Here is a 72,089-nt window from a genome sequence, read left to right on the forward strand (position 1 = left end):
AAGTTTACTCAAATTTCAAGTGTAGACACTTGTTAGATGTAGAATTAAATTTTGCATTCAAGGATTACCCACTCTACATACTTTTGAGCAGACCCGCATTGAATAAAAAAATTAAAAAGAAACATGTTTTTCATGTATTTTCATTTTTTTCTGGTGTGGGTCTACTCAAATGTATGCACAATGAGTACTCATTGGATATGGAATTTAACTCCACATACAATAGGTGCTTACGCTTAACATGAGTAAACCTATAAGAAGAAAAGCTGAAAATACAATAAAAAAATAGTTTTCTTTCTTTTCCTTTAAAAAATCATCTTTTATTCTATTATCTTAACTTGTAGGAGGTCCATTTTAAACCTCAAAATTCCCCTGATGGATAGATGGGTTGAAGTCATTCCTACTCATAATTTTTCTTTTCACATGTATAACGTTATATATTCCATATGAGGAATATATGTATATTGTCAATAATGTCAACATCCATCATGTCACTTGTGGGAATTAAACCTAGCAGGGGAGGATTCCATTCCTTCCTCCCAACCACCTAAGATAACCCTAATTGACAAAGACCCATTCCTACTCATAATATTGTAAAGGAAGAGATTATTAGGTTCATAGAAGAGATCATTACTTCTATGTTTTCTTTATGATAGTGACTGGAAGTTTTCCTTATGTGCTAATAGGATAACATGTAAGAGAGCAATTGGTAGGAGCTCGTTTCAATTGATTTATGGTATGGGTTTTCTCTTCCTATTAATCTTTATTTTCCAATGTGTAATTTGTTGCAAGAATGTACTATCAAATCAAAGGCTATGCATGGTCACATTAATCAATTAGTGGAATTGGATAAAAATCACATATTGACTTGTGGTAGTTTTGTTGAATATCAAGTGAGTATTAAAATATTTTTTGATGGATGGATCAAGCTGAGGTAGTGGTGGGTTTTTGACTTGGTTTGGAATGGAACTATAAGAATGAAAGTGCAAGAAAACAATGGAAGTTTCAAACATTATGGTTCAAGCCTTATGAAATTGATGAGGTAGATAGCAAGAATACCTTTCACTTCTTTGATTTGGAAAAGAGAGAGAGGACTTCCAATGAATGGAAAATTGCCTCAGTTTTATATTCCATGATGCACTCAACATGTACAAAAGAAAAGAAAGAAAGAAGGAAAAAGAGGAGAGAAGATAATTTAAGTTTTTGATAGATTAGTAAATTTAATTGTTTCCATTTTGAGCTATTAGGTAGGTTGAGTAATGTTTTTTGTTTTTCCTTTCCCTTAGGTCAAAGTTCGAATGGGCCCTATGAACTTTTAGGTTTATTCCCCAATGTTTGATTCAAATTATGTCAAGTTTATTTGGGAGGTGGTTCTAAGTTAATAGGGTTTTATTTCAAAATGGTTGTTTTCAAGTTATCAAGTCATGTTTTTCCTTTAACTTGAGTAAAAAATAAAGTTGTCATAAGAAATTACTAACTACGATTTGGATATGCATTCATGTAGTTATTTAGTGTTAGAATAGGTTGGTTGGGGATCCAAAAGTTTTATATTTGATCCCTATGTCTTCTCAATTCTATGTTAAATTCAAAGTCACAAGAGTCAAGTAAACTTTGAGAGTTAGTGCTTTGGAGTTCCATCGTATATTTGCATTATTGTTTTACATGTTTTGCTTCATGTGGGTTAGAAGGATTTTTCATCAATTTTCTCCTAGTTGGTCTTTCCCTATATTTTATGACATATTTTTGTCTAGGGTTGCTCTATATGTCGAGTACCTTGGTGACCACAAGCCTTGCAATCTAGCACGCATCTAGAAAATCCCTACTAAGTATTATTTAGGTGAATCCTTCCATTATTTGACTTCAAAGCACTCACTCACTTTGTTAATATTTTATTCACAACTTGGAGCCCATTAGCTCTAATTGGTGGGTTACCTCATGTCTAGCAATTATTTACATTAATGGTTTTTGTCTAGATGGTTTATCCCATTGTTGATGGAAAAATATTATCCCATAATGGAGATTCATACTAGTTGAGTCTTGCAAGTTACATGTTGTAGTTATATTGAGCATGTCTAGCTTCCATTTAACATATCTTTGAAGTTTGCATATGAGGGTCCTATTTCACAAGGATTTTTTATGGTCCTCTCTTATAGTTGAGTATTCATAGAGAGTTGTAAGATTATTAACATCCCATGGGAGAATTCTTCCCAAACTTGGCCCATGTGTTATCACCCAAATTGGATTTCTTCAAAGTCAAATCAAAATGTCTATCTCTCTTTGTTCATGGGTATATTTTGGGATGGATTCATTAGTTGGTTCATCAACATGAAATTGATGATTTGAGGAATAGCTCTCAAACTTGGTACATAGTGTATTGTTACTCTAGGATATATGGTTTGGTATTTTCTTGAAAATGTTATTCATATATCTACATTCATAAGTTACAACACATATTTGGGTGGATAGATGATTCAATGGTAGGTAGTGCCTCATAATTACAAGTTTTTTGTGGTATTCAGAGTAGGTATGTGAGGTCAAAGACCCCAAAGGATATTATTAGGTTGGTTTTGCATGCCTATTTTCTTTCAAATTTGATTATAGGTTTGAACACCATTTGAGGAGAAGTGTATGGAGCTCAAATTTCAAGAAAAACTAGAAAATCGGTATTTTTAGTATATATATTTATAGTTTTTTGTGAAAGTTGTCCAATGAACAAGATGATTACATATTTGAGGACTTAATTGGGGGATTTGCTTGTGGCTCAATTTTCATCATATTTCAAGGTGGTATTATTTTTAATGGGGTGACTAGACTTTTGGGATAACCAATGCGGCATACAACACCAGTATAATTCCAAGCATTCCAAGCACTTTCATATTTAAACCATTGATTGTGTTTCTGCATGGTATGTATTGGGCTTGTGGACCTACATGGAGATATTTTCTATTTTTAGATAATAATGAGCCTTAAGAGATTCTCATATGACCTCAAATCATGGGCCCTCCCAGATGAGTTCCTAGACCAATTCATGATACCTAATTTATCATTATACTAAGCCTAAAACTTTATTCACCCTCTTAGATAGTCACTTACTAATTTTGAGATACATATAATTAATAGGTAAAAGATAGCAAGGTTTAATCAATTGACTTATAAGGAATTACTTGCATGATCCCACAACGGTTATTTTTGTGTAATGAGAGTGTACCCTACTTTAGAGACTTTCTTACTAATTAAAAGTCTCTCTTTTCCTAAAATTAAACTAGTTGCCATCTTATTGTTGACTTTCAATTGTTCCTTATTTTAGGCTTGAAATTGGGAGTTTCCCTTGTTATACCCATGTGCCTTATCCTTGGAGTATATTTGTAGGCTTTAGAATGGTTGAAATTTGAGAGTTTCCCTTCATAGACCCATGCACCCTAACCTTGGAGTACATTTTTAGCATGGTGAAGTCTATCCTTGGAGGATTCAACATACAGATCCTATTTTGCACTTAGAGCTAATTTTTAGGGAATTGAATTTGTTATTCTTAATGGGAGAAGTATTCCCTAAAATGGGTAGGGATGGTGGTCATAAAAAAAGTGATTACTATCTTTGGAGGAAGTTGTCCTTTTGAAGGAGGTTATTCATGTAACTATTATTTTATCACAAGAGGAACACTATACTTGGAACATTCTATTCTTAATTTTCCTCTATTCTTATCTATTTTGTTATATTCATGTTTTTCTTTTTTCTAGATATTATACAAGTTGTGAGGGAGAAAGATCTAGTTTCTTGGTGAATGATGAAGTACTAGATCTTAATTGATTAGTGTCGTTGCACATTTCATTACTTATTATTTTCTTGAGAGAATGATTTGAGCACTAGCATATTGTACTATCACAGTTGGAGGTTTTTTTGTTGGATCATGAGTATACCTATCCCATTTAGTTGAGGATGATTGTACTTAAGTTCTGTATTCTTTGAACGTGTAAAGGGTTATGTTCTTTCTACAACCCTTAGCAATAAAGACAATCAAGTGATTCATTAGCAACCATGTCTTCCACCCTTCTTACTTCTTCCATTTATCCTTTTAAATTTATTAAATCATTAATTAACTATTAATTATTAGATTATTTATTTAAAAGATAACATATTATATCTCATCAAAATACATACACCTTTGTATTCTAAACATATTAATTAGACATTTAAGTTCGTTGTTTAACTAATCAGCTATTTTTTTTTCATAACTAAAAGAAGCTATCCTATCCTTTTCAATTTATGTAACACACAAAAAACCAAAAAAAAACATTTTTTTAAGTACAAAAACAACATTAAAAACGTATTTCCTATCTTAAAAATAAATCATATTAGTTTACTGTAATTGCCCTTTCACATTCAAGATTAGCCTATTAAAGTTTTGCACTACTTTCTACAACATTATATTAATACTTCAAGTCCAAACTAAAATTTTATTAATTGCATTAGTTTTAATGCATAATTATGTTGCTATGAATATAAAACTTTATCAATTTTTTTATTCATATTCTCTTAAGTGAGACAGTTTCAAGCTTTTTGTTATTTACATTGTTTTTATTCATATTCTTTTAAGTAAGACATTGTCAAGTTTTTTTTGTTATTGATACGGATTATGATTTTTTTAACAATATTGTTATAAATTTTGAATAATATTAGTTCATGAGACTTAAGGTAAATGATGACAGGGTGTTATGTTAAGGTATTATATGGTGAAATGGTTACTTTTTCGAAATTCTATGGGCAAAAATCCAACTATGCTAAGGCCTGGTGTGGTCCAAGCCGAGTGCAATCCCCGAGTAGTTTTGACAATTTAGATGCCTTGGGTCGCCACTACTTAAACCACAAATTAAGCCTACAAGTCATTTCAAGACTCACATTACCTAAAAAAAAATAAACCAAAACCAAATAAGTATCATTGTTTATTTTATTTTATTTTCTAATAATATTTATCCATTATTCGCTTAAAAATAATGCCATGTACTAACTCAAAAAGAAAAAAGAAAAAAAATAGTTTATTTTTTATAAGGAAATTTCTATCTGTGATGAGGATTGATTGAAAGGTGAACAATGTTACAATTTGTTATATGATACTGTGATAGAATTAGAATACCAAGTTTCATTCATGGAGCTTTTACAGTATAGAAAAAATATTTCTTGTTTTTAGCAACAATTGTTGTGGATGAAACTAATGTTTACTGGACTTTCAAAATATAGAAAAAAATCTCTTGTTTTTAGTAGCAATTGTTGTACTGTTTTTTATTGGGGCGGCAACCCCTTGTTTTTAAAGTAGATCATCATTATCGTGGATGTGGCAAGAGTGGCTATCCTCGAGATGTTGTAAAGGTATACAAACATATATATCTTCAAGTTGTTGTAAAGGTATACAAAACGTAATTTCCATACTATCTTGTTACTATGCACAACTACATATCTCATACATTTTTCTCAATCTAATGTCATTTTCATGTTGTTTTCCTACTATCCACAACTATGGTTGTCATACAATTCTTTCAATGGACATAAATCACCATGAAATTTAAATATATATCATGCATAAAAGCATCCCAATTATACATATCAATGACACTCCTAAAAAATGATGTGCAATCGGGTACAAGGTCGTCAAAGTTTTTTGAAATTCCTTCCACCACCCATATTTCGTATGTTCCATCTTCATCACCCTCCCTTTTTGCAAACCGGGGTAAGGGGCCTAGGACAAGTGTCACTCCGCCCAACTTGCCACTGAACTCTCCTACAAACTCTGTTGGCAGTGACCTGGATTTTCTGCTCAATAGAAAATCACTGGACTTGCGGACCCTTACCATCCACAAACCTGTTGGCTCTCCTACCCCCACAATCAGCGCTACTTCTGCCAATAACATCACTATCAGGCGAAAACAAAACCGCGGAAGTAGGCATTTCAGGGGATGACCTAGGCCTAACCCCCATACCTCCCCTATGGATATATTTTTGGTCGATGTGCCTATTGCTGACATCCCTCCCTCACAAGCCCTTAGAGCACGGTAGCTCGAGATGGCGTCCCCATGACGTTCATTCTATCCCTGAACATCCGGGGTTTGGGGGCTGCCCCGAAATATCAGGCCCTCAGGAGTCTATTTACCTCTCTACATCCTTTTATCATTTTACTACAAGAATCCATGCACTCAGTTCCACAGGTGATACAATATTTCAAAAAGATTCTCCCGGCATGGCATATATCTGTTACTAAAGCTGTGGGGCTCTCTGGTGGTTTAGTGGCGATCTAGGACCCTAATTGGGTCAGCTTCAAAGCTTATAGGTGTTTTGGGGCATTCTACTTAATGGACACATCTGCGGTATGGGAGGACACATACATGTCCTAAACACCTATGCTCCTTACAGGGACCGGGCCATCTTTTGGGACGGTCTCTTTTCCTCTAGAATTATGGAGTTGACCTCCCTTATCATTGTTGGTGACCTAAACTATACTATTGCCCTGGAAGAAGTTTGGGGAGAATCCAAAATACTTGACCCTCTGGTGGGGATGTTTCGTGATGCCCTCCTTACATACAACTTTGTTGACATTTGCCCAAAGGAAATGGCTCCTACTTGGGACAATGGGCGAGAAGGGGTGGCATATGTCACCAAAAGATTGGACCGTTTTATATTGCATGAACAGTTGATTGATCGACTCGAAGATGTGTAGACAAAGATTATCAGTAATTTCTTGTCCGACCATAATCACTCTAGATGGGAAAAAGTCAATGGTGCACCCAGGTATGCCTTTTAAATTCAATAGAACATGGATTGAAGACGAGGAGTTCAACACACTTGTGAGAGACTCTTGGAACAGCGGGGGGAATATTAGTTCCTCCCCCATGGAACATATTCTCGACAAACTGGAGACTCTCCGTGGGGTTGTGAAGATCTGGCAAAAAAAAAAACCAGTCTATGAAAAGGGAGATCATGGATATTCAAAGTGAATTGGACACCCTCCTCCCATTGATGGCCTCGAATAAACTTCCTGCAGCCACCCGATCACACATTCGGGAGCTTGAGGTAAAAAGGAACTGAATCTTAGAATTTGAAGAAGCAACTTGGCGACTGAAGAGTCGGGCTATCTGGATCAAGGAGGGGGACAGAAACAAAATTTTTCCATCGCTTTGCAAACCATCGGCGCAGTATAAACTCTATTGGGGGATAAATGATGTAGAGGGTTCCTATATCCAATCACAGGAGGATATCTCCAAAGCCGCTACCACACATTTCAAATTGGCTTATGAGCGCAATGAAAACATAGTTGTTGAAGATCTCATTTGGGGGATTGAGCACTACCCGACTATGTTTGACCAGGACTCAAATGACGCCTTGTACAACAACATCTCGGAGGAAGAACTACTCAGCGTCCTTAAATCTTTTAATGGCGACAAAAGCCCGGGACCAGATGGGTGGACTGTGGAGTTGTTCACGCACTTTTTTGATCTCTTCAAACATGAACTTATACAAATGGTAGAGGAGTCTAGACTCACTAGGAATGTACACCACCACATTAAGTCTACTTTTATTGCCCTCATTCCGAAGCGCAACCCTCCTATCTGCTTTGAGGACTACAGGCCTATTTCACTATGCAACCTTATCTACAAGATCATATCAAAAACCATTGTGAGCCGTCTGAAAAATAATCTTTCTTGCCATATATCCCCACAAAAACATGGTTTTCTACAAGGCCGACAAATCCATGATGTCGTTGCTAATGCACAAGAATGTATGCATTCAATCCATGCAAAGAATTTAAATGCTGCCATCCTACAAGTTGATCTGAAAAAAGAATTCGACAACCTGGATTGGGGCTACCTCAGGTTGGTCCTTTTCAAAATCGGCTTACAACAAAAATGTGTGGATTGGATTATGGCGTGTGTCATCAATGTGGATTATTTGTGATCATTAACGGATACCCTTCACAATTCTTCCGGGTTGGGTGAGGACTGAGACAGGGTTGCTCGCTGTCGTCATTGTTATTTATTCTTGCTATGGATGGCCTAAGCTTGCACATCTCTCATGCTGTGGAACGAGAACAATTTCAGGCGCTCAAGATAGGCTATAACATCAACATATCACATGGCTTCTTTGTCGATGATGTGCTCATTATGGGTATGTTACATCGTCTTTCTTGGTTATGCCTTTTTCACATATTCAAAAAATTTTCCAATGCTTCTGGTCTTTATATGAATGCACAAAAATCTATTTTATATCATGAAGACTGTGATTTGGATACCATTGTATACATAAAAAACCTATTTGGTATTGAAGCCAAGTTGATGGGTCTGGGTATGAAATATTTGGGATATCATATTAAACCATGTAATTATAGGAATGTCGATTGGCTCTAGCTAGTTGATAGATTTTTTAGGAAAATCTCTGGATGGGAATATAGGAATCTATCCCTGGGCAAGCGTGTTATCCTTTCCCAAGCTGTGTTAAACCAACTAGGGGTATACTGGGCCCATCTTTTCCACATTCCTTCTGCTATCATCCTCTCTCTCAATCAGGTTATGGCTAATTTTATCTGGGGGGGAAGTCATGTGCAAAAGAAATTTCACCTTACTAAAATATCTAAGATTACTCTGCCGAAGGTCATGGGGGGGTGGGGAATTCTAGATCTTCGTCGTTTTGGATAGGCATTACTTATCAAGTCTCTTTGGAGAGGTATCTTTGGTACTAGAACCTGGAGTCTGGTCATCAGACAAAAATACTTAAAGAATTATGATTTTATATACTGGTTCTGAAAAGGTTCCATTGGCGCCACAAAAGGATCTGCCATCTGGCTCAATTTCCAAAAGGTCACCAAGATCTTTCTACAACATCTGGTTTGGAATATTGGCTCGGGCCACAACATTCTCATTGGCTCTGATCGTGTCCTGGGTTATGGTGATGTTGGCAATATCCCGGAACAGCTTATAGATGCCCTTAATAGAAGAGGCATTTTCTTCTAGAGTCAAGCCATTTCTACTTGGAGGGGTCCTTATCCTATCTAGAAGTGCACTCAGGAACTGGTTTTATTTGGTCATTGGGACCTGGTATGGGAGCACATAATTGTTGGGATGAAACAACTGGGGATTTGCCGAGTTGGAAGACATGACAAGTTAATCTGGTCAAGGAAGATGAAGAAAGAAAACATTAGTGTGGCAAATATATACCTCTCTCTCTGTTCTGTGGATACAAATTTGACTGAGAAACACATTTTTTTTTTTTGGAAATCCAAAATCCCCATCAAAATTATACTCTTTACCTGGCTGGTTTTCCATAACAAAAATCTAACATGGGAAAATTTGCAAAAGAGGCAATGGCATGGACCTGGCATATGTCCTATTTGTAAAGAGGAATCTGAAAACAACAACCATATCTTTCTCACTTGTCCTCTCACTACTCAGGTCTGGAAAGGACTCTCTTCTCATTTTGGCTTTCCATATATCCAACATGTTTGCATTGAGGACTGTCTACAATGGTGGAGATCTCAAAAGGCTGACTGGAGGAACATCCCACCTATACTTTTTTGGGAAATTTGGAAGTGGAGAAACAACCACATCTTCCAGAATCGCACTGAGAATTTCTACAAGGTTATTGAAAATATTATCATCTGCTACACTCTATATTCCACAAATGACATTTGCTACAAGGCCCCTAGACACAAGAGGACTGAAGTTCAGTTGATATACCCTATGGGCTTTTTTGACGGTGCTGCAAAACAACACATATGTGGTTGTGGTTTTTGGCTTGCCATCTAGAAGGAACTGATTTTCAGAGCTTTCTGGCAAGGAGGTAGGGGCACTAACACTAAAGCTGAGGTAATGGCCTTATGGGGCCTTCTATGGTTCACAACTTTACTGGATATTCCTCTCATTCACATCCATGGAGATTCAAAAGTTATAATCGATCATATTATGGGATCAACAAAAATCACAAATACTTTAGTACTTGGATGGCTGACGAGGATAGAATTGTTATGGATGGAACTCAACAATTCCACTATCACATGTAGACAGGGAATAGAACATGGTTGCAGATGAATTATCGAAGAGGGGCTTAAGTGGCACCACTAGAAAAATGCACTTAACTATTTCCCTGGGCCAGCAGGACATTGATGTTGAGGACTTCCCCTAAGTTTCCACCACCCTCCTTTTATTTTTGTAAAAAAAATTGATACTGTGCTTGACTTTTAACTTTTTTATCTGCTTCATAACTTCTACTCACGAAGAAATGCTGCTTATTCGCACTGTACAGGGAGTTTTGATAGAGGGATTATGTTCTGAGGATATCTTTTGTTTTTGCTGTGATCATGCTTGTTTTCATCTGATTATGTATTTGGACTATGGAGTATATATTTTACTTTACATACCATTTTTCCATTGCTAATTCACGGGCATGTGATTGGCATTTCTGATGAAGCTCATATATTGTGAATTTTTGCAGGCATATGTTATCCTCAATATTTGATATTTAATATAAAATTATGTTTGTTTTCGTACTGAAGGAAAAAAAGTGGCATGTCTGATGGAGCTCATATAGTGTAAACTTTTGAAAGCATCTGTTATCCTCAATATCTCATATTTAATATAAAATTATGTTTTTTTCGTACTGAAGGAAAAAAAGTCGTCTTTTTTTTTAAATGTAACAACGTGTTCAGTTCGATTTGTTGCATGTACTTCGTAATCTATACCAAATACTGTATATCCGACCTTTGCAAACCTGACTGCTGTGTCTGTGAATAGATCCAATTGGGTTATTAGATTTCAAAATAGATGAATGAGAAAATTCATAAACTCTTTAACCAATTTTTTGTTCACATTTATTTATAGTCGATGGATGCAGGGTAACAGCAGATAGTCACGTTCCAAGTAGCTTTTATGGAATCGCCTGAAAAGTAGCTTTTATGGAAATGATGCACTCTGCACCATAGCCTGCCTGCAATAATGAGAAGAAAACAATTTTCATAGACCTGAGATTCCAGACATTGGTGTATTTATTTGATTGTAGATTTTGATTCTAAATATTTTAGAGATCTGCCATCAAGCTAGATCAAATACCTGATCTTTGTCCTGAAAATCAGTTTAGGAAATATTTTAAAATCATAAATATGAGAAGCCTAACCGACCAAAAAAAATTAGATTAACACTCTAAAAAATATCCAATAACTTGTATTTCCAAATTTAGAGCCAATTTTATAAACCATTGTTTTCCATAAAAAAAAACGACTTTTAAACTATAGACATTCTCCACATTTTTTTAAATGAGGGGATAAGACCATCTGAAGAAGCGTTATATAAACCCCGGAATTCAATATTTACAATATATATATTGACCGAAGATTATAATAACAGCAGTGGAACATGAAACGGTGGGTCGATCCCTGGTCTGGAGGCTATTAGCGCACCGTCCCAAAAACGCTGGATATCAATTTCTCCAGAATAGTTCACCAACCCAATTAAAATATACCGTCATAATCAAATTGGTTGGGACAGTGTTACTTTGGACAAATCAACCATATAATTTATAAATTTTAAAAATGCAAATAAAAAACAGAAAAGAAAACTTTGAATTTTTTGGACATAATGTACAACCAGTGGTAAAGAGTGAACGGTTCATAGAGGAACATGGAGACATAATGAAGTGGCGGAAAAAGGTATTCTCTGAGAGATCATTCCGGAGAAGCACAGGCCATGCTAGAACAAGAGAAGGAAGACTGAAATGGGATATGAAAATCACTATACCATGGAGAAAATTATTAATTATTAACAGAATGTATTTTTTTTAACGGTAGGGTGGTTCTGTAATGGGATATGAAAATCACTATACCATGAAAAAATTATTAATTATTAACAGAATGTATTATTTTTTAACGGTATAGTGGTTTTCATATCCTATTTTTCTTTTCCACTCTGACAAAACCTTAAACCTAACGACTAATCTAATTATGTAAATAGTAAGGGTTTTTTAATTTTCATATCCTATTTTTCTTTTCCACTCTGACAAAACCTTAAACCTAACGACTAATCTAATTAGGCCGATAGGCCTTCCTATGAAAGGGACTTTCGTCGTCCCTTTGTTTCTCAGAGTGACACCTGGTATCGGCCTAAAAACTCGTACTTTATTTATTAAAGGGTCTGAGTTGCAGGTTCTTTACGCTTGCGTGGTTTAATCTGCACGGTATGGACGTGACCGACATTGACACATTATCGGTTACTTACCATGCCGGTTTTCTGTGGGCGTGCAGTAAACGACGTTAGTACTAACGGAGACCACTTAACGCCGTTAGCACGAACTACTTTTACCGAAAAAGCGTCATGGAAATGTGAGTAAGTTGATTCGTTATGATTCAGATGCACGGGTAAGAATGTGGGCGTTTTTTCCGCTTCCATTCTTTTGATAAATACAAAAGGGTGAATAAAATAAATTTCTTAGTTATAAAATAGAGGTTTTATTTATTTATTTGACTGCCTTTTTGACCAAAAGTGTCCTATGTTAGTTGATTGGTTATGAACAAAATCATAAGCGTGTATGATGATTGTGTATAAACGTAAATAGTAAATAATTAAATTATGATAATGGAAAATTTGTAAATGGTTTTAGTGAGCGGTTTCCTTCCTCCCACACCTAACCTAAATACAAGAGACCTTCTCTTTTCCACCTTAACCCACTCAACTTTATTATCTCTTTTCCTTAATCAAGTTATGTTCCGCAGAGTTCTGAAAGCGAGCAGTGATACTCCTCGTGTATTCATGAATATTCATGAAGGCGAAAGGCGGTTCTGCCAGCTACTTAATTTTTAGTTGTAGTTTGAGAAATTCGTGACGTTTTCTTCGGAGGCTTAAGCATTCATAAGCTCCAGTAGTAATGGCGACATAACTGCTCTACTCTGGTACATAGGAAGAGTTCCTTTATACCTATACAACTTTGGCCTTCTAAATGTTGATTTTAACATGGAATCTGTAAGTGGTTTAGTTATATTGGAAACATCTGTGTCAAAACATTGCTAAACTTTTCTTTTTAAATGAGAAAATTGTGTTTCTGTTACTCTGGTAGTCTGGACATGTGTGCTGGGATGATAACGATAGCAGAAGTTACTGTGCCTGACCCTGCAGCTATCTAAGCGCCCAAATAGGAGAAGGGGTTTAAAAGCTTTTTGCAGTGCAGCTGAAATTCACTTACAAGCTGGACGTGTTCTTCAGATGGCCCTGCCACAATCGTCCAAGTATTCGAATGCTCGAGGAATGGTAAATGCAGAATGAAAATTAGCCTTTATTTTCAAATAAGAAAGGTGGGTCAGGTCCCTGGTTTAAGGGCTAAACTTTTCTTTTTAAATGATAAAATTGTGTTTCTGTTACTCTGGCAGTCTGGACATGTGTGCTGGGATGATGACGATAACAGAAGTTACTGTGCCTGACCCTGCAGCTATCTAATCGCCCAAATAGGAGAAGGGGTTTAAAAGCTTTTTGCAGTGCAGCTGAAATTCAGTTACACGCTGGACGGGTTCTTCAGATGGCCCTGCCACAATTGTCCAAGTATTCGAATTCTCGAGGAATGGTAAATGCAGAATGAAAATTAGCCTTTATTTTCAAATAAGAAAGGTGGGTCAGGTCCCTGGTTTAAGGGCTAAACTTTTTTTTTTAAATGAGAAAATTGTGTTTCTGTTACTCTGGCAGTCTGGACATGTGTGCTGGGATGATAACGATAGCAGAAGTTGTTGTGCCTGACCCTGCAGCTATCTAATCGCCCAAATAGGAGAAGAGGTTTAAAAGCTTTTTGCAGTGCAACTGAAATTCAGTTACAAGCTGGACGTGTTCTTCAGATGGCCCTACCACAATTGTCCAAGTATTCGAATGCTCCAGGAATGGTAAATGCAGAATGAAAATTAGCCTTTATTTTCAAATAAGAAAGGTGGGTCAGGTCCCTGGTTTAAGGGAAGTTCTTGAAGTCATTTGGTTGAAAAACAATGACATTTGACATTCCACAAATCAGAACCCAAACCCAAACAAGAATGAATAAATTAGTACAAACCCATCTAAACCTGGTTTTGATAGGCACCTAGGGGTTGTGAAGTAGCATATCCAGAGTTACAATTTTTGATGGGTTGCCAGTTGGATTTTAGAATCTTGAAGCCATGTCGTTTACTGCTCGCAACCACCATTTATTCGTGAGCACTGCATTACTTTTTTAAACCATTAGCACACAATATTAATGAAAGAAGTTACAGATATAAATTGGCGAGCATAATGTGTAGTCTATTTTTATTTTTAAAATTCGAGGTATGACACAATGCTCAAACTGTGGTGCATGTAGAACACCCCCTTCATCTTAGGTAAATTGACGATTGTCTCTTTATAAGATCTAGGAATGTTTGCTCACAGCCTGTTGACCTTCTGACGTTCAATAAAATGCTTTTTCATCTGACAGAGCTTAATGCAGGCTGCAGCTGTTAATTGTGCATGCAAATTTAACTTATATTAAGCTAACCTTATTCTTACCACAAACCAGCTTTGTATACCCATATTTAATAGGCAAAATTGGAGCAAAACAGGCTGGACTGTAAGTTGGAGGTTAAATTCAAGAGGAAATTACGTTTGCTGCAAGCACTTGGCTGTTCATCTTTTCAATACTCTGCTTTTGTTGCACTCCCTACGATGTAATGCATAAGTCACATCTTCCAAGGAACTCTGTTAGTCTCGTGGATCCAAAGGCCTAAGAAGCACCATAAAATTGGGTTTGATCCATGAACCCAATATGGCTGAAATGTACTCTTGGGTTCTATTTAATGTTTCCATGGTGCATGATGAAATATTCAAACTATAAATATCACGAGTCTCCAAGAACGGGATAATTTAACACAAAACTACGAGCATGACACAACATATGACTTTTTTCTTTCTTAATATATGTGATCCGTCTAACGTTTCGGATGGGAATTCCATCCAACATCAGGGAGCCTAGGCCAGCTATTTTTTTTTGTTCCTTCCAACTAGGCTGAGCCTAGGCCAGCGTCAACCACCCTGTCATATGGAACAAGGATCTGCCCACCTGCCAGAAGCTGTCACCGAGATTGTGCAATATTCAGTCAGACCCGGACACCACATGAGACAGTTTTTATCTCCACCACATGAGACAGTTTTTATCCCCACAGTTGGCTCACACCCTCAACCCCTCCCCATAAAATTTGAACTGGTGACAGACAAGACTAAACCCCACACAAATTAACTAATCTACACCTCATGAATACCCAATATATGACTTATCTAAAAAAATTTAACATCTGTTATCACATCATCAATAGTCCACTAATGGTGTTCAAAAGGACATACCAGTAACCATAAGGTTTTTTTGAGCCTTTTGTATCATCATTTATCCTTTGGAATAATCCAGATCTCCCCTTACCAATTCATCTTCTACAAAATACGATAATGAGAGTTTTGGGTTTCTTTTTAGAAATATAAAACTAGCCCATTCTGTAATACTAATTATAATATCAGTTAAACACAATTTTTTCTCTTTTCTAGATATCAACGACAATATTCACAAACCATTACATTCAGCGAAGCTTCTTCTTTAATATGGTAAGTGGAAGAGGTTAATTATAGAATGTTAACAGTATCCATCAACACTGCGTTTCATTTGGTTTTTCTGTTAGTTTCCAAGCATCTGTTAATGCTCCTTGTCAATATTCACAAACCATTACATTCAGCGAAGCTTCTTCTTTAATATGGTAAGTGGAAGAGGTTAATTATAGAATGTTAACAGTATCCATCAACACTGCGTTTCATTTGGTTTTTCTGTTAGTTTCCAAGCATCTGTTAATGCTCCTTGTCATCCGTTGCAGCTTGAGATCAATCTACTAACATAGAATTTTGATACCGCTTAGATTTAATATGACCAAGAAGTACTGAGAAATAATACAGCATAAAACTAGAGTGTATAGGGAATATGTTTCTGCTGCTGGTAGGAATGTATCCCGTATAAAATTGCTAGAATGAGCTCGTGTTATAAGTGTGCAGCAATGAACCCCAATGCTAATTGCCAAGTGCAACTTTTGATATAAGTGTGCAGCAATGAACCCAAGGCTAATTGCCAAGTGCAACTTTTGGGCTATGAAAATTCCTCCGAAGATAGAATTTTAATAACAGAAAAACAAGTTTGCAATAAGGTGGTAGGCAAACTGCGTAGGACTCTAGAAGCAGTTACACTAAAAATTAACTCACAGGTGTGTGTGTATTGCATAAAGCAAGGTAGACTGACAAGTGAACTATAATAGTATGAGACTGATAACCAGAGTCTGCTTGCCACCCTTTCCTCTCAGTCCAGATTACAGAACTCTGCATCAACGAAGGCTTGTTGCAGACAGAATGTATATAATTGGTAGAAGTGCCACCTCTGTAGCACGTTCGAATAGATTGACACTTTAGCTCTATTTGCTTTACAATCAAGTCCATAAATGTTAGGCCATTTCGTACTTCAATGACGGATCTGCAGATTAAATCGAATAGCTTAAATTTTAAGTCAATTTCAAAGAATTGCTAATCATTGCAAGAAAGAAAGTTTGCCCATTTTTAAGACTGCCACATATATTACATTAGAAATCAACAATCATGCACATCAAGATTCAAGATGGGGACAGGGCATGCACACTAAATCCTCCTTCGTACATAAGCAATGAAAGCTAGCATATCCACTCAAGATTGCCCTTTTTCTAACATCGTATCGAACTATTCCATAGAATAACCCCCCATTATTTTAGAGGTTTTCGAAGATGTAATTTGGCCTTCCAATTAGATTAGAGGATTTAAATACAAATTAAAATAGATAGAAGGAAAAGGCAAACTGCTTGGATTTTTTTGGCAGCTTTAATCAGAAAAGTCTCATAGAACAGTACTAAATTATATCACACAAAATTTCCATCACAATTAAATAAGTCCTACAGTAGGCCACAAAAACTGAGAATGTAATAGCAATCTTATATTTTGATGGAGCATCAAACGACAAGCCTAGCCTAGAAGTCGCAGGGAGTTTTTGAAGAGGAAAATATACTTTCCCTGCATTGGTTTACAATCAAGTTGAAATCAAGGAGGAAAAATTAGTAAGTTCGTGAATTTTTTAGGTAGCTTTAACCAGCCAAGTCTCATAGAAGAGTACTCAAGTATATCTCACACAAAATTTCCATCAGAATTATGTAGGTCCTACATTAGGTTAAAAGACGGGAAATGTAATAGCCTTAGAGGACAAGACTGGCCTAGTAGAATGGAGAGAATTCTACTTTCCATACATGATTTTACAATCAAGTTAAAATCAAGGGGATTGCACTACCATAGATCCATCTTAACCTTAGATCTTAACCTCTCAGCACTATTTTACATATAAAGTCAACCTTTTGTATGCCAGCTAGCCTTTCTTAGGTGTTACACACAAAAGTAATGAACATCTCCCCCAACCATGGTATAGAGCTTCTCGCTTGCCATAGTGTAAAAGATTTGGATCAACAACTTAAACAAAAAGAATAATGATCCTTCATGAGAATTGTGGAACAAGATCGAATGGATAATAGAGGGCTTGGGAAACCTTGAAGCAATATGCTTCAACCACAACAGAAGATCTGTCAATCAAGTAGTTAATTCGCTGGCAAACAAGGCAGTATCAACTACAAAAGGCAATCAAGTTTTTGAATATTGAGGCCATTATAAAAGATCATGGCCTATGATCTCAAATATTTGGAATAGGAATGGAGGTAGTGATCATTTTACGATAAATGAAGACTGGAGAACAATAGAGATTGCCCATTACGTACAACTCAAGTGGATCAATCTCGAAAGAATGATAAATCAGGGGCTGTGATGAAGGACATAACCCAGAAATAAGCTCAATGAATATACAGGCAGACCAAAGATAATCAACGTTCTATATTGCAAACACCTATCTGTGGATATTAGCCTTGTTGACCATTTTCAATAAGGGATCAGAGATCTGTCCCCAATTCTTTTGATACAAGACACTGGTTCAACAAATTCATGGATTTCTCGAAGAGGAGGTAGAACTTCTAATCCAAGCAGCTTTGCAGGTCAACGTGAAAGAATTTAAAATGCGACAGGTAAATTGAAACATAGATTTTATAACTTGGTGCAGAGGAACTTCAAGCAAGCCAGGTAAATTGAAACATAGATTTTATAACCTGGTGCATAGGAACTTCAAGCAAGCCAAGTAAATTGAAACATAGATTTTATAACCTGGATTAGATTCTAGTAAATAGTCTATCAAGCATAAGGCCTAAACTGGTTGAAATAGCTGATATTTGCGAATGGATTGAAAGGAACTCTTTACATAATGTGCTATGGGACTCCAACAACCTGAGGGAGAAAGCCATAAATCAAAGTCATCAGATGAAGCTCAGCCTCCACTGCAGTGATGACTGCAGTCACATCACTGTAAGACCCTACAGCCTGCAAGGTAGATTCTGGATCTAATAGTTTCTGTTTAATTTTGTATATTGTTATTAACTAAACTGTTATAATCCCAAAATTGACATAAAAGGATCAAACTTTTGGTAATAGATTCTTGGTCACTATTCAAGACCATAGAGAGATTTCTTAATTTGCAAACCAATGACTCTGTCTTTTTCAACATAGTGTTCTATTACTATCATATAATCTATCTCCTCCTCTAAGCCACCATGCAAGAAGAATGTTTTCACCAAAGGAACACAAGAATGTTTCACTAAGAAGCAGTGCTTCGATTTGGACCCCGGGGATATCTCTATACTCCTGCGCCTGATGTGCACAGGGTGTAGTATTTCACGGATACTGAGTTTTTCATCAGATGGGATGGGCATTGGGATATATTTCTGGACGAGGATTTTCCCACAGCAGCGTATCACATTAAGGCGAATGCAGAGGAATCCAAATAGGTGTTTTTGCGTGTGCGTACAAGGTCATATGCAGGTGCAAACAATAAGTTAATTTCGTGGTACTATGCTTTTTACAGTTTCTGTGGTTTATTGTCTAGGGATGGATTCTGTATGCTATTTCCTGAAATTATGTTCAGGGCTTTTATATATATAATAATTAAACTATGTATTCAAAATTTACTTAATACTCTTTGTGATGTAAATAAATTTCAATGAACATTAACTATTCTCATAATTTGCATGGATTCTTGCAACATATCATCGGCAGTTTATTTTTCCCTTCAATTTTGTGATTTGTTCCTTCTGGTCGAGGAAGGTTCCGTACCTTCACGTCTTACCTGAGCTCAAAAAGATAGAACAATATCAAAGGTCAATGAGCAAGTAATTCAAATGACAAGTATAAGAGCGATACAGTGCACTATTGCAAGTAAGATGGAATGTTCACAAATCAATGGGAGAGCCTAGACGCATTATAAGCAAGCCACTGTTGTCAACACTTTCATTCTCGTTGAGATATCTGGCATGGTTTCCTACTCGACCTCTGGGTATAGTCCTGCTTGACATATGTGCACAGATTTTACGTCACCTTATAATATTTAGTATTTTAAACCAAAATACAATTCTTTCAATTTAACATTTCTATCGGCCTTTCTTTGCACTTTTTAGGGCAATTGCTAGTTATGCAGATGACAAAACCTTAAACCTAACGACTAATCTAATTATGCAGATGGTAAGGGTTCTTATTCAATTAAAGGAAGATGTTTTTTTTTACTTAATTTCATCTAACATCACGTACTACATTGGAATTTCACACAACTACTGCCCAAACAAAATCTGGTCTCCAGGGATCAGATGCAATGGCACTCACACCATTTTTTTTCGTTGTTGTTCTTAATAATTGTATTTTTTAAGGTTCCATAGATCAATTGTCATTTGAATTTAACAAATTTGATTTTTAATTCAAACCAAAACATTGCCATGAAAATTTGAGAGCACTGAATAATTTCCTAGCAATTTTAACCATAAATATTTTCACTTTCAATCACAAACAAATTATTTTGATGCCCACAAATTATTTTGATGCCCTATTAGATGCCCATTTTAAATAATAGAGCACTTTAGAGATATATTAAATTAGCAAACTAAACACTTTCCATGATGACAATGAAAGTGTCACTAAATGTTGTCAAAGGGTGTAAGTAGAATTTTGGTTATTTAGGGTAGTTGAGATCTCTATCCTTAGTAATTATTGATCAGAAAATCTTAATTTGGCCTTTTGGCTAAACATCCATATGTAACACTTGTGTTTGCAATTATTTAGGGTAATTGCCAAAGAATGCAATGCATAGATAGCAAAGATCTCTATCCTTGGTAATTATTGACCAGAATATCCTAATTTGGTCTTTTGGTTAAACATCCATATGTATTTGCACAGGTAACACTTGAATGGTTGGAATTTATCCACACCCTATTTGAATATGCCCAACTTTGGGATTCAGAATTTCTTGCAATTGATGTAGCTCTCTTGGGTTTCATTCAAATCCATTTACATTATAGCACAGATCTCTATCCTTAGTAATTATTGATGAGAAGATCATAATTTGGTCTTTTGGTTAAACATCCATATGTATTAGCACGAGTAACACTTATGTTTGAAGTAAGTATTTGCCTAGGCGAATGGTTGGAATTTATCCACACCCTATTTGAATATGACCAACTTTGGGATTCAGAATTTCTTGCAATTGATGTAACTCTTGGGTTTCATTCAAATCCATTTACACTGTTTACATTTTTCCCCAGGATCATAGTGACTTCCATGGAACGATTTTGGATAGATTATAAGAAGATCGAGTTGAATCCAAAATATCCATCTTTTGAACTCAAAGATGTATACAATAAAATTAATGATTTTCATTTTCCAAAATATGAATTAATATATCTTGATTGATTAGCTTTTATAATGAAATTCAGAAAAATGTACAACAATCACTATATATATAGTAAATGATTGCAATTATCTATGTGGAAGAAAGGTATAAATGTAAAATCATATGATTGAAATCTTCATTTCCATATTGGGTGTAACTATCTCTTGATTGATTGGCATTTATAATGAAATTAAAAAAAAAAAAATACAACAATCACTATTTATAGTAAATGATTTTCACTTTCCAAAACATCAAACATCCCAAATTACTCTATAATAATGAATAGAATGTTTATGCAATAAATTTATAAAATTACGATTACAATTAATAGAAGATTACTCTATAATAATGAATAGAATATTTATGCAATAAATTAATAAAATTATGATTACAATTAATAGAATATTCTTGCAATAAATTTATATAATTATGATTATATTGTTCTAACCATTAAAATCCAAAACAATATTTTATGTACACCATAAAAGACCAACTTTAAATATTAAGAAACAATCTATGTTGGAATCTTATAGAATCTCTCAATTTGGCATATAAATTTATATAATTATGATTATATTGTTCTAACCATTAAAATCAAACAATATTTTATGTACACAATAAAAGACCAACTTTAAAGATTAAGAGACCGTCTATGTTGGAACCTTATAGAATCTCTCAATTTGGCAAAATGTAAGTGATTTCTCGTTATTTTCTAGCTTTGAATGGAATTTTGTTTACTAAGTTTTATCTTCAATGATTTTTTATATGCAACTATTCTTAATAAATAGAATATTTATGCAATAAATTTATAAAATTATGATAACAATTAATAGAATATTCTTGCAATAAATTTATTGATTGGCATTTATAATGAAATTCAGAAAATGTGCAACAATCACTATATATAATAAAATTAATGATTTTCATTTTCCAAAATATCAAACAATCTCATTTCCATCTTGGATGGAATTGTCTATGGAAGAAGGGTATAAATGTAAAATCATATGATTGGAATCATAATTTCCATATTGGGTGTATGATGAAATTCAGAAAAAAAAAATTACAACAATCACTATATATAGTAAATGATTTTCACTTTCCTTATGATTACAATTAATAAAATATTCTTGTAATAAATTTATAGAATTATAATTACAGTTATATGTTACCATTCCTCTCGAATTTATGTCTTACGACCTTTCGTTTGCAACATTTCTTGCAATTGCTAGATTAGTTTTTATTTGGTTTCTCCCTAGTTTGGGGTGAAATCTTGATTTGTGTTATTTAAACTAGTTTTTTCATTGTATATATGGATTCAGCACCCTAAAAACCTAGGGCACTTGCGTTGTGCAAGAGTTACCTATCAAACTTGTGATATCTCTAAAATCATGCCAAATTTTAGAGAAATTAAACTGAAAAAACCCACCGGAAAAGCCTCCAAAAAGTCGCACTAAAGACAACTAGTAGAAAAAGTGTTGTATTTGCAAAATACAGATTGAGACCAATATGTATATGGATTGGGGATTAGGAAAGTAACATTGTATTTACTGTGTGTTGGGGTTTTAGGGATTAGAAGTTCAAGATAAATTGTAATATTTATTATTATAAATTATTTTAATTTTAAATTTATGGTGTATTAAAAGGAAATTTTAATATTTTAATATTTTACTTAGTGGATATTTTAATAATTTATTTATGATGAAATTGAAATAATTTATTATTATTTTCACCTGTGGTTCATGGGCAGATCCACCTAAAGGATCTACCGCTTGGTTTATCTAGCTAGACCTAACCCCAAGGTGTCAAGCGAATTTGACCCGTGACCTTAACCCCAAGGTATTTAGAAAATTTGACCACGTGACCTCCCAAATTGGGTAGGGTACATCCCTGGCTAATAATTTATTATTATTATTATTTTAGATATCAATTTTTGGGATTCAACTGCCTTAACTAAGTCATTCATCTATGACCATTTCCATGAGAGGTAGTAGTAACTGACTAATTTCTCATAATTTTTGAATAGTCCACTAAGCACTCATTGCATTTTATATTCGGATATAGAAAGCACTTATTGATGGAACACTGAATTTCTACTTTCAATTTCTAATTTTGTCAATAAGTGATTTTTATATCCCAATATGAAGATGTGTAATTCTTCTAGCTTTAATGACAAATAATTTATTATTATTATTATTATTATTATTGTAAATTTTATTAGTAAATTCTATAAAAATATGTATTTATTTTATATTCGATGTAGAAAGCACTTATTGATGGAATACTGAATTTCTACATTCAATTTGTAATTTTGTCAATAAGTGATTTTTATATCCCAATATGAAGATGTGTAATTCCTCTAGCTTTAATGACAACTTGAGTGGGCATAATGGTAACAATCAAATAGTTGTGTCCAATTTGATAATTAACTTGGTTGTGACTCTAAAATTAAATAATTATACTTATTATTATAAATATAATGTTGATAAAAAATTATTTTACTCTAGATGCACATTAACATATTTTATTTATGGTAGACAATGAAATATACTTTTTATTATTGATATTTTTAAAAATATTATAGGATAAGAATAACACCTCTATCTCATATTTGTTATAAAAAATATCACTCATGGTAATGACACTACTATCCTCTCTCACATTTGTTATAAAAAATATCACTCATGGTAATGACACTACTATGTATAATGACTTATTTAATGAATAATTTTTTTGTGTACAAGGAAAAATTTAAGAATTGATAATAAAAAAATCAATATTAAGTTGTGTACAAGTTGGAGCCAGCAAACATGTCAAACATGTCAGATAGAAAAAAATCTACCCAATGATATCAATTTATTGATTACGAGCATAGATCTATCTTAAATACTTATCTAACATGAGCCGAGAGGTATCTAATTTCTCCAATTTCTTCACGTGCAATTTTTTTTATGAGCCGACATTATTTAAATGTTTTATATAATTATTTTATTTTTTTATTTTTTTATTTTTTTTTTAATTTTATGAGTACAATTTTAACTTTGAGACAGATGGACACAGTGTTACACATACATTATTCTCGGTTATAAAATGAGCCTACTGGGTTTGTAAAATGAGCCTGACAAACAGTGTTACACATCACATTGTGCTACACATCATGACAAACGAACAGAGTTACACATCATGACAAACTACAGTGTTACACATCATACTGTGCATATCTAGAATAAACCAACTTACTAAGTTATAAAATAAGAGCCTACAAACGAACAGTGTTACACATCATACTGTGCGTATATAGAATAAACCAACTTACTAAGTTATAAAATGAGGCTTTCAATTCAATAATAACAAACAATCTGTGTTACACATCATGTGTATATAAAATAAACCTCTCTACTCAATAACCCACTTAATCGATAGATTTTCAATTTCAAATTATGTTTTAAGAGGAAACTTTTAAAAATCCATACCGTTTCTATTTGAAAAAAACTCAACCAAGAGACTAACCATTCCAATAGCCTAAGTAATTAATGCCATACATTCATCCGTTGCTAAGAAGGATTTCCACAACAGAAAAAAATATATACAATGACCGCCATTTTCCGAACTTTTGCATTTTTAAATCAGAAAAACGCGGTGGCCGAAGCTCCTGACAAAGATTTTCAGCCATACAGAAGAATAAGAAAGCACGCCCAGATCCGAACATAAACCCTAATGCACCATCCTCGAATAGATCTATCATCGATAAATCTTTTACCACACAATGCATAGGTTCGAAACCCGGGAAGTCGCATCAGAAACCAAACAACGCTCCCGCGAGCATAAGCAACGCAGAAACCGTTAATCCAACGGGCCGGAGCTCGCATCCAGGATCCAGACCCCCGCTCTTGGTCGTAGCATTCTCAGCAAGCGAATGATGCGGGGGAGGCGCGGGATTCTGCACAAGGAAAGTGAGCTTCATCCCACCGTAGCACCCGCCCCTGCCGTCGACGTAATAGTAGCGCTTCGACTCGTTGAGGAAAAGGAAATCCTTGCCGCTACTCCAGTTGCCGATTGCGTTGTCCGTTGTGCAGTTATCGTATCCCGACTGATTTACCTGAACCACATTATGTTGTTCCTTCTGGTACCTAAACGCTGCGAGAAAGCAGAAACAGAGGTTCGAAACTCGGGAAACACGCAACAGAAGAAAAGAGGTCCGGGGTTCGAAACCCGGTAAACACAAAAAAGAAGTAAAGAGGCCGGGGAAAAGCAAAACAAAAGTAAAGAGATCCGGGGTTCGAAACCAGGGAAAAGCAAAATAAAAGAAAACTTAAGGTACTTACAGATCCAGTCAAAGAGAACAAAGGTCTGCTTGTTAACCCACATCGTGTAGTTAACGTCAGTGTTCCATCCTAAATCGCCACCGACGACATGATCCTTTGCAGACACGTGGTGAACCATCGCCAGGGCGCCCAGGAGGAGCCATGCGCCTAATAAGTGCTTATTACCCGCCATTGACGCTGTCAGCTCCAGTTCCTTTACTGTTATTATAGCTCAATGAATGCTACAGTAAGTGTAAAACCAGTGCGAGCGCCAACTGCAAATGGTAGCTGTATCAGAAAGGTTTGGCTCCGCTCAATGGATGCACCATTAAAAGGGTGAACCAGGTGACCCCTCTTCCATCTGGACAGATTTGGCGGACCCTACGCTGTAACTTTCTTGAGCACGACTACGAGGTTTCTTACTTTCTGGAGCACACTAAGAGGTTTTTTTGACCTAACCCGCATGCGTTACCTTGTACGATAACTGGCTCCATGCCATTAAAATAATAATAATCAAATAACTACCAAAAATCGAGATCTGCAACATTATGGAGACCACGTGAGGTTGAAAATGTCAGGCACGTCGAAAAATCCGTTTCTATTGAAAAAAATATATTTTATTTCCATATTTGGTTGAAGGCCATGTGGTTTAAAAATCCATTTCCATAGAAAAAATATTTTTTATTTTCGTATTTGGTTTAAGGCCATGTGGCTTTCCAGCTTGCCCAGAAATGAATATACTTATATAAGTTAAAAGGTTTATAAATATAATAATTTAAATGGTTTACAAAATTCTATTTATAAATGGCAAATATTTTAATAAATTTAATCATAATTTTTTATTAAATTATAAAATAAAATAAAAATATTATTTTATTAAATATTAAAAATATAAATAATATTTAAAAACAAAAGCTCTAAAATTAAATATTATTTTTATCCTTAAGATATAAAAACACTTATCCATATAATAAGATTTTATTATGTCAATTTTATTTTCTAAAATGATTTACTATTTAATTTATTGTGTTAATTCAAGTAAGTCACATTAGGATAATATGGTGTATTTTTTTTAAATCTAAAATCAGTCTATATTTATCTTAATTTTAGATCTACCAAGTATTAAGAGGAATTAAATCTCTTTTTAACTTTAAAAGAGATTTGTATTTCAAAAAAATTGATTTTTTTTAACTCTTAATAAATTTGGAATTAAAATAAATCTAAAAAGTTATTAATATTACATTTATATAATAAAAACATCATTTTATGTTCACAACACAAATCCAAATATATATATATATATATATAATCCTTTAATATTCAAAAGGCAAATCCAAATGTAATAAGCATAGAATGTGATGAAAAGATAATATATCGTTATTGAGTTGGTTAAAATTGATGAGATTGTTGAAAATATATCAATGGAATTGAAAGACTAATAAGTCTCCATGGAAATCATTCCTTTGAATGCATTTGATATAATGCAAATATAAAGGTTGTAGATTTTATTTTTCATTTAATTTTTTAACTAGCTAATTGTAAAAAAATTTACATGTATAAATAAAGTTTAGATATTTAGTCTTTGGTCTCTTAGATAAATAGTTATTTGAGTGTTTGTTAAGGAATTCTTTAATGTGAAGTTATTGATTCAATTCTCCACCTTATATTGGACATTATGAAGATATAGTCCTACGCAGCTTTAAAAAAATTAAATACCTTTATTAACTTTTACACCGTAAAAAAAAATAATATGTGAGTGGATTAAATTGATTAAGAAAAATTCTCAAATTATTTACTTTGCAAAGCAGCTAGGCAGGTGTCCTATAGTGAACCATCACGAAACACTCCATGAAATTTAGTATTATTTGACACTAACCCACAACATACAATATATTCAACTCACTAATTTTTTCCACGTTAAAATGATCGTTGATCACGTCCTTATACAAGCGTGGGAATATACAGGTGTCTATGTTCCCTTTCTGCCTGATGTAAAAATCAACTGATTTCTTTTTTGTTGAAGCAAGAGTAGGACCTTCTTTAACATTCATAATGTACAAATTTACAAAAAACCACCCACAAAGGTGGCGTAGGAGAGAGACCCTCCAAAGGACTCGAGAATGGGCTATGGCAAAAGTCTCGGCCCCAAAAAACTAGCCTTTCAACACAGCAAAGCTAAACAGGAATAAGCCACAATTGAACCTATGAAGTGGAACAGAGCAAATGAAAAGAGGGCCCCACCGGCCCTCCAGGCCATGGAAAGAACCGTGTCCTAAAGAAACCAGCCTACTAAGATGGGCGCACACAAACCTCACCGACAAACAAAGCAAACTCCTAAATCTACAAAGAAGATCCGACGAGCCCTAATCAACGGCACCGGAAAAAGTCACTGAGGAAATAAGCACGCCATTTAACTGGCCAAGCCACCAACCTGCTCGACCTTTCACCACCGTTGATTTACAATAATGGATCGGACGGTCATGGTTCATATCACACCTACTAAGAATGTCGGACAATAGCACGCGATGGGGCGGTATTCAATTCAGCCCCACCGCCACGTGCCTCCTCCTGAATGGAATCGCTGCCAAAATGAGAAAACCACTTTCTGCCTGCGGGGTGTGCGATCTCCAGGAAACCTCTCCATAGCCGGTTTGCCGATACTATTCGGAAAAATCCCAGAAAAGCGGCCTCCGGGAGTGCCTGTCGAGACTCCCGCCCAACCCGAGCTAATGAAGGAGGAACCATCCACCAAAAGTTGTTCAGATAAGAAGCAAGGCCACTCGACAGGCAGTCCATTGCGAAGGTTAAGTCAACTTGGTTCCTGGTCCAAGGCTCTGCCACAAAACTCCGACCTATCATTTTCTGCCTGTTCATGTAAAATCGCCTTTAACCTGCTCTGAGGCAACTCATGCCAATTTGATGCCACTCTATCCTCTGTGCTGATAACACCTTGGTTGGCTAGCAAGTCAGCCAACTTGTTCGCCGACCTTCGAACATGCCTAAAGCCAATTGTACGAAGGTTTTGAAGGTGATGCTATATCCTTTGAAAGCCCTGAATCAGTCTCCAATTTTTTGAGGCTTTTTCTGGATTAATTCCTTCGCTGATTTTCTTGACTGAATTGATAATAAGTTCAGAGTCTGCCTCCACTATCACATTTTGCCTGTTTTCCTGATTCAGGAAATCCAAACATTGCTCCATAGCCATCAATTCCACCAAGTTATTAGTAGCTTGTCCCAGATGACAGTGGAAGATGAAGAGGACACTACCATTCTCATCTCTTAACACTCCTCCATAACCAGCGGTACCCAGGTTGCCTTTTGAAGCTCCATCTATGTTGTATTTTAGATAACCCTTAGGAGGAGGATGCCAAAAATTGTTTTCATTCTTCACGGAGATTGGATTGCTATTCAGTCCCTGAGGAGATATGCCTTGCAGGCCCAGTTCACAGAGAATTCCCAGGTCAGTAGTCGAAGGAGGGTTCTTAGGGAGATTTCGTACTATGGTACTAACCATTTCCTTGAGCTGTTTTAAGATCAGCTCAAAAATACAATGGGAAGTCCTCTTTTCATCTTTGAAGATTCAGTTGTTCCTCTCTTTCCAAACATTCCAAACAATGAAGCTCGGAAAGAGAGTCCAAGCAGTTGCGAGAACTACATTGTCTGAAAAATCTCTCCTCCAGTTGGTCAGGGTGTTGCAGATATTATTTTTGTCTCTGTCCATCTGATGGAAAATAAAGGCAAAAGAATCCCACAGACTAGAGGAGAACATACAGCTGTTGAGGAGGTGCTCCATAGTTTCCTCTTGAGCCTCACAGAGCTGGCATCTAGAGGGTCCCAAAATACCCCTCTTCCTGATATTGTCCCAGGTCAGAATTTTCCTATGTTGAACCAGCCACATGAATAGTTTAATTTTCATCCAGCCCTGGTGTCTCCAAAGGTTAAGCCAGGTTTTATCCGGAAATTGAGAGTTAAGGTCAAGGAGAATGAGCTTTGCTTCCTTGAGGTTAAAAACCCCCTCATTATTGTTTCCCCATCTCAGCTGATCGTGGCCTTCCGATTTCATAATCCTCCTTTGATCTAACATTTCCTTGAGAGTATCTGCTTTAGCCTTCTGGGTGTTGTTATCCCTAAAATCAAAATTCCTCCAGATTCTCCATTTGTCATTATTATTGGTTTGCTCCCAAAAGTCTTTGACCTTAGAAAGTCTGTTGCTATCAGTGTTTTCCTTGAGATCCCTTAGGTCTTCGTTTAATAAAATATATTCTCGTTGCCATCTATCCTCCCAGAACAGGCTAAGATTTCCATCTCTTATTTCCTAGAAGTTGTTTCCTTGTACCAAACTCTGGTTATCCGAGGCCTTGTTCCAAATGTGCGAGCCCTTTCTGTGACATGACATTCTTATTAGATCCTGGTTATGCCATGTGCTAGCATATTTTTCTTTCCAAATAGCTGCCCACTGCGCCTCTGGCTCTTTGACCCATCACCACCATAATTTGGCTCCTAGAACCTTACTGAGTATATAAAGGTCATCCAAACCTAGCCCACCAAAGCTCTTAGGTTTGGAGATCTTATCCCAAGCTACCAAGGCCCATTTCTTACGATCCTCCCCCTTACCCCAAAGGAAGTCCCTTTGAATGGATCTGAGCTGATGTAGGACATTTTGAGGAGCTGGGAGAACAGATAACATAAAGACAGGGATGGATTGAAGGACAGCTTTGGTTGACACTAACCTACCAGCCAGATTTAGAGATCTAAAAGTCCACTTCCTGAATTTGTCTTGCAATTTGTTAATTACAGGTTCCCATATGCTCTTGTGTAAGGGTTTGGCCATAAGAGGAACTCCCAAATATTTCAAGGGGAGGATCTCTCTTTGGAAGCCCAGAATTCTGGCTATATTTCTTTGAATAACAATGTGAGTGTTAAAGAAAAAAATCTTAGATTTAGAGGGATTTACCTCCAAACCTGAAGCCATGGCCAAGTCTCTCAGGATTTGCTTATAGGAAAGAGCTTCCTTGACCGTGGGGATTCCTTGCAGCATGGTATCATCCACAAATTGTTGATGTGTTAAAGCACGACCCTCTTCAGATAGTTGGAGACCTTTGACTGCACCCACTACCTTAGCATGTCTGATCATTTGTCCCAGCCCTTCCATCATGAGTATAAAAAGAAAGGGAGAGAGTGGATCTCCCTACCTTAAGCCTCTTGAAGGAGTGAAAGTCTCCAAGGGTGATCCATTAACCAGGATTGAAAAACTGGGCGAAGTAACTAGGGCCATGACCCATTTGATCTAGTTATGGTCAAACCCAAAAGTAGTGAGAACTTTCCTGATGTATGTCAAGTTCAGCTTGTCATAGGCTTTGGTTATGTCCAGTTGCATGATCATACCAGCTTTCTTATTGTTTGTCAACGAGTGAACCACCTCATGAGCTTGAATGATGTTGTCAAGGATTTTTCTACCTTCCACATATCTTGATTGTTCCACTGACACCAGGGTAGGAAGAAGGGGTTTGAGTCTATTGGCAACCACCTTGGAAATAATTTTGTAGACAACATTGCATAGGGAAATGGGTCTGAATCTTTCCGGAGTTTGGGCTACCTCCTGTTTGGGGATCAGGGCAATAAAGGTGGTGTTAAGCGCCTTCAGGATAGTTTTATCCCTTCTAGAGTCTTCCACCACGCCCAGAATGTCTTGTTTTACTATATTCTAGCAGGCTTTGAAGAAGTCTACATTGAACCCATCCAGACCTGGTGCCTTGCCATTTTGCATCTCTTTAAGGACCTCACTGACCTCCTCTTCTGACACTGGTCTGTTGAGGTTGAAATTTTCTTCTTTGGAAACCAGCTTAGGTATATGTCTGGAAATATCCCTGATAGATTGATCTTTGTTAGAGCAGGTTTCTTGAGCAATGCCCCAAAAGTGCTGAACCAATACTGCTTCAATTTCTTCATGCGTGTTGCGCATGTTACCTTTCTTGTCCTTAATAGAAGAAATCCTATTGTGAGCTATGTTCACCATAGTGGATCTGTGGAAGAATCCGGTGTTGCGATCTCCTTCTTTTAGCCATTGCACTCTGGATTTTTGCCTCCAAAAAATCTCCTCTTGTTTACATAGGTTCTCCTAGTCTTGATGATATTTAGTTGCCAGTTCATTTTGCTCCTTGTCAAAACCCTCTGTAATCAGGGTTTGGTTGAGTTTCTGCATTTTTCCTTCCACAATATTTTTTGCTTCAAAAATGTTTCCATATTCCTTCTTATTCCACTCCTTGAGCCGGAGTTTAATGTGCTTGAGTCTTTTTTGAAGAAGGAACATTCTGGTGCCTTGAATTTCTAAATCTTCTATCCACCAGATAGCTATGTTGTTATGGAAGTCTGGGTGGGAGAGCCAGATATTCTCGAATATGAAAGGTCTATTGTTAGGTTTGCCCATGCCCTAAATGTCCAGTTGAACTGGCCAATGATCCGAGCCTCCAAAGGGAAGAACACTTGCAACTATGTCCTTGTCCTTGATCATAAGATCTTCTGAAATTATAAATCTATCCAATTTGGAGGCCACTTGCGACTCGCCTCCTCTTTTATTGTTCCAAGTAAAAGTACCATTATTCATAATGATATCCACGAGCTTGATCTTATCTATGAAGGTTTGAAAAGAACAAGAATCTTTGGTTAGAATTCTGGTTCCTCCTTTTTTCTCCGATAGAGTTTTTATCATATTAAAATCACCCCATAGGATCCAGGGGATTTTTGCATGACACTCCCTGAGCTTCTGCAGTGAATCAAGAAATAAGAATTTACTCTCCAGCCTTTGGGGACCATACACATTCGTAACCATGTACATTTCCATATCTCCCACTGGCTGAATGACCACTGAAAGATAATCTCTAAATGCTTCAGCATCTATCATGTCAATCTTTTGGGGGTTCCAAAGCATGAGAATTCTTCCTGTTGTATTCTCTGCTTTGACTTCCAGGAACTCAAATCTGTTGAGCCATTTACTGTGAATCTCTTTTACTTTTTGAATGGAACATTTAGTTTCCTGAATGAAGATCACATCCGGGGCTGCTTGTTTCATTCTGTTACTTAATAATCTTTGTTTTCTTTTACTACCTAGACCTCTTATATTCCAAGAAGTGAACTTCATTAACAAAGATTTGTAAAGGAGTAGCTAGATAGGTCTTTCATCTTACCTGAATCTATCATTAGCTTCCCACATTCCATCAACAGCTCGTTCTGTTTTTTCCGGCCTCTTTTCTTTCCTGGGATTCTTGGTGCTAATCCTGGTGTGGCTTTTATAGCTTTCACTCCCTCATTACCCTGTTTTTCATTTTTCCTTAGCTTTTTGGATCCTTTGTTCTGAGTTTTCCAGATGAACAACTGTTGTACTCTGTGGAACTCCTCTTGAGGTAATGAATCCACTCCCTCTTTGGTTCCTTGTTTCAAGAAGCCTTCTAGATCTAGATTCTCTTCCTCCAGAATTTCCTGTAGTTCATGATCCTCCATCTCCATATCGCTCTGGGTCATTTCCTGATCCATTTCCAGTTTTGCATCACTCATCAAATCTTCTTTCTGTTTATTTCTGTTTTGTGTTTGCTCCACGTTGTCTTCTTTTTCTTCCTCCATTAGACTGCCTCCCTGGACCTGGTCTGCTTGTCTCGTCACTTCTTCCTCTACTAGGGCTTGAAACCTATTTTGACTGGCCTGATGCTTGTCTATCTGAGGTAGTTTCGGTCCCTGTTTGCTCCCTTTTCCTTTCTGGACCACCTTATGAAAGCTTTCTAAATCTTTCATGGTGTTAGTTTTACTTATGTTTCCTGTTTTACTGAGAGGGCAATCTCTAAATAGGTGACCATGCTCATGGCATTTACGACATCTGAAAGGGATGTGTTCATAATCCACTGTTTGTACCCATTCTTCATCCAGAACTTCCAATATTACCTCATCCGGCAAGGCTCCAGAGAGGTCCATCTCCACACATATCCTTGCAAAGGATGTGTATTTTCCTTTCCTAGTGGCCTCAGAGGCTTTGACAAAACGCCCTAGCTTATTTCCTATGGCAGATAAGGATTCCAGTTGCCAATAATCCAAAGGCAAAGAGTAGAGTCTTACCCAGACCGAAACCGAGGTGAAGGTTTCATGTTCTAGAACAAAATTCATCACTCGTGGTCACATATATAGGCCTGCAGCTACGTAAAAGTAGGGACCTCCTTCAAACATTATGTCCGTGTCTTTAATATTTGCAAAAACTACAGTAAAGAATCCTTTTGATCCCAGTTGAAGTTCTATGCTACCTTTTGGTTTCCAGTTGTATTTAATCCATGTTTGTCAAGCTTTTTCAGTGGGCCATATGCCCATGAATTTACAAATTATTGCATACATCTGCATGTGGTCCATGTGCGACCGCAGCGCAGGGTCATTCAACACTACTCTGGGCGCGATTGAGGTTTTGGGCTTGCATTGTCCCTTTGGTGCTTTGTCTTTTATATTATGTTCTTTGTCTTCTTCCTTGTTGTCTTTGGTGTAGTTGCTTTCCCTGGTTTTGGCGTCGTTCTGCGCCTCTTCTTTGTCTCTTTGCCTTACCTCTTCAGAAGGATCTCTGTCCTCCTCAATGGGTTTCTTGCCTCTGCCAACCACTATCTGCTTAAAGGAGGGAGTGGAGCTCCCTCCCTTGCATTCCTCCATGTAGAACCAGCTCTAAAGTTCGCAACCCTAGATCACTGGTCCGCGCGTTTTTTTCTCCTAACTCAAAAAATCGCATCGCCAACTCTGGTAAAAATCAACTAATTTCAATCACACAACCCAAAGAGATTTCAAAACGTAATATACTTTCTTTGATAAAAGCACTGACCGTTGCCCCACCAGGAGGAAGCACTAAGTCGTGCAAGGCAAAAAACTATATCAGCGCCCTCCTCTCTAAGCGGTGCAAGGCAAACAACTGTATCAACACCCTCCTCTCATGTATCGTGTAACACTCTCAGTTCTGAAAATAAATTTTTAATTACTGTTATCTACTTTTAAGTTATTATTGTGAAAAAAGATAGTTTGTAAAAAGAAAACAAATGTTAATAACAAGTATGTTTATTGTTTAATAAAATTTAAAAGGATTTTGAGAAGTAGGTATACATCAAGATTTAGTAACTGTTGGAAATTTTTAATATAGTTGGGGAGGTAGTTATTTCTTTTCATCTGGACCCAGAGATAAAGTATCACATGAGGGACTACATGGGGTTAGCCACCAAGAGTAGGAACCCACCTACAAAGAAGAAGAGAAAGAGATAAATTGTTAGGAGAGGTTATCTTGAGCTAGTTTGAGACTAGTGGAGACTCTCCATTCGAAAATAGTTATGGTGTTTTAGACTCGACCAGGAGGGTATTGAGGTCTCAAAACCAAGTTAACCGATAGTGATTGTATTGGAAGTGGAAGCACGGGGGAATCTCGATGTAATCGCTAGTTCCATTGGAAGGAAAGACTATTCTTATCTTTAACATGTCTCCTTGATTGGTTGTGCAATACACATATAAGTACTAATTCCTTCTTGAGAATTTATTTCCTAAAATTTGGGTTAAGTTCTCAAAAGGTCTTATTGATGAATTAAAAGTGTAGGGTAATATAAGAAGTACTTTTCCATTCAAGAAGAGTTGGTTGTTGCACCCAATTATAAAGCTTAAAAGAAATTGAATTAGTTTCTTATAAGTCAGGATTCGTTAAAATGTAGACACAAGGGTTTGCTTGTCCAACCATCTAATATTGTGTTGATATGATTTATGAATGGGAATAAACTGAGTGTAACATTTAAATACTAAGTATTGTTGTGAAATCGAAAATATAGAACACAGTTCTTCTTTCATTAAAGGTATTGTGGTTACCATTGTACAGGGTTATGCCACGGGAAATTAACTATTAGAGAAATAAACTATCATAGAAAACATAGTGAACAGAGGGTCGAGGCGTTGTGGTAAACCCTCAGACATGGGTTGAGAAAAACCCTCAACCACTACAGTCAAAAGAATTTCTGACTGTAAACATTTAGAGAAAGGGTTAATAGAGAATTGTTCAACCACATAACATATAATACCCATGAAATACTATGCACAAAACGCTCTAAAGAATAGTAAGAATTATAGTTTTTGCCATACAATATAAACGGAGTCTAAACTAAATAGGAAAGCATTGCAGGGAGCAATACAAATAGGCTCTCAACGAGGGTTGAAACCAAAAGAACCCAACCTGTAATCGACAACTTAACAAGAAACATTTTTTTCTTTGTTCCAAGTAAATAATAAGAGAAAATGAGTCTCTCTTTTCAACAATGCATATCTCGTAGGATTTCATATCATAAACAAAATTAATAAACACAAGATTCAAAGTATTTATGAAAAGGAAACTACGAAAAGACTGATTTTATATAGTCGTAGCAGGGCCAAACCGTCAAAACAAAGTCCAAACATAAATTATGATGCTATAAACTCAAACCAGGGCCGAGAGGCTCGGACTTCAGAGAGGTAAATATACATGTTCATACAGTATATTAAACTAGGCCGAGGGCCTCAAACCTCTAGAAAAACCCCATAACAGTTATGCACAGCTCCAACAACCAATAATTAAAACATTATACAGTGGGAGGAATTCCTTCCTTCCTAAACAATCCCAGCTATCTGAAACTGAGAAAAAAAATCCATCAAACAGTTAGAATCAGAGACACTCAGAATTCCAACCTTAAAAGAAGTAAAAGTGAGACGAAGTGTATCCTCGCACAGTTGTCTCATTGGAAGCGGCCTTGTAACCACATTGTCACCTGCAAAAGAAGGAGCATCAGGGTAGGATTAAACAATTGATAGTATTGAATTGTAACCCTTTCAGAAAAAAATCAATTAATCAAGAGAGGTTACCTAAGATACCTATGTTGCAGATGGAAAGACCATTTAACGAACTCTGCCAAGGGTTTTTTTCCACAATCGAACCTAGAACCTTTGCACAATTAGAGTAGAATAGTGGTTAACTATGGAACTACAGAAACAAATCCATGAAAGGCAAGTAATGGTTCAAAGAACTAGTAAACCCAACGAAGCTTGCAGAGCAGTATACCACACCAAGACGGAGGAGAAATGAGGACCATCGGTAGTGTTGTAGTGGTTAGTTACCCTAACCCTATTCCAAAGAATGGCAACCATTAGATCATCATCTAGAGTTTCCACCGCGGGATCTCAGCCAAGTGGTAGATTGAGTGTTGGTAAATCTGGATGTGAGCCTTAGAGCATCAAGATCCATCTAGAGCATTAGTACATGCGACATTAAAACATATCTATGCAAATATTTCATTTTAATATGAATCAGATCTCGTACTGTACCAAATATCAAATAGATGATAGATACCATTATAGCCCAAATAATTAACACTGTATTTCACAGGTTGTATAATTAATATTATAGCCAGGATATTCAATGTATATTGCACGGCATATGGTTTATGAGTCAACATAATTGGATAATCAATTGAATAGTAGCTAAGAATTTTTTTATATAATATGATGTGAAATGTTACATGTTACAAGTGGTATCAGAGCCACAAGTTACAACGCTGCGACCTGAATTGGGCTAAAAAATATCAAATTGTAAATGTTACACAGAGATTGACAATGAAAGAAATGAGGAGAGGAGTTGGCATTCCTCCACCTGGAAGATCCTGTTAGAGCCTAGATCGACCTCAGGCTGAAGGGAGGCAATCTTAAGATAACCACAAACCAAGCTTAACCTGGTAGCTAGCCTAACTAGGTTGGGAAAGGGCTCTCTCCTTGTCAATCTCAGTTGAGATGACTGAATTGAATATGGATTTTAGGCTAGGTATAGTAGCTCTAGGGTTTTTGATTGATTTTGAAGGTTTTGTTGCTGGATCAAATGGAGCAAGCAGCTTTGGGTTCAGGAAATCAAATCAGAATTGCAGGGTGTTCTGTGGGGCGAGGTAGGTAGGTGTTTAAGCACTTAGAATTGAGTGAGATGGTAGGTCTAATACTAGTGAGGAGCTGACGAGGACATGCAAGGATCACGATTCCTCTTCAGACAACTGAAAAAATCAAAAACTAAATGTATTCCCAAGGTAGAGCACTGTTACCAATGTATTCTACCTATCTATATTGATTTCATTTAATTAAGAAAAATGAAATAGATTTTGGCACATATACACATGAGAAAAACTAAATGACAGGAGGAGAAACAATGCAAAAACACATTACCACAAGAATCCCACAAAAATAGCTGCAAATCATGGTTTATTTCCTTGCCAAACTACTATTAAGAATGTACAATGTAGCTCAGAGCATCCAAGAGAGTCCAACCTCGCCAAATGACCAAGAAAACACATAATATAGACATATAAACTACTCATCTTGACCATCAGGGGTCAAATCCATGAGAAGAGTGGCAGTTTCAACCATTTCCCAACTAAGAACTAGAATATAGGCAGTGGAACAACTGGCCTCTATAAACATGGAAACTGATTCATTGACCCCCAAACCACCTCAAACTGATGAATCTACCCTCTAAGATCATTTCACTATTACATTTACATACCAAGGCATTAATTACAATCATGAATTCATCCATGAAGAGAGAAAAAGTCAAATTGCAGTGAAAATAGGCGAAAACTGGATTTTCTAGCAAACTGGCTCTATGCGCAGCACCACTAGCTAGGTGTGTGGCGCCGCTTCACAGCCACTTTTGGAGGCCTTTCCCTTAGCCAAATTGAGCTCAAGATAGCTCATTGGAAAGGTATTTCTGTCTAGTTTCTGGAACATCTTGAATTTTTGCATTTTAATGTCACTTGCCCCCTTAAAAGTGAAATCTCCCAACACTGCTTCTATGTGTCCAAAAAGAGGCAGAGGGGTCATTTTTTGGTAGTTTTTTGACCTTTTGGTGACCTAGTTTTGCTCCAAAATAGCTGAAATTTTCTGGGTTTGATGCTCTCATCATGCTGAATCCAAATATATTAAGTTTTCCTCCAACAAGTGCTCCAAGGAAAAGTGCAATGCGGGTGCCGCTGCGCATCTAGGCCAATTTCCTGTTTTTCAAAATTTCAAAATTTGAAAAAAACAAAAAATCATCAAAACTTGCCCAGATTTGGCATAGGACACCACCATTAGTTGCTTTGATGGGCTAGTGAGGCTTTAGCCAATATTATGAGTCTATATTGCTCTTTCTTTCCCTCTAAGTCTCTCCTTAACCTAGCTTTCATCCTCTTCATTCTCATGTTGAAAATTTTGTTCCGTGTCCTGTACCGATTAGGCCATATGCCTCATCATTTGGTTATCTCTGTTGGCCCTCTGAAATAACAGTTGGTGATATTGTGAAGGTTACTCTGAAAAATTTCATCTCATTGTTATGTAAATGAGTCACAAACAGCCTAGCCAACTCATGGTGAAACCTAACCCTTTCTATCATTTCACAAAAATCAAAGCATGCTTGATGTTTAAAGCAAGAAATGGCAAGTGGGGAAGCTTGTAAGTCCCTCAAACTGGTGGGTTCCTCTCTGATAATCCTTACTACTTTATGAGGCTTCCTTTGTTGTATGTTTCTCTCCCTGGAACTGTCACTAAGGTTGTCTTCTTCAAGCTCATATGCACTGTCTCTTTCCATTGTTTTTATAGTTGTGAACACTTGTAGTGAATGATAAGATAGGGTGGATGGATGAAAGATGAGAATGAAGAGATTTTATGGATGATTAGGTGATAGTGAATGGGAGTGTGAATGGGATTTATGGGGTGAGTAGGTTTTTGGGGATAATGTATAGGGTTTAGGGAGTTAGTAGGATAAAGTGTGTAGGGTTTGGGAAATTTGTATGTGGGAATGGGATTTAGGGAAAATATATGAGGGAATGGGGTTTAGGGAACAATAAATAATGGATAATATAAGAAAACAATAAGAGAGTGAGCTTGTCAAATTTATGAGACAATCTGTGTAAAAACTAGGGTTTTGACTTTATGAGTAAAAGAATCACCAAAACTTGATGTAAAAACCCTTTTCAATAAGAAACATTGATGTACTTACTTGCAAAGAGGTAAACTTGGATGATTTGAGGCAAATTGGGTGATTTGGAGTGATTTGGGGCTTGGTTTCCAGGTGTGCAGTGCCTCACCCAGGTGCGCAGCGCCTCCCAGGTGCGTAGCGCCCGTGTATTTTTACACTGAGAATGACTGCCAGGTGCACAGCGCTGGCCTCTGATGTGCAACGCCTTTTTGCAAGACACTTTTGAAGGCCTTTCCGGTGTCCAAATTCGGCGCAAGATAGCTTGTTGGAAATTTTTTTGAGTCTAATTTCTAGAACATCTTGAATTGTTCAATTTGGAGTTCATTTGCCCTGTCAAAAGTCCAATCTCCCAAGACTAGTCAAAATGTGCAGAATGAGGCTGCCTAAATGTAGAGTGCTGTTGCAGTCAACGTTTGAAGGTCTTCCTCAACTCCAAATTGAGCTCATGATAGCTCATTGGAAAGCTATTTTTTTCTACTTATCATTTGAATCATCAAGAAAGCCATTTGGTTTTGCCATCTAGGAGAACATTTGATTTTACCAAGGTCACTCTAGAGGTGCAGCAACTCTCTTGTAGCAACTATATTTTTGACATTTCTCTAAAACCATGACACCTGTGTAAAAAGTGAAGGAGTTTTTTCTTCCTTGGCCTATTGTGGATAAAAACCTCTCTCACGTTTTCCAAATTCATTTTTTCTTGCTCAGAAACAAAAACCCTAGGAGAGGGAAATGAGCCTTACCTGAGCACAACTGAAGCACAAACAAGGTGTAAAATGACCCATTGGAACCTGAAATGATGATGACAACTTTTTGAATGATGGTACACTCATCCAAATGGTGACATGGACCGACACTTGGAAAACTTTGGAAGTGAAAACAAATCTTAGACTTAATACCTAATGACCAAATTTTACTTGAAGACTCACTGAAATGACAAAATTTGACGTTGACACCCTAAGACCACTTTGTAAGAGCATGTTTGATCATTGGAGGAAGGTTGCAAAGACTAACACTAACATTGGCTCCAATGGGGATGGTAGCTCCTTGGAGGTGCCAAGAACACCGTAGACCTAGTAGCCTTATCCATTGGGCATGGAATCAAAAATTTAAACTGAAATTACATAACTAAATACTGATGACTCAAAGACACCAACTGACTTGAAACTAAACTAAAAACTGACTCGATACTAAAACATGAAACTGGAAAATATGCTCAAAATGGAGCTTATTTAATAAAACCTACTCTAATTGTTTCATTCATCGCCTGATCAAGTGAAATGAAATAACCAATGAAACCAAGTAAGCATTTTGGTTGTTGTTTGAATTCTCTGCAAGTGCTTTCTTATGAACAACAAGAGAGAACTACTGAAAGGCAATTCCCATGAAAACTTGTAAAGAGATCCGTTGAATAATATGTATTCTTTATCCAACTCCAAAAATACTGCATAAGGATCTTGAAATTCATGTACACTGGGACTTAGCTCATCCAATGGATTACTTTGCTTCTTCTCCTCATACCATGAATGCAAACTTTCATCTGAGCTTTGTGACGAGATTCCTGCTGAAAATGACAAAGAAACTGGCTATTGGATCCAGTTTGTATCAATACTTGTTTCAAGCTCACAATTAGCTAACGAAGAAGGACTATGATTGCAGACATCATCCAACACATCAGCTATTGGATCTTGAAAAACTTGAAAAGACTGTGGCAACCCATGTTCTATTGGTTCCAATGAGATTGCATGATTTTCTACAGGTTGCTCATCCTTTATTGAAGATGTACTATGCAAATTTCCCTTCAAAAACTGAAATGATTCAAAATAGAATGGTACAGAATCATATTGCATCATTTGATCATATGTTCCAGCTTCCAAGTCTTCATCTAAAACTTGACAATCAATGACATTTGGGGGCTGCAAATCTAGATATGAGAAGTCTTGAACAAGGATTTCATTGCCCTCAAGATGGTCCAGATCAAAACTTGTCGACAGTTAATTTCTGATTGCATGAAAGTTGTCTCCGATAAACTGAAACGAAGTAAAACAAAAAGGCAAAGATCCTTCACTTAATTCAAAGTTTTATGCACTTTCCTCCTCACTTCCATAGCTGATATGCACCGGTTGATCACTGTATTCGAGCTGCTGAAAGTGAACTTCCTCCTTCCACAAACCAACTGTTGATTTTTCTGCAAGATTAGCTTCTGTTTGGAGAACATAATCATCATCATACTAATCAAACTGAGGCAAATCATCAGTATAAAACACATCATCAAGCATACATGTCATATCAACAGATCTCTCTTCTCCAAGATGATCTATAAAACAATCATTATTAGATCTATGACAACTAGGATAAGAAAGAAAATGTTTTGGATCGGCCAATTGTTCCTCTTCAATCAGCGAGCCATGGTCTTGAACATCATACTCATTCCTTGTGGTGATCTTTTGCATCATCTCTTCCACTGCACTTACCAAAATGTCGAGCTTTACCTCTAAAGATGTCGATTCCTCTGGATCTATGTTCTTCCTCTCTTCTTCCTTCAGCTTTGCCCTTTTGATCAACAAATTAGCCTCTACATCTACTACACTATTTTGCATCTCTTCAAGTGTTGTAAGGTTCCTTTCCCTCAGCTGAAACCCCATTTCCGGATCAAAGGCTTCCAGGTAGTGTAAGAGAGCAGATTTGGGAGGAGGTCTTGTATTAACTGGCATCAAAAAATAGACTTGGTCAAACCTGGTAGAAAATTGTTGCACTATCTCCACTGGCAGTCTTTTCCGCTGGTTATATTCTTCTAGAAGCAAGAAAGGGTTTTGTATGACCACCCACTTGTCGAGGAAAACTTTGACGAACTGTTGGAAATATGAGATGCTCGCATCAAGTAGGGTTTTGAACCAACTCTTAACTTTGCCTTGCAAGGAAATAGCAAAAAACCTAACATTGACATCTTCTTCATCAACCTAAAAAAGGTCAAGAAAAGACTCAAAATTCAGTACATGTCTCTCAGCAGTGATGTTGTCACATTCACCATCAAATTTTGGTAGATGTAGGTAATGATTTTTAGGGAAAGAATGGGATATAGGAGGTAAAATCAGAGGCTTGTATCTATCTGGAATTTTACAAGGTATAGGAATATGTACAAAAGGTGTAGAATCAGTCTTGGCCTCTTTAGGCTCATCAATTTGAAGACAATCATCATAAGATTCAGAAGAAGGGTCTTGATCAAGATCAAAGGCTTGCGAATATTTTGTATTTGCAATCTTCAAAGGGAAAGAATCAAATGCAGGTCTAAGATCTTTTCTCGAATACAATATACTTTGTAAAGCCTTCTTGACATTCTCAGGAAAAGAGAAGAAATAATTTGTAACAAAGAAGATAATGTCTTGGATGAAATTCCAACTTGAATACCTGATCTTTCCATATTGTCCTTTCATGTTTCTACTGGTCAAGTTCATCCTCCAGTGGAGTCTTTGGATCTAATCTCAAAACTGATTTGGAGTCACCAGGTCAATGATTTCAGCCTTCCAGTGTCTGATCGTTGTCCACCATCAACAATCAGATCTGAACTTGATACATTTTAGTGAGGAACATAACACTACGTTCCCCAGTATGGTCACCACTATGTTAGAGCCTAGATCGACCTCTGATCCAGGTGGATATTGGTGGCCACCTGCCAAGTCCACCTGGACCCCCACCATTGTCTTTCTCAGCATTTTCAGTTTCCTTAATTGTAGCACAACTTACTATTTTTAGCAGTTTTTTCGGGTCCTGAACTTCCGGAGCCGTTTTGAGGCCCTAAACGACATTTTTTGGGGAATCCAAGGGCAACATGGGTCCATGGAATGGACCGATGTTGCCCGTTCCAACAATGATAGTACTCGGATAGATCTTTCTAATGAGCTATTGTACGCGTCAAACGGAGATCATATGCCAAAGTTACGACCCCGGGAAGTTGATGTACCAATTTACCCCAAAACGGGGCCCACAGTTTGGCGTTTCATCTCCTAGGGTTAGGTTTTGGAATGGTAAGGGTTTTCCATTGTTTCTCAACAATAAATAGGCCTTCGAGCCTCATTGTAACACAGTTCAGAGGCATGTAGCCATCACATCTCTTCTCAGAGATAAGCTACCATCGCCCTAGCTGTTTATTTCCATTTCTAGTTGTAAGCATATTTCAGTATTTTCCATTAATGAAATGAAGTATTATTTCCGCTGCATCTTTGTGTATATGGTTATCTCTGTAATTTGTTGCGTTCCTGTTTAAATCCGGATCAGTGGTATCAGAGCGGTCTGCTTTTTCTCTGTTTTTCTTTGCATGTCCCCAACAAGGTCGGGATATAAGGAGTTAGGGCTTGAACTGGTTGAACCTTTGCAAGACCAGCCTCGCAAATCCCGACGGCCTCCCATGGCGGACGAGAAGAAAGACGAGGGGGCAGGAGATCCCATCAAAATCTTGCTCGAAGAAACCCTCGAGCGACAACGGAACGCGATGATGGACAGCTTTGCCCAGATCCTTCAGCGGCTACCCAGAAGCGACGCATCGACTTCCAGCAGCTACTCTGGAAACGCCACACCCTTTAAGGTACAAGTTAATTTTGAAATCCCCATATTCGAGGGTCAGATAGACGCAGATGTCGTAGATAAATGGTTAAATCTGCTAGAGGGTTATTTTTTTGTTCATGAATTTTCAAGTCGGGAAAAGATTGTTTTTGCTCTTCTCAAAGCAGCCCCCCACGTCAAGGACTGGTGGGAAACCTACTGCGAGCAGAAGGATGAAAGTACTGGCTCACTATTTTCAGCCGCACCCACCTGGGATTCGTTCCGGGATGCCATCAAGGAGCAGTACTACCCTGTCGGAAGCTATGAGGATGAATACATAAAGTGGACCACGCTGCGGCAGGGAAGGGACCAAGATGTGCCGGAGTTCACCAATATTTTCCATACCCTTCGCACAAAGTTGGGTATCAAGGATTCGGAGCAACATTTGATACTCAAATATCGTGGCTGCCTGCACAAGTACATCCAGGAAGAAATACAATTCCTAAACATCCCCTCGCTCGGTGCAGCATACCGATATGCCGTCAAGGTCGAGCAGAAGTTTAAACAAAAGAAGCGATACTTTGGATCTGCGAATCCAAAGCAGGAGAAAGGTGCCCCTAAACCACAGAACAAAGGACAAAGCCAAGGCGGGACAGCCCAAGACAACTAGCCGAAGTTGCAAGCAAAGAACAGCGCAGCGAAGCCGAGAAAGGACACTGGAAAATGGTGCGAGTTCCATAAGAGCTCCACTCACAACACAAGTGAGTGTCGGGCCAAGCAGTCACTGGTGGCTGAGCTAAAGGTTTCAGAATCAGATGCATGTTCCGACTCTGAGTCAGAACCCGATAAGGGGTATGAAAAAGGGAAGCAGATCATTGATGCGGATCCCAGCGCCACTGTTGCTACCGCAAAGGTCCAGAAAAATGAACCCGAAGATCCAGAGGAGGAGGAGCGTCTCTTCCACTCCCAGATGTGGGTAAAGGGCTCCCCGATACAGTTCATTGTTGATAGCGGGAGTCAAAAGAACCTCATTTCGGCAGAGGTCGTGAAGCGGTTGGGCTTACCGACCATAGCACATCCACAACCATACACCATTGGGTGGCTTCACCAAGGACGAGATCTTCGCGTGAGCCAGCAGTGTCGCCTTCCATACAACATCAAGCCCTTCACGGATGAGGTATTGTGTGACATTGCTCCCCTTGAAGTTTGTGATGTATTACTAGGACAACCATACTTGTGGAAGCGACATGTTGTGTATGAATCAAGGCCCCGTGCTGTTATTATTACATTGGGAAATAAGTTGTTCAGGATACCAGAGGTAGCACCACCTGCCGCCATCTCTTTGATTACTACAAAACAATGCAGTAAGATCATTTCCAAAACCAGGAAATTTGTTTTCCTGATGATACGCCCTCAAGGAAAGAAGAAGACAGTGGCCGCGGCCTCCAAACGGGGTCCCTCTGCACGACAACTACAGATGGACAAGGTTGTGGAGGAGTACGAGGACATCTTCACCTCCCCGGCAGGGGTTCCTCTGCACTGTCAAGTCAAGCACTCCATCGATCTGACCCCAGGGGCGCCGCTACCCAATGGACCAATTTATCGGCGCTCCGTTCTGGAGAACAATGAAATCAAGAGGCAGATTCAGGAGCTCCTGCAGAAAGGTCACATCCGTCCGAGTTCATCGCCCTGTGGGAGCCCGATCGTGTTGGTACAGAAGAAGGATGGGACGTGGAGACTCTGTATTGACTATCGGGCGCTGAACAAGATCACTGTCCGTAATAGGTACCCGATCCCGCGGACTGATGACCTCCTAGACCAACTAAAGGGGGCGAAATATTTCAGCAAGATCGATCTGAAGTCAGGATATCATCAGGTACCAATCGAACCCTCCGATGTGTGGAAGACTGCCTTCAAATCCAAGGAGGGCCTCTTCGAATGGTTGGTCATGCCTTTCGGATTGACGAATGCTCCTGCAACCTTTATGAGGCTAATGGATGACATCTTGCGGCCATTCACCAACTCCTTTGTAGTAGTATACTTGGATGACATTCTGATCTTCAGCCAGAGTTGGGAAGAGCACCTCCACCACATCCGACAGGTTCTCCAAACACTGCGGCAACACAAGCTATGTGCCAATTTGGAGAAATGCACTTTTGGCATGACCCAGGTTCAGTATCTGGGATACATCATTGATGAACAGGGGGTGCATGTCGATCCAGCCAAGATCCAAGTCATTCGGGATTGGCCCTCTCCAACCACTCTAACAGAGCTCCGCAGCTTTCTAGGTCTTGCCAACTTCTATCGCAGGTTTGTGTTGGGGTTTTCTCATATTTCTTGGCCCTTGAGTCAAGTCACCAAGGGCGGGGCGAAAGAAAAATTCTTTTGGTCTGAATCTCAACAGAAGGCATTCAGGGAGTTGAAGGATCGCCTCTGCACGGCACCAGTGCTCGCGTTACCAGATTTACAACAACCATTTGAGGTCGAGACAGATGCCTCTGACTATGCTATTGGGGCAGTCCTTACTCAAAATGGACATCCAGTGGCATATCACAGTGAAACACTTTCAGACACAGTCCGGAAGTACCCCACTTATGATAAAGAGATGTATTCCATTGTACAGGCCTGCTGACAATGGAAGCATTACATTTTGGGGAAGGAAACGGTCATCCACACAGACCACCGACCTCTGCAGTTCATACAGACCCAGGGGAAATTGCAGAATGATCGCCATCAGAAGTGGTCTACATACCTGCAACAGTTTCACTTGAATATCAAGTATAAAAGGGCAGCACCAACAATGTTGCAGATTGCCTCAGTCGACCACCGATCATGGCGCTAACCACCGTGCTCAACTCTTGTGGGCATGAGACTTCTGATTGGCCACTTCTCTACAAAAGCGACCCAGAATTCGGCCACACATACCAAACACTCTTGGAGGGTCGGCATGTTGCAGATTTTCACCTCCAGGATGCCCTATTATGCCACCTGGGTCACCTTTGTGTTCCTTCAAGCGAGCGTGCCAAGATGATTTGGGAAGCACACTACAGTCGGGCTGCTGGGAATTTCGGGGTCGAGAAAACAGTGGCAGTACTGCAAAATTATTTCTATTGGCCGAATCTTCGACAGGATGTTGGGAAGTACATCTGATCATGTACTGCCTGTGCCATTGCCAAACCGACCATTAAGAAGCACGACCTCTATACTCCGTTGCCTACCCCTAGTCGACCTTGGGAATCCATCTCCATGGATTACATGTCAGGCCTTCCTTCCACTAAGCATGGAAATGACTGTGTTTTTGTGGTCGTCAACAGGTTCTCAAAGATGGCCATTATGGTGGCCTGCAAGAAGAATATCACAGCAGAAGCCACTGCTAAACTCTTCTTTGAACGAGTGTGGGTGCACTTTGGGATCCCACAGTCTATCATCTCAAATCGAGACAGTCGGTTTCTCAGCACATTTTGGTCCAGTCTCTGGTCAATGCTGGACACCAAACTCACGAAGTCCACAGCCTTCCATCCTCAAACTGATGGCCAGACAGAGGTTGTCAATAGGATGATTGTGCACATTCTGCGCATGTATAACTCAAAGCATCCACGCAAATGGGACGAGAGCCTCCCCTATGTTCAGCACAGCTACAACCGAGCTCTTCACAGCTCCACTGGCCATATCCCTTTTCAGGTGGGTTTGGGATTCCAGCCACTATGCCCCATTGATGTGGCCATGCCACTTGCAGCTACTCACATGAATTTAGCTCATGTCCAGTCCGAAACAGATAAGGCCACCAGCTTCATTGAGCGCATCCAACATATTCGCCAGCAGGTCCATGACATTCTTGAGAAATCAAATGCCAAGTACAAGCAGCGACATGATCAACATCGGGTGCCACACAAGTTTCAGGTGGGCGACAAAGTCTGGTTGCATTTGCAAAAGGAACGCCTTACTGGAGCCTATCGGAAATTGAGACCACTCCGATATGGTCCTTACACCATTACTAAGGCTATGGGAGACAATGCATTTGAGCTCAGCATTCCCCCATTCCTTGGCCTGCACCCAGTGTTCAATCTGGACCGCCTTCGGCCATACTTTCCACCATTGCTAGACACATCCGACATTGCAGAACAGCTCAAACCCACAGAATTAAATCCAGATTGCATGGAACAAGCTGCAACTGATCGGATCATGGACACACAGATCAAGAACACTCGCCAACAGAATATCCAACTGTATCGAGTTGTCAAAGCAGGCCAACTCCTTCAGCAGGGCAAATGGCCCACCAGGGAACAAGTTCAGCAGAAGTTCCCTCATCTCATGGAGGAGCTCAACGCAATGGGGACCATTGCTTCCTAAGGGGGGAGGAATGATCCAGGTGGATATTGGTGGCCACCTGCCAAGTCCACCTGGACCCCCACCATTGTCTTTCTCAGCATTTTCAGTTTCCTTAATTGTAGCACAAATTACTATTTTTAGCAGTTTTTCGAGTCCTGAACTTCCGGAACCGTTTTGAGGCCCTAAACGACGTTTTTTGGGGAATCCGAGGGCAACATGGGTCCATGGAATGGACCGATGTTGCCCGTTCCAACAATGATAGGACTCGGATAGATCTTTCTAATGAGCTATTGTACGCGTCAAACGGAGATCATATGCCAAAGTTACGACCCCGGGAAGTTGATGTACCAATTTACCCCAAAACGGGGCCCACAGTTTGGCGTTTCATCTCCTAGGGTTAGGTTTTGGAATGTTAAGGGTTTTCCATTGTTTCTCAACAATAAATAGGCCTTCGAGCCTCATTGTAACACAGTTCAGAGGCATGTAGCCATCACATCTCTTCTCAGAGATAAGCTACCATCGCCCTAGCTGTTTATTTCCATTTCTAGTTGTAAGCATATTTCAGTATTTTCCATTAATGAAATGAAGTATTATTTCCGCTGCATCTTTGTGTATATGGTTATCTCTGTAATTTGTTGCGTTCCTATTTAAATCTGGATCAACCTCAGGCTGAAGGGAGGCAATCTTAGGATAACCACAGACCAAGCTTAACCTGGTAGCCAGCCCTACCAGGTCGGGAGAGGGCTCTCTCCTTGTCAATCTCAATTGAGATGACTAAATTAAATATGGATTTCAAGCTAGGTGTAGTAGCTCTAGGGTTTTTTGATTGATTTTGAAGGTTTTGTTGCTGGATCAAATGGAGCAGGCAACTTTGGGTTCGAGAAATCAAATCAGAATTGCAAGGTGTTCTGTGGAGTGAGGTAGGTAGGTGTTTAAGCACTTGGAATTGAGTGAGATGGTAGGTCTAAAACTGGTGAGGAGCTGAGGAGGGCATGCAAGGATCATGAGTCCTCTTCAGACAGCTGAAAACATCAAAAACTAAATGTATTCCCAAGGCAGAGCACTGTTACCAATGTATTCTACCTATCTATCTTGATTTCATTTAGTTAAGAAGAATGAAATAGATTTTGGCACATATACACATGAGAAAAACTAAATGACAGAAGGAGAAACAATGCAAAAACACATTACCACAAGAATCCCACAAAAATAGCTGCAAATCCTGGTTTATTTCCTTGCCAAACTACTGTTAAGAATGTACAATGTAGCTCAGAGCATCCAAGAGAGTCCAACCTCACCAAATGACCAAGAAAACACATAATATAGACATATAAACTACTCATCCTGACCATCAGGGATCAAATCCATGAGAAGCGGGACAATTTCAACCAATTCCCAACTAAGAACTAGAATATAGGCAGTAGAACAACTTGCCTCTATAAACATGGAAACTGATTCATTGACCCCCAAACCACCTCAAACTGATGAATCTACCCTCTAAGATCATTTCAATATTAAATTTACATACCAAGGCATTAATTACAATCATGAATTCATCCATGAAGAGAGAAAAAGTCAACTTGCAATGAAAATAGGTGAAAATTGGATTTTCTGGCAAACTGGCTCTATGCGCAGAGCCATTAGCCAGGTGTGTAGTGAAACTTCACGGCCAGTTTTGGAGGCCTACCCCCTAGCCAAATTGAGCTCAAGATAGCTCATTAGAAAGGTATTTCTATGTAGTTTCTGGAACATCTTGAATTTTTGCATTTGGAGGTCATTTTCCCCCTCAAACGTGAAATCTCCCAAGACTACTTTTGTGTGTCCAAAAAGAGGCAGAGAGGTCATTTTTTGGTAGTTTTCTGACCTTTTAGTGACCTAGTTTTGCTCCAAAATTGCTGAATTTTTCTGGATTTGATGCTCTCATCATGCTGAATCCAAATATATAAATTTTTCCTCCAACAAGTGCTCCAGGGAAAAGTGCAGCGCCGGTGCGGCTACGCATCTAGGCCAATTTCCTGTTTTTCAAAATTTCAGAATTTGAAAAAAACAAAAATCATCAAAACTTGCCCAGATTTGGCATGGGACACCACCATTAGTTTCTTTGATGGGCTAGTGAGACTTCAGCCAATATTATGAGTCTATATTTCTCTTTCTTTCCCTCTAAGGCTCTCCTTAACCTAGCTTTCATCCTCTTCATTCTCATGTTGCAAATTTTGTTCCATGTCTTGTAGCGATTAGGCCATGTGCCTCATCATTTGGTTATCTCTGTTGGCCCTCTGAAATAACAGTTGGTGATATTGTGAAGGTTACTCTGACAAATTTCATCTCATTGTTATGTAAATGAGTCACAAACAGCCTAGCCAACTCATGGTGAAACCTGACCCTTTCTATCATTTCACAAAAATCAAAGCATGCTTGATGTTTAAAGCAAGAAATGGCAAGTGGGGAAGCTTGTAACTCCCTCAAACTGGTGGGTTCCTCTTTGATAATCCTTCCTCCTTTATGAGGCTTCCTTTGTTGTATGTTTCTCTCCCTGGAACTGTCACTAAGGGTGTCTTCTTCAAGCTCATATTCACTGTCTCTTTCCATTGTTTTTATAGTTGTGAACACTTGTGGTGAATGATGAGATAGGGTGGATGGATGAAAGATGAGTATGAAGAGATTTTATGGATGAGTAGGTGAGAGTGAATGGGATTTAGGGAGTGAGTAGGGTTTTGGGGATAGTGTATAGGGTTTAGGGAGTGAGTAGGATAAAGTGTGTAGGGTTTGGGAAATTTGTATGTGGGAATGGGATTTAGGGAAAATATATGAGGGAATGGGGTTTAGGGAACAATAGATAATGGATAAGATAGGAAAACAATAAGAGAGTGAGCTTGTCAATTTTATGAGATAGTTTGTGTAAAAACTAGGGTTTTGACTTTATGAGTGAAAGAATCACCAAAACTTGATGTAAAAACCCTTTTCAACAAGAAACATTGATGTACTTACTTGCAAAGAGGTAAACTTGGATGATTTGAGGCAAACTGGGCGATTTGGGGCTTGGCTGCTAGGTGCGCAGTGCCTCACCCAGGTGCGCAACTCCTCCTAGGTGTGTAGCGCCTGTGTATTTTTACACTGAGAATGACTGCCAGGTGCGCAGCGTCGAACTCTGATGCGCAATGTCTTTTTGCAGGACACTTTTGAAGGCCTTCTCAGTGTCCAAATTTAGTGCGGGATAGCTCATTGGAAATCTTGTCAAGTCTACTTTCTATAACATCTTGAATTGTTCAATTTGGAGTTTATTTTCCCTATCAAAAGTCCAATCTCCCAAGACTGGTCAAAATGTGTAGAATGAGGCTGCCTAAATGCAAAGTGCTATTGCAGTCGATGCTTGAAGGTCTTCCTCAACTCCAAATTGAGCTCATGATAGCTCATTGGAAAGCTATTTTTTTCTACTTATCAGTTGACTCATCAAGCAAGTTATTTGGTTATTCCATCTAGGAGAAAGATTGATTTTACCAAGGTCACTCCAGAGGTGTAGCAACTGTATTTTTGACATTTCTCTAAAACAATGACACCTATGTAAATAGTGAAGGAGGTTTGAGGTTTTTCTTCCTTGGCCTATTGTGGACAAAAACCTCTCTCATGTTTTCCAAATTCATTTTGTCTTGCTCAGAAACAAAAAACCTGGGAGAGGGAAATGAGTCTTACCTGAGTACAACTTAAGCAAAAACAAGGTGTAAAATGACCCATTGGAACCTGAAATGATGATGACAACTTTTTGAATGATGGTACGCTCAGCTGAATGGTGACATGGACCGAAACTTGGAAAACTTTGGAAGTGAAAACAAATCCTAGACCTAATACCTAGTGACCAAATTTTACTTGAAGACTCACTGAAATGACAAAATTTGACTTTGACACCCTAAGACCACTTTGTAAGAGCATGTTTGGTCACTGGAGGAAGGCTACAAAGACTAACACTAACAAACCCTCCGCAAGTTCAGGATTTGTACCATTTTCTGAGGCTAACCTGGAAATGTGGGTCCAGCTGGGAGGGGAGACCAATAATTCTAATATTGTGTTATTAGAGATAGTGCAGCAGTTACGGACAGAAATGGTGAATTTGCATGCAGACAATGAACAATTAAGGCTGGAGCAAGACAAAATTTTGAAAAGTCTCTCTAATAGGCAGAGTCAAAGAAATCCTATACCTAGTCCAGATGGAGGAAATAGAACCGAAGTGCATGCTCCAAAAGAAAACCACCAAGAGATGGAGGAAAATTGAGTTGAGCATGAAAAGGAGTCTGAGAATGCTTCAAGTGTAAAGGGAGGAAAAAGGAAAAAAGTAGAATTGCAGGGTGAGTTTAAGAAGATTAAACCACCTCTGTTTAACAGAGAAGGAGAAGAAGTTGCAAAAGCCTAGTTGATAAACATGAACAAGTACTTTCAAATTTACGAGTATGATGATAATCTAAAAGCCATATTGGCCATATACCAATTGCAAGGAAAATCCACCTTATGGTGGGAAGAGGTGAAGATGGTGAGAAATATTGATGAGCAAGATGTAACTTGGGTTAACTTTCAGAAACATTTTAAAGATAAGTATTTAACAGAAAGATTTTATGATGAAAATGCCAAAGAGTTTCATGATTTGAAACTCAGACAACAAAATATAGATAAATACATAACTAAATTCACATCTGTGTTAAGGTATGTCCCATACATTCGCAAGGAGAAGGCCAAGGTATAGAGTTTTGTTAGTAGCCTCCCAGTTTTTATGAAGGAAAAATTGGAATTCAATAGCCCAAGAAATATGGATGAAGCTATTCGCAAAGCTTGATTTTGCTATCAACGTGACGAGAATTGGACGAGTAAAAAGGAACAGAAAGGGTTTCCGAACATAAATATGAAAATGACAAGGGGAAAAATACTTTTTGGAGGCAGCAAAATGGCCGCCCAGGGAGAAATCAACAGAAGCTGAAGATACAAGGCGAAGGAAGACAAGATGAAGCATCTAGTAAACCTGAACATGTACAGCTACAGAAGCCACCATTACAATGTTGGGGCTTTGGAGAACCCCACTACTATAAAAATTGCCTCCACCACACTCGTGTAGAAACAACAACTCACATTCAAGAGGCTCCCATGGTGGGTGATGTGGCGAAGAGCATACCAAAAATTAATGCAACGCTGGATGATCATCAGGTCGAGTACTAACCCGCGATGGTGGAATTTGAAGGTAAAATTGTTGATCATTCTATTTCTATTTTGATAGACTCACGAGCAAGTTTGAGTTATATCAGTCCTAAAACTATTGAGTTGAGTTGGTTATCAACTATTAAATTCAGGAACCCATGGCTGGTACAGCTCGCCACGGGAAGAAAAAGAAGAGTCATTGTAAAGGTAAATTACTGAGAATCAAAGACACTTAGAATTCCAACCTAGAAAAGAAGTAAAAGCAAGACGAAGTGTATCCTTGAACAATTGTCTCATTAGAAGCGGCCTTGTAGCCACACTTTCACCTGCAAAAGAAGAAGTAGCATCAAGGTAGGATTAAACAATTGATAGTCATGAACTGTAACCCCTTAAGAAAAACTCAATTAATCACGAGAGGTTACCTGAGACACCTATGTTGCGGGTGGAAAGACCATTTAAGCGAACCCCGCCAAGGGTTTTCTTCCACAGTGGAACCCAAAACCTTTGCACAATTAGAGTGGAATAGTGGTTAACTATGGCACTGCAGAAACAACTCCATGAAAGGTCGATAAGGGTTGGAAGAACTAGTAAACCCAACGGAGCTTGTAGAGCAGCATACCACACTGAGATAGAGGAGAAATGATGACGATTGATAGAATTGTAGTGGTTAGTTACCCTAACCATATTCCGAAGAACAGCGACCGTCAGATCATCATCCGGAGTTTCCATCGCGGGATCTCAACCAAATGGCAGCTGGAGTGTTGGTACATCTGGATGCAAGCCTCAGAGCATCAAGATCCATCAAGACCATTAGTATATGCAACATTAAAACATATCTATGCAAATATTTCATTTTAATATGAACCGGATCTGATACTGTACCAAATATCAAATAGATGATAAATGCCATTATAACTCGAATAATTAACACTATATTTTCGTATAATTGCTATTATTGTTAAGAAATTTACTGCATAACATAAATAATTACTAAGAGGAATAAATATAAAAGTAACCAGCAACAACCACAAACACATAAACACAAATGTTTATTGGGAAAATCCCAAACCCGGGGAAAAACCCAACCTAATAAGATCTCATTAGCATTGGCTAAAACTCTGGCCAATTCGACCAAGTGAGCCTTCACCGCTCACCTCAAGGTCTTGCATTACAATGAAGTCCTTCCAGCCTTTTATAAGCTCCATTACGTATAATACCATGGGCAGAATACTATGCGTGAACAATACCATGTGCCCCAAAACCATCACTATTTAACCTGGTCAACTTTGACTCTATCCTGAGTCAAGTTTACCTAACAATTATAGCCCGGATATTCAATGTATATTGCACCTCATATGGTTTATGAGTCAACATAATTGGATAATCAATTGAATAGTAGGTAAGAATTTTTTTTATATATAATATGATGTGAAATGTTACATGTTACATCTGGTCTAAGATTGCCAGAATTTCATGTAGACCTTGACATGGCCGAGGTATTGGGTGGAAAAAATGCATATATTTTTTCATGAAAATATTGGGAATCATGTTAGTAAATTAAAATTAAAATTAAAAATATTATTTATTGGTATCCTATGTTTTTAAATAAGTTCTATCAAAGAAGAATGAAAAATAAAAAAACCATGAATTATCAAAACCCAAAATACTAATGTCATTATTGTTTTGTTGTTTTTTTTTTAAATATAAATATTTATAAGATATTACAATGATTATTTTATAGGATGTATATTTCTTTAACATGATTGTGGTAATATTAATAATATGAAATGATTATTGTATTGAGTTTTAATGTTGAATTGTGAATTCATTTAATTATAATTTATTTCAAATGGAAAAGATTTGATTTTTTTTTTTTAAATAAAAAATAAAAATAAAAATATTCTTAATTATATTAAATTTGCATAAATTTATATTGTTTTTATTTTTATTCTTCTCTACTTATGATATAAGCGGAGTTGAGATATTTGTGAAGTTAAAATAAATTTACATTGATCTTTATTTTTTATATCAACATTACTTATTAGTCTTATATTAAATAGGTAAAAGATTATATATTTTTTCATATCTTAACCAAAATTTATTTTAAATTATAAATAAAAAGGATCAATACATTATCTTAATCAAAATCTATCTTAATTTATAAATACAACACCATCTTAACCAAAATCTATTTTAATTTATAAATAAAAAATATCAATATATTATCTTAATCAAAATCTATCTTAATTTATAAATAAAAATAATTTAAAAAGCCATCTTAACCAAAATCTATTTTAATTTATAAATAAAAAGAATCAATACATCATCTTAATCAAAATCTATCTTAATTTATAAATAAAAATAATTAAATCTTCTAAAATGTAAAAAATTCTAATAATATATTTAATCTAAAAAAGTTTTCCACTTTTGGGAATTTGTTCCTTGTGACACATTTATGAATACTAAATTTATCAATTCCATATTAAACAGAGACAAAATTACACATTTAACCATTAAAAATTTTTACTCACTGATATTAAACTATATTTCTATTATTAATATATATTTTAAATTTTATTTGTAGACACTAAAAACAGTTACATATCAGTTTCAGAGTCTTCCCTATTAGATTTAAGCAGCTTTCACCATAAAACCAAGTGAAATGAATTGCAAAATTATTAATACTTATTTAAAAACTAAATATATTTTATTTATGTTTTTTTATAAATAATTTTGTATTAAATAATTAATGAGATTTATGAATCATGATATTTTGTAATAGGTAAGTGTTAAAATAAATATAACTAGGTTTTCCGTTTATTAAAAATAGATGACGTTAGTATAAAAATTATTTGAATGATGTTTAAAAAATTAAATTCAATTATATTAAACAAAAAAAATCTGAATTAGTTAAAATCTGAATTAGTTTACGGTTTTTAAAATTTTATAATATTTATTATATAAATATTAATTTTGTAGTTATTTTTGTATAGAGTAATTATGTTAATAGGTGTGTTTATTTTAAAATAAAATTTTAATATTTTAATTTAATTAGGATAGTCATATATATTAAATGGTTAGTAAATGCTAATAAACATAAATCCATAATAAGTATCAAAACACTTACTTCACTATAAATCTCAAATTATTAAAAAAAAAAATTAACTATATTTATTTAAATCATAATTATTATTATTATTATTATTATTAATAAAAAGAATTAATATATGATGATGATGGTTAATGTCCACTGAGACCAAACTTTGGTGTATGGACCTAAAGAAATGAATTATTTAGTTTGATTTAAGATTTTATTCCTATGCTCAAAAAGCTTGGAGAGAACTCACTGTAATTTTGACAACATAAAAGACTAGGAAGGTCAGTTTTGCAACAAAGATTTTGAAACTAAGATCTAATGTGGTTGTACACAGGACACTCTAAGAGGAAGTGATTTTCATCCTCGATGTTCGTATTCTCACAGAGATGGCAGAACCTTTCCATCCATGGTGTTTTAGGAACTGCCCAATGAGTCGTTTCATTATGGAGCTCATGAGAGTTCGTTCTAATCTTGGCTTTATTAATTTTCTTCTTTGAGCTAGTTAAAACAAAGAGATACTTTTGATCTTCTAGGGTGGGGTTGATGACCTCCTTATAATATCTTAATTTTCTTTTAGCTGCTAAATCTTTCTCACACCACACTTTTTCTTTGAACTTAGAAGTAACAATATTTTTAATGTTATTAATGTTTTGCAATGCAACATTCTCATCCATCTCCCAATGGTTTAACCAGGCCCTGGTGTCTTTATACCAACCTCGTTTGAGCCTTAGGTGGTTTTGGCTAGAATTTAAAGCTAGCTTAGGAAGTCTATGGCCTCCTATGTTATTGAGTTTGTGCTTGTACAACAAAAGCCCAATCGTAGCTAGGCTCTCGATAGGGGAAAGACCCACTTCTATAAGGAGAATAGAATAGGGTGTGTTGCTTTTAATTTTGAGGTTATACGTTATAAAACACTTCTAGATTTGCTCAATCTTTCTCCAAGATTCTCTAGAGATGCTACAACCCCAAACCTCACATCCATATAAGATAACCGGAGTGACTAAAGTTTCAAAGAGGAACTTCTTTCTATCCCACATTACGAGGTTTTCCATTTTACAATTATTTTCAAGACCAAAATAAGTTTTCCATCCCCCATTAATCATTTTCTCAATGCTATAGTTCCACTTGAGCTTGTGATGAATATCAATTCCTAGGTACTTGTAGGAAGACACTTCCTCCAAGTTACTATTGTCATACATAAAATTAGTGTAAGTGTCCTTTTTGGATTTGATAATCATAACTTTTGTTTTATTAGTGTTAACAATCATACCCATGGTAGAGCAAAAATCCTTAAGAAGTATAAGTTGCTTATCAAGATCAAATGGGCACCTTAAGTCAAGTTCATATATACATTTAAAAAACACATATATTGAAATTTTTAGTTATGGAGATTATTATGGAGGTTCTTAATTTGTAAATAGGTTTTGTTACAATACTATGGGCCAATACCGAGGCTTATCAATACCACATGCTCAAAAAAACTGTAACTCATTTTATATGTTATTTAGTTAACAATTATTAATAATTAAATTAAAATTCTAGAAGCTTTATTCCAAAATAAACATGCTAGTTAACATAATTATTAGGTGAATTTTTTTCAATATAAGTTAAGATATGTTTTGTTCATATAAGTTAAGATATGTTTTGTTCATATAAGTTAAAATATGTTTTGTTAATATAAAATTGTAAATAATATATAATTTTAAAAGATATGCTTTATTCATATGAACTTGAGATTGTGGATGATATATAATTTTAAAAAATATATAATCTGTTTAAGTGTTGATTAAGGTAGGAATACTAAAAAGTCATTTAAAGGCATCCTCAAAATTTGAGCAAGTTCTCTAATAAAATACTTTTGTTCTTCATAATGTTATAAAAGTACTATTCAAAAGAAATTGAAATGTTCTTTAATGTTTGTGGGCTCTATCATATTTATGTCCTTCATAACGTTATAAAAATATTATTCAAAAGAAAATGAAATGTTCTTTAGTGTTTGTGGGCTCTGTCATATTTATGTTAAAATCATTTTTGTGAGTACATTTAATTTTAATTTTGTTGTGAATATTTCCTCAAATTAAGTTTAAGGAAAAAATATTAATATAGAACAAATACCAATTTAAGAAAGAGGTTGTATAACAAGACATTGTTTAATATAACATTTAAAACATAAAATAAACTTAAAAAATATGATATCAAAATTGCTAACAATATTAATACAACAGTGATGAAAGATATTATCACATGAATATAAGGACTTACACTTAAAAGTTAGCCTTACACTTCAAATCTAACTTTTAGGTAGGTTTATAAAGTTTATGATGAAGCATAGTTAAGTAATTCCCCACTAGAATTACTTATTTCAATGCAAAGGCGATCTTATCATTAAAAATGGTAATACAACATTGAGTTGGAAGGGAGGTTTTAGATTGAATGATGTCCATTTTCTTTTTAATTTTTACCTTTCAGTTTTAAATTTGTTAGAAAAATAACAATTTCAATAATCTTTCTATCTAAATTTTGTGTATAACACTAATTTTGGTAAATTTATAATTTTATACTTTTATTCCTACCAAAAATTTTGTAAAAAATTGTATAAATTACCGTGAGCAATAATTTTTGATAAATGTGTCTATTTATTTAAATATAAAAAATATCTAAATTAATACTTCTCCACATTTACCATATTTTGTTTATATGACTATATTAATTTACCTATAAATAAGAAATGTTTAATATTTTATACACATATTCATATGAAGTAAGTGATAATATTAATATATTTATATACTTTTAAATCATATGAGTACAACTACTCTACTTGAGATAAGGATCAAAATAATTGTTAATTATTGATATACATTTTATATGTAATTGAATAAATTATGTTCAACTTCTAATCAGATTTTTAATTATTTCAATTTGACTTTGTACAAAATTAAACAATAGTTTTACGTAAAACAATGCCCGTTGAACTACTGCCATATTTCGTTCTTATTTTATTAGATTTCATTGTAATGACGAGAAATTTGAAAGATTTTTAGGGAGGAATATTTTCTTTTCACATTTTTCCAAGGTCGTTGCATGTACTTAGGCAGCGAAAGCTGTTTTTTTGTGTGTGGGTATCCGATATCATATTTGGGCATATTATAACGATGTTTACAAGAGAGAAATGATGAGTTGAACTATCCGAGGAAAGGGGAAATGATGACTTTAAACATGATAGTTAGAGCGGTTAGGTAAGTCCCTCTTTTAAGATTTCAAATTGTTTGAGAAGGATCAATCATGAAGATGGTGAGAAGGGGGTTGTGGAGGATGGAAGGTTCGTGATGATATTTAACTGGGACTATTTTTTTTATTATTTCTGGGTGATATAATTTGTAATTTTATATATGAACCAAAAAAAATTTAAAATATATATGTTTAATATGAAAAAAAAAAAAAAAACGAGGTTATATAATTAGTTTTCTTGTCGTTTTGTTTAATTACTGAATTTGGAAAAGTATGAACTAACTACTATGAATAATGGTTGAGTAAATTTTTTATTTTGTGAAAATTTTCAATATTTTTAGGAAAATATTAAGAATGATTTAAGCTTATATTTTTAGAAGTTATAGTTGAACCTTTTAATCTTTGAAAATTGAAGAAATTATTTATATAAAAATTAATATCCCTTTTATTGGTGATGATTTGTAAATTATTTTTAGATAAATTAATGTGATATAATATATTTCTTTGAACTCTTGCCAAAAACATTCCCCTTTGTAAATTGATTTTAGTTGACTAGAACACAATTTTATTATAATATATCAAAGACTAACAATGACAAACTAGAAATAATACAACTATAGCTATATCAATGACAAACTAGAAATAACACAACTATAGAAATAATACAATTATAACTATATCTATGACAAACTAGAAATAATTGAACTATAGTTATATGCATTGACCCTTAGATTATTCAATTTTTGACCAAAAATAACACAACTATAGAAATAATACAATTATATCTATGACAATTTAGAAATATTTCAATTATTGCTACATGCATTGACCTTTAGATTATTCAATTTTTGACCAAAAATTAAAGTGAACATTAGAAAACAATTTTTTTAATTATATTTATTTACATTTTGATTAGGTTAGAGAGCTTTGCTAATATATAATGTTTATGGTAGTCAAATATTCAATGATTACTAGAGTCGCTTCACTTCCAAAGAAAAAAAATAAAAATAAATTTTCACATTGTTGCTTATATATATATATAAGTGGGTCATGGAAGTGAATCCATATCAAATAAGCTTTCTAACATAATTGCACATTCCATGTTTCAGTGTATATTGTTTTTGTGTTTCAAATTATTATTTCTTTTGAAATTATTATTTAGTTGAAATATATTATAATTATAATTAATTAAATTAGTGTAGATTAATATGTTATTATTAATTAACAATTCAATTGTAATAAATTTTATTATTTCAAAAAACTAGATAAATTTAAATTTATTATCGTTATTCATAAAATAACTACATTATTTCGAATAATTTATTTTTAATTTATATAGAAAGTCATCAATTGATTTTTTATTTTTTTTGCAAATGAAAATTCATTAACATTACCATTATTAAAATAATAATAATAATAACATGTGACATGCCAACTATATTGAACAGGTGGATCTATATGGTTCCATCACATTATGCCATCCTATTATGATTACATCATGATTTTGTGTCAGCTTTGAATAGGTAGTCTTTAGGGTTTGATCATCTACCAAATCATCTAGCAAACAATTAAGTCTATTGCAAACAAAATTAGTTCGTACTACTAATATGGGAGGCATCTAGCAAACAATTAAGTCTATTGCAGACAAAATTAGTTCGTACTACTAATATGGGAGGCCTATCCACTTCAATTCAATGGCTTTTCGGTTGACTAAAAGCTCTCATTGCCAAGGGAGATTTATAGGCTTCCAAGAGTCCCAATGAAGAATATTGGGAACGAAGATTATTTTTTGAAAGTTGTGAAGTGTGGAATGCATGAAAAACTTCACATCTAAAGAACGTGTATACCTATTCTTTGTTGGCATTAAATTCAGTTACACCTCAAAATCCTACCCAGGTGAGTCCAACAATGTGTGGTATTCAAAATCCTACCAGGGGAGTCCAACAATGTGTGGTAAATATCAAAAACTATTTAATATTAGAATGATGCGATTCAAATTCATATCTATACCTTTATGTGCATACTTTACACACATATTTAGATTTATACCTTTATGTGCATACTTTACACACATATTTAGATTTATAATCTATACATAGCTTTATACGTATCCTCTACACACAAATTTAGAATATATTTATAGATTATATTTTTCATTTGAAATAACAAAAATATGATTATTGATGCGCTAGTCCCTTCTTTATAAATTGTACATCATGAAAGAATGATGATTTTTTCAATACAAGGATCTTGATCCTTTATTTAATGGTGTTGGCGGTGGATTTTACTAATCTTTACTATTAAAAACATGTTCTATTTTTCAATGACAGGTTAACTTTTCAATGACACCTTCACGAGGATCAATTGGGACTGGAATAAAGACCTGGAATTTCAAATATTTTTTTCTCATTAAATGAAAATTGAATTTGATGAAGTTTATGTATTTTTCATGCTTTTTATTTTAGATTTTACCCAAATTTGTGATTGTCAAAAAAAAATCCTTATCATTTTTACTTTAACATTTTTCAATGAAAAAATTATTTAACATACACCTATCAATTGAAATATTTTTTTTATAACCATTTATCTTTAAAAAATAAATAAATATACATCATTCTAAATTAAATTAAAAACCGCTCTTCAAATTTGAAAATTGAAACTCACACCAATATTCCAATTTATTCATAAGTCCAATCATTATATATTGTAAACACTAGCATACCAAAATTTATTAGTACAAAAATGACTTCGGGAAAAGTAAAATTAGATGCAAAAAAATGTAATATCTGCCCCGGTCCTACTTATAATTCTCATAAACCCTACCCCTTTACATATAATTCTAGTAAACCCAACTGCCATTTAAGTGAATAAATTTTATTTGAGGATGTCAAAATGCAATATCTGAATCAACTCATTATTTTTTGAATTTCAAAATTGACAAACAACATAAAAAGACCATAAAAGGGAACACGCCAAAGTGTCTGAAAAAAGTAAGCCTAAGCGTGAAAGGAGTAATCTCTTAATTCAAGATATACAAACACCATAAAAAGGAACGAAGTGTTTGAAAAAAGTAAGACAAGTGTGAAAGGAGTAATCTCAGTAAGACGAAGTGTGAAAGAAGTAATCTCTTATCCCCTTCGCTTGTGCCTTACCGATAACTTTCCTTAAAACTTGTTCTGGCTTTGTATATAATTCTCATAAATCAAGTTTCAATTAAGTGAATAGATTTTATTTCTGGATATCCAAAATGTGATATCTGGGTTTTAAAATTGTTTCTTGAATTTCAAGATGATGATGGTGGTGGTTAACGTCCATTGAGACTAAACTTATACAAACATCTTAAAATTGAACACGTTGATTCCATTTCATTATGATTGATTTTGGAGAGTATTTTTTTTAGCAAGAAAAAATCGTCTGTTTTATATTATGTTAAAAACAATGCATAATTATGAAAGACAAATAGTCCTCATAAGCCTTGTGATTTCTACAATTTCCACAACAAGACTACATGGGGTAGAAAATATTCTACATACATACAACTGAACTATAATCTACAATTTGCATCAATTGTGGAACTAAATTCTCACTGTCATAATTGCAAAATTATCACAGGTTTTCAAAGAGATGTTATAAGCTCTAGATATGTCTCAAGACGTGAAAATCACTACCATACAGTAGACAATGCTCATGTGTTTTCTTTACAGTAGTTGATACAAAATTTTAAACAAAAACAAAAAGAAATAGGCCTTTTTTGAACTTATTTGTGTTGGAGTTCTACCTTTTTTGTATGGTCTTCGGAGTCCTATTCCAACAGCTTTAGCCTTTCTACTTATGTTTCTCCCATTTTGATCATGATGTACATATCTTCTTCCTTGGCTATTAGTCCTTCTTCGATAAATCATCCGCTATTTTGTTATGTGTCCTGTTGATATGTTGAATGGATGGGTTCTGAAGGGAATTCCATATGTTTTTTATCTGTCTCATCCAGCCTTGTAGGGAGACCTGTTGGATATTGTGTTTTCCATTTACATGATCTATTAAGCATTTGGAGTCCCCAAAAATTTGTACTCAGGGGAAATCCAAAAACTTAATAAACCATAATAAGCCCCAAAGAGCTACAACTTCTGCCTTCATGCTTGTTCCTTCTCCCCCATACCAATGTATTCAGAATTCTTGTTCTTCTGACATCTTTAAGCAGAAACCGCTCCCACATCTTCCTCCTTGAGCTGCCCCATCAAAAAACCCCACTAGGTAATTGTTGATCTGAAATTTTTCCTTCTCTTTCTTTTTTTTTCCTTGCAATCTACATTCTGATCTGCTACAACCCACTACTCTATGAGATCATATATTTTGTTTTCCCCTCCTCCAAATGAACCAAAAATCAGTTGGTTCCTTCTTTTCCAAATTTCCCAGAAAACAACCAAAGTGAGTAGCCTCCTACATTTACTCTGATTGCTCCACCATTTTAAGCATTCCTCTATTGAGTTAAACTGGATAAAAGGAATCTGTAGCTTACTGGTGAGATGTTTCCAGATGTTAACAGATTTGTGACTGTGTAAAAATAGGTGAGAATTATCCTCTGAATTTTGCTTGCTTGCATAGATAGCATATCCCAAGACCATAGTGGTTCTTTTTTTGTAAGTTTGTCCATGTGAGATTCTTGTTTCCCCACGTTAGCCAAAGGAAAATAACAATTTTTATTGGGATATTGATTTGCCAGAAGCTATAAAACCAGCAATATTCTATATTTTGAATTTCCTTCTGGCATATTTTGAGATAACAGTCCGCCACCTCTATTTCTCCTGTATTCTTCTTTTTTCCAGCCCATGCAATACAATCCCCTTTTCTATCATAACATATCCCTACCTCCTTTAGAGTTTTAACAAACTGTAGCCATTCATATTTATATTGATCAACAAGATTTAGTTGGGAGGAGTCAAAGCAAATTGGAATGTTGCCATTCCAAGCACTGATCAACTGACTTAGAACAAAAATGCCTCTTTTGTTCAGATGTTGAATTAATTCCACTGTCCCTGGTGGCCTCTCCTCTGCTCCTATAATGCAATATTTTCCCAGCAAAATTCTGTTGCCTGAACCAAAGAACCATGTGATATTTTGAAATAATATACTCTTGACCCTTCTAAAGTTGTTCCAAATCTGTGATCCACCTTTTTTTCCCTATCGCTCATTGTCTTAACCAAAAGGAAAACTCATTATTTAACATGTATTTAGATCGAATCAGCTTCCCCCATATGCCTTTACTATTGATGCCTCTCCATAATGACTTTAAAATAAGAGCCCATCCAAAAAACTTCAAATTTAGAACACGCCAACCTCCCAAAATTTTGGGTCTGGTGATCTTTTCCAACTTCACTAGATGTTATTTGCATTTCCCATTTGCTCCTGACCATATATAGCTTGCCATTACTCTATTCAGAAGATTAATGATCATTTGAGGAATGCGAAACAAGTGTGCCCAGTAAATCCCCAGCTGAGTAAGAACTGACTGGGTGAGAATGATACGTCCTCCCACAGATAAACATTTGTGTTCCCATCCCTTAATCTTCATATAAAATCTTTCCACCAGCCACATCCAATCTGCATTTTTATAGCTTCCTGGTTTTAGTCGATACCCCAAATACTTCATGCCCTTGTCTATGATTTCTGCACTAACTCCAAAGCAGTTCTTGATATATGTGATATCGTCATGGTTACAAGAGTCATATAGAATAACGGACTTCTTTTTATTTTGAAACAGTCCCGTGGCTGTCCCAAACTTTTTTATGATTTGGGAAAGACAAAACCATTTAATCTTGTTTATCATCCCCATCAACAGAATATCATCAACTAAAAAATATGTGAAACTGTGACACCACTGCTAATTTCCAATGCTGCAAATTCTCCACTAGACACAGTTTTTTTTAATTTTTAAACTTAATCCATCAATCGCGAGGATAAAAAGAAGAGGTGACAAAGCACATCCTTATCTCAGTCCTCTACCAGCGACAAAAAAATTGGATGGGAATCCATTGATTATCACTGCATAGCGAACTAAAAGCAAACACCCCATGATCCATAGAAAACTGTTAACCTAATCTTCATATTTTTTTATAATTATTTTGCAAACAATTATTATACAAACAATTTAGACTGTTTTTAACCGTAAATTTTTAAATCTATAAAACAAAATAATGTTATAAATGTTATCCATAATGGCAATATAAGCAAGAAGATATTGAACAAGACTTACAATTTACTTTAAGAATAATACTCCATAGCAATGATCCTCTCAGCCCTTTGGGTAGTCTCGATATGTTAAGAGATGCACTCTAGAAAGAAACAAACAAAACACCAAAGAAAAATTTAAAAATAAATTAATGAATTATTTACATATTGCAATTATTGAACATAGAAAAATCTAGAAATAAATTAATGAATTACTTAAATAATGTAATTGTTATTACTGGAATGTAATAAGCCCACAGGTATTGGGAAGAGCAACAATTTACCTTGTAAAATAGTATTCCTGGAATGTAATAAGCCCATAGGTATTGGGAAGGAGCAACAATTTACATTGTAAAATAGTATTCCGACATTTTTATTTTTAAAGCAATTGAACTATTACAAACCTCGAAATTGAAAACAAATAAATAAATAAAACACCATTTAAGTGGGAAAGTCTAAAAAAAAGTTATTAAAGTTATTAAAATCAAAACAAAAGAATTAGATAAGGTTATTAAAATCAAAATAAGAGAATTAGATATGGCCATTGTGGTTGATGTTAAGAAATCAAATCAAATTAAAAAAATAGACCTAGATCTCCCCACCTCATACATCCAATTGGCCAGTTCGGTTCAACGATCTAACGCCGCCAAAAATACTTATGCTTCCAGATATTTCCTAGCGATCTAACGCCGCCAAAAATATTTATGCTTCCAGATTTTTCCTGTTCTGCTCTTCTTCCAGAACATTTTCTTCCCGATTTTTCCTGTTGGCAACATTGATGGAGATGTGTTCATTCTAAAAGTCAACGCAGAGGTTTCAAGGGAGGGTGTACAACAACTTTACATGTGCTCGTACCAAAATTCAACGTAGAGGTTTCAAGGGAGAGTGTACAACAACTTTCCATGAACCATCCTGAAGTCTGTTGTACAGACGATGCCAGCACCATAATGAATTGAATTCTATGGATTTAAACCACAAAAATATCAACCCTAGAAATCTTTCATTCTTATGATTGTAAACTATAATGTGCAGGCATGATGTTATCCTTAAATCAACCCAGATTGATGAAATTACAACTTGAGAAATGAACCAGTGCATTTTTAGTGATTTCCAGTTCATTGAACTCTTTGAGGGTCATAAAAAATGAGCAACTAGAATGCAAGATACACTACTCCCTTAGAGAGATGCTCTTGACTGGAATGCAAGATACACTACTCCCTTAGAGAGATGCTCTTAAGATTAATTTTCTTTTCAATTCTCCAAAAATATTTGCATATACTCTTGTACATCCAGTAGCTCGTAATTAAGGTTTTATTAATCATTTGGACTTAAGAGACGAATTTATAAAGTCTTTCAGAGATAAACGAACAACCTAAGTTGTTATCCTCTATTTGAACAGATTTTCATAAATCAAAAAGTAACGAAACATCTTAACACCCAATGTTTTATGCAACAAGGAGTTTGCACTTGGGCATTTGTGATCCCTTGTGATACCTAATAGAAGAGGAAAGAAAAAATACAACAAGACAATGTTCAAGTTAATACAATATTTACCAGGTAAAATGGGAGAGTGACATATTTTAACATTTGAGGTTAAAAAAATCGTATGGCCTTAATTTTGCTCATCTTTGACATTTTAGTGGTCTTACCTAGAAACGTCGCCAACCCATGCATAACCTACATAATATAGCCCATCATATCATAACATTTCCATTTTATACCTCACTTAACCTAGTCAAACCTTCATTGATTATTTTTAGACTAATTTATTATATGCACCATTCACACACATAATTATTATTATTATTTATTTGTGACCTCTGTAAACTCAAAAAGGCTTAGGTTTGCAACTTAATATCATTCTGTATTTTTGAGGTTGTGGGAGTAAATACATTGGATAACATCAAAACCACTTTTGAAGCTGGGATCTAGCCCTGCCAGCTTCAGAGAGGGATCTCTCTTTATAATTTAGATTGCTTTTTAAGTTGATTTTAGGCTAGTTATGATTATGCTTAGTTGTTTGTTTGAATTTGTTTGATTGGTTGGTTAGTTGATCTGATCAAATTACTTTCTTTTTATTGGGCTATGGAATCAAATTACGCTAGATATTGCATCAAAAGTTCAAAGGAGTAATCACATAGCAAGCTAGTTACATTTAATGGATCTTTAAATTGAATTATGGAATGGAGAAAAGAGGTGATTCAGTAGTGATTGAAATGCATTTAAGAATTTCTCAGTCAAACTTCAGAAGAAAACATACAAATTGTAAATGCAATCCAAATAAGGTGCTCAAAAACATATCTTATTTTTCACATCTCCTGTTTTACAATAAGATTTCAGATGATAAACATACAAAGAATAACAATGGAAACACAATTACACTAAGAAAAACATCACTAGTATATCACAACACAAGTATCCTATGAAGAGTCTTTTTGTTAATGATGCTCCAGCAGCGTGGAAAAGTACAGTGCTTTGATAAAAAGAGTTACAATGATCAGGAACCGACCCTCAATACTTCGACTAAATGAAGTATTTAAACAAAATTTACAAAAAAGATTACAATTAATGCCTCGTTGACATGGCATTCTATTATTAACTTCAGACTAACAAAAATGAAATAATATGACCAAAAGAGGTGAATTGGCGAAGTGATATGGACATCTGGCATTGCTTTGGTGGAGAACAGTTGTTGAGTGGCCACTATTTGGGTTTTGCGCTGGTGAAGCTAGCCCTTTCTTTAATCCTGGAATTCACACAATTTATCCCACTGCTCTTCATCTGGAATGGAAATTTATGTTACTTTGCAGTAGATCTCATCTACCTCAGTATACCGAACGAATTTGGGTTTTACTACAAAAATGTGTTTTATCTCATGCTGGATGAAACTCATGTTGTTGATAGCTTCATAAAAAGCTCTCCCTGTCATAGCACCTTTAATGTGGGAAGACTTGGTTGTATCCTTTGCAATGTCTTTCAGTTTCTTCATATAGTCTTCCCTGGTCATCAGCTTGTCATTGATCACAAATAAAGAAGGCAGGCCCTTCTTATTTAATGCTTCTATTCTGGTGAAAAACTTGTTAACTGCTACCTCCAAAGTGTGACATTTCTCTATCAGCTGCACAACCAAGTTCTTCTTTGTCAAAACTTTCTTTACTTCTAAGATTGTTTATGTTATGTCATCTACTCCCAAATCATCCAATTCATATCTGTTTTTAGAGTTGAGAAATTTGATAATGTGGTTGGCTATGGTAGGCATTTCTCCCAATTCATTGTTGATAGTGGAAATGGCCTGCTTGGCTTTCTCCATCAATTCTTTCTGCTCAAATATAATCTGGATACAAGGCCAGATTTCATCCATTGCCTCAATGATGTTATTCCATATAATTTCTTTGACTTGGGCCAGTGTGTGGCCAATAGAGGATTCAATTGCTAATTTCCTCCATACTTCTATCTGGTTTTGAGCTCTCTGAAGCTCTGCTGCATGGAAAGTCTCAATCTTCGCCTTTTGATCTTGTATAAGATTTACTTGAGCTTGCAATCTTTTGATTTCTTCAGTTTGGAGAGACATATTCTACACTGCATTTGCTAACTGATCTGCAGCAGCCCCGGTGCTTGTTGTAGAAGATGTAGTTGTAGGAATGGTTGTGATAGGGAGTGCTTCCAAAGGGAAAACAACTATTTTCGCAGCTTGCTCCTTTTCTTTGATTATCTTTTCCATCTCTGTCTCCATTTGCTTCAACTATGCACTTTGCTCCATGATGAGCTTCATCATGTTTGCTTTCAGTGTCTCTGTTTCTTCAATATCCTTGGCCAGAGGATCTTTTTTGGCTGGTAATTTCAAATGCTTCCTTAATGCTATTATGTTTGTATTCTTTTTCCTCACGAGCTCTTCTGCAGCATTGATATTTGCGGGATCATAACCTACTTTGATCACCAGGTCCTCCAAAGCTTTGATCCTTGTGTCTTTGGCAAGTGTTGAGTCCTTCTCCATCTTCAATTGTGATTGAACATTCGCCAATGTAACATGCAATTTAGACAAAATCATAGCAATGTTAGTGAGAGTAGATGAAATCATTTGCCCAGTCTGCTTGTGCATCTCCATTTGGTCAATGGGATGTATGTCTTTCACATCAAATTCAAATGATGTCTTCTTGTAGTCTGATGCTGCCTTGGGCTGGGGAATTTGTGCTTGGAGGAATGCCATTTTCATTTTACCTTTCTCTGAATCAAAGGCTGACAGTAGCCTGCTTCCAGAACTGATTATATGTGTTGATTTCAAGGCCTCATTTCTCACTTTAATTTCTTTGAAAATGTCAAATATACTCTTTTCTACCTCCCCTATGGTAGATGTGCTAGTCGGCATAACCTGTTGATGATCTTGTGAAGTTGTGGAAGTAGTGGGAGACAGTGTAGTCTGATCACCCACTAATGTGGAAACAAGTGGCTCTTTAGTGGTGATAATGGTCTCTTGCTCTGAATCCTTGCTTAGGCTTAGTTGAGAATCCAACTTGGCCTTCTTTCTGTACATGATTTTAAATCCTTCACTAGAAATCTCAGTCATTGAAGGTGACTCTTCTTCTTTGCTCCTCTTTGTTGATTTCTCCTTTGTGACAAGAGTCTGCACTGTTGAAGTGGACACTAACTGCTCCTCTGCCTCTTGTAGAGTATTCTCAATCCATTCTAGTTGGTTTTTATATCTTTCAATCTCTGGTCTCACTGTGTGAAAATAAGCAATAGATTTGTTCTCTACCCTCAACTTGGAGATGACCCCTAATGGATCATATGACCAGGTGAAACTAAGGCTGAACTGCATATCTTTTCGTAATTTATCTGCTTCTTGCCCTGTTGCCTTGTTGTTGCAAATGAAAGGCCCTATTTGAGTTTTGATTTTGAATTGGGATTTCTTCTTGGCGGCTACAAAGTGAATCTCATCCATATTGAGCATTTTTCTGATGTATTCTAGAGCAAAAACCCCCATTGGGAGGAATTTTGGCAGCTTGTAAGGGGCTAGCACACACCTAAATATCCTCAGCTTTGTGTAATTCTAATAAATGTACCAATCCCCTGTCTGGAATTGGTCTGATAGCTGTAAAAATTTCCTAATCTCTTCAATGGTCCTTGGCTTTGTCCTGCTGCTTAGCAGACTGAGTGTTGTGTGTACAAACATCTCTACGAACTGTTTGTATGAAAATTCCTTTTGTTCCTTCATCACCAGTGTAGTCTAGAAGATGACTGACTATTGATTTCCTTCTTCATCCAGCTTTTGTAAGGCAAGCTTGAGGTTGTCTCCCTGAAAATATAAAAACATATAAACTAACACATAAGCATATTTGAATACCTCCTTAGTCTAGAATTTGATAAACTGCTCATGGATAGAATCTGCAAGAAATTGGCTAAAGTTAAACAAGATGGAAGGCTTGGAATCTGCAGAGAAAATGGAAAGAAAACCTATAATTGTCTCATCAACCCACTGATCTGAGTAATAGCCAAGGAGGTAGGAGATGACTGTGATAATTTTCTTGGCTCTCTCAGGGAAAATGGAGGATGGATAGGGAGGATTTTTCTTGGGTAATGAGGCATCTTCAGTTAAGAAAAGCTCAAGGGTTTTGGCTCTTTTAGCAAAGTCCAGTTTCTAATACAATTCAACAAGTGCTTCATGGGAAAAAGGAGTGGCATTATCTACTCTAGGGGCTTGCATCATTTGGTCTATAGCATGAGGAGTGATAGTGAACAAAATTTCTCCAATGGGGGCAATAATAACTCTTTGGCTGGGTAGATAGCAAGCATGACACTTCCTAATGAATTCAGGGGTGATGTGGGTACAAGGAAAGATATAGTGGGGAAAATTGGATTCCCACAATTGAATGTCATCGGATTTATCTATAAAATTTTCCTCAAGCCAGCAAGACATCTCAAAAAGATCAGATTCACATATAGTTTCATGAATTTTATAGTCTCTGTCTACCAAAGGCATGTGGTGAAAATCAATGGAAGGGTGGATCAGAGGACCCATAGGTTCTTCTGGTCCCTTTTCTTTTAGAGGCATGATTGGATAAAGTTAAGGACAGTGGCGAAATCTGGATTTTAGGTTTACAGTATGTAGAGAGGACTTGGGATTTGCAAACAAAAGCAGAGGTAATGGTCTGAAATTTGGTTAGCTGGCAATGTCCCCAACCTGGTGAATTTTTTGCAGTTCAGACTGATACACCTGTAACAAAGCAATAACAGTGTATAAGAACAGTAACCGATGAATGGGTGAAAGGAGGGATTATATAGTATTATGGGCTTTCCTGTTGATGTTGGTGAGGGT

At 36.2% G+C, this 72,089-nt stretch overlaps 1 protein-coding gene and 2 long non-coding RNA genes across 8 annotated transcripts; 1 reads left to right on the top strand and 2 right to left on the bottom strand.

Annotated features, from left to right (window-relative positions):
- The first annotated feature begins 12,702 nt into the window (after nt 1-12,702).
- On the top strand, nt 12,703-14,258 carry LOC149186276 (uncharacterized). 6 transcript variants are annotated; one of them, XR_016256118.1, is made up of 4 exons: nt 12,703-12,983; nt 13,137-13,312; nt 13,447-13,578; nt 13,698-14,258. It is a non-coding gene; the product is annotated as an uncharacterized LOC149186276 (long non-coding RNA). The 6 variants fall into 6 exon arrangements; XR_016256120.1 differs by having other exon boundaries at nt 13,137-13,268; nt 13,388-13,578; XR_016256116.1 differs by having other exon boundaries at nt 12,703-12,913; nt 13,078-13,312.
- Nucleotides 14,259-24,316: 10,058 nt separating this feature from the next.
- Nucleotides 24,317-25,614, bottom strand: LOC149186277 (early nodulin-like protein 19). Its single transcript, XM_089412600.1, has 2 exons — nt 25,188-25,614; nt 24,317-24,999 (listed from the first exon to the last, which is right to left on the bottom strand). Exons 1-2 carry the CDS (start codon nt 25,357-25,359, stop codon nt 24,659-24,661), a joined length of 513 nt encoding a protein of 170 aa, XP_089268726.1. The 5' UTR covers nt 25,360-25,614; the 3' UTR covers nt 24,317-24,658.
- A 10,289-nt stretch (nt 25,615-35,903) lies between these two features.
- LOC149186278 (uncharacterized) lies at nt 35,904-36,262 on the bottom strand. The gene is made up of 2 exons (XR_016256122.1): nt 36,051-36,262; nt 35,904-35,956 (listed from the first exon to the last, which is right to left on the bottom strand). It is a non-coding gene; the product is annotated as an uncharacterized LOC149186278 (long non-coding RNA).
- Nucleotides 36,263-72,089: the final 35,827 nt, after the last annotated feature.

This window comes from Pinus tabuliformis, chromosome 3_1 (assembly GCF_031772625.1).
Source record: "Pinus tabuliformis cultivar Carrire ecotype Pingquan chromosome 3_1, CPIR1, whole genome shotgun sequence".
Taxonomy (NCBI): domain Eukaryota; kingdom Viridiplantae; phylum Streptophyta; class Pinopsida; order Pinales; family Pinaceae; genus Pinus; species Pinus tabuliformis.

Coding starts and splice junctions, on each gene's coding strand:
- LOC149186277 (XM_089412600.1), bottom strand. CDS start 25,359: ATGGCGGGTAATAAGCACTTATTAGGCGCATGGCTCCTCCTGGGCGCC. Junction 25,000..25,187: donor TGTTCTCTTTGACTGGATCT/GTAAGTACCTTA, acceptor GCTTTCTCGCAG/CGTTTAGGTACCAGAAGGAA.